The sequence below is a fragment of the Hoplias malabaricus genome, chromosome 9 (assembly GCF_029633855.1).
Source record: "Hoplias malabaricus isolate fHopMal1 chromosome 9, fHopMal1.hap1, whole genome shotgun sequence".
Lineage (NCBI taxonomy): Eukaryota > Metazoa > Chordata > Actinopteri > Characiformes > Erythrinidae > Hoplias > Hoplias malabaricus.
This window is the reverse complement of record NC_089808.1, coordinates 42,127,279-42,197,261: the sequence shown is the minus strand read 5'-3', so window position 1 is coordinate 42,197,261 and position 69,983 is coordinate 42,127,279. Positions and strand designations below refer to the sequence as shown.

The window sequence follows — 69,983 nt, the reverse complement described above, 5'->3', positions numbered from 1 at the left end:
CCTGCTGGATGATCTACTTCTGCGGGATACTGATGCTCTCGGGCGTTACCGTGGCGATGATGCTGAGGTCAGGTGGTCCTCTGTGGCTGATTAGTGTCCGGCTCTGACGGCAGAGACAGTCCATTATCCAACTGTGGCCTGATTGTGGACGTCCTACATTCTCTCTCTCTCTCTCTGTTCTTTCTCTCTCTCTCTCTCTGAACTCTGGAGCAGCTGCCCATGAGCCTAACGTCTCCGTGTTCAAAGCCAGCTGTGCACTAGAGGAGTCGAAACCCCCCTGGGACTGGGCTGTGGACTGTTTATATTTTTATGTGTGGCACTGTTTGTCTCACTGTGCTCTCACTATGTAGATGCCATCAGTTCCTCACAGCAATGCTCCTAGGCATGATATAACACCATCACAGGAGAGAAGTCCTCTGTGTTAGGCCATAGGTGTGTGTCTGTGTGTGTGTGTCTGTGTGTGTGTGAGTGTGTGTGTGTGTGAGTGTGTGTGTGTGTGTCTGTGTGTGTTTGTGTGAGTGTGTGTGTGTTTGTGTGTGAGTGTTTGTGTGTGTGTGTGTTTGTGTGAGAGTGTGTGTCTGTGTGTGTGTGAGTGTGTGTGTTTTTGTGTGTCTGTTTGTGTGAGTGTGTGTCTGTGTGAGTGTGTGTGTTTGTGTGAGTGTATGTGTGTTTGTGTTTGTGTGTGTCTGTGTTTTTGTGTGTGTGTCTGTGTGTGAGTGTGAATCTTTGTGTGTGTGTGTCTGTGTGTGTGTGAGTGTGTTTGTGTGTGTGTGTGAGTGTATGTGTGTTTGTGTGTGTCTGTGTGTTTTTGTGTGTGTGTTTGTGTGTCTGTCTGTGTGTGTGTGAGTGTGTGTCTGTGTGTGAGTGTGAATCTTTGTGTGTGTGTGTGTCTGTGTGTGTGAGTGTCTGTGTGTGTGAGTGTGTTTGTGTGTGTGTGTGTGTGTCTGTGTGTGTGTTTGTGTGTCTGTGTGTGCATGTGTGTGAGTGTGTGTGTGTGTGTGTGAGTGTTGGTGTGTGTGTGTGTGTATGTGTATGTGTGTGTGAGTGTGTGTCTGTGTGTTTTTGTGTGTGTGTGTGTGTGTGTGTGTGTGTGTGTGTGGATGGTCTCAGGGGTCTCGTGCTCTTCTCCAGGCCCTGAACTGCAGTGCTGTTGTTGTTGTTGTTGTTGTTGGATGAATTCGTTAGAAAAACCTAAAAGTTCAGAGGAGCGAGTTTGTTTTGATAACACCTCAGGGGTGTGACGCACATCTGGACGGGACTCAGGTCTGTCGCTGGGCCTCGTGTTTGTTTCTGTCACGGCTGACCGCAGGACGCTGACTGGTGGCAGGAGAGAGCAGCGATGCTGTGTGGTCAGTGGTTTCTGAAGCAGGAAACAAGAACTCGTTAACATCTCTGTAAAGGTTACATGTGGACGCTGTGCTTTCACTATCACTCACACACACACACACACACTCAGACCCGTGGGTCTTCACATTTTAAGTCACCTTTGACCCCGTTCTTCTGAGGAGGTGTAATTTGTGTATTGCCGAACGGATCAGACACAGCAGTGCTGCTGGAGTTTTTAACCCCTGTGTCCACTCTCTGTCCACTCTGTGAGACACTCCTCCCTCGTTGGTCCACCTTGTAGATGTAGAGTCAGAGACAGTAGCTCATCTGTGGGGGTCCTGAGCGATGAAGAGCAGGGGGAAAGTGGGCTAATAAAGTATGCAGAGCAACAGCTTGACTACACTGTGTATCTGTAGAACAACAAAGTGCTCCTGTGTGGAACTGAGACAGTGGAGAAACAAGGAGCTGTCTTTAATGTTATGGCTGGTGGTGTGTTTGAACCGCTGTTGACTGTAATCAGTGATAATTCATTTCATAGATGATGAGTGAATAAAGAAGGAGTATCATCTGAATGTGTCACTGCTTTTAAACACACTGACGCAGCCTGAGCTTCAGGTGTTTTCCCTTGTTTGGTGCATATTTGCATTTAATGTGTGTCTCTGGAGTCCACCAACCCACACACTGTGAAACAAGACCCCAGTCAGTTCTTTGTGCGCTGCCTGAGCCTGAAACACGGGATATAACGAGTCTGAGTCTGATTCTGCTCCGCTTCTGACGTCAAGTACAGAGATTTTAGAATGGCCCCGCCCCCTCGTCTGAGTCTGTCCAATCACAGCGCTGGACCCGTGTTTATGTGAGAGCGCAAAGACGAGGTTAAACTTAGCGAAACAGACACAACGAGCGCGGAGAAATAAGAGCACTGAGTAAAAACGGAGAAGAAAGAGAACAGAGTGAAAACGGCTAAAAACCAGAGCTTCTGCTCCTCGCTCCTCACTGCTGTGCGCTCGGGGTCGGGGTGAACAGCGAGCGGCTCATTATCATTTAAAGGAACAGGTGCTGAAAGCGGGCGTTCTGAACAGGGGCTGTTTAAACAGGGGGAGAACACTGCTGTGGGGCTCGTGGGGTTTGATTAAGAAACAGAAGTGTGTTCCTCTGTGGAGGAGAGGGGGATGTGTCCAGATGAAATCAGTGGTGTTCTCAGACAGAGACGTGTTAGGGATGTTAGAGTGGACTGAAGGATATTGTGCAGTGTGTAACAGTGTTGATGTTATTCCACCGCAGGAAGAGTCCTGATCCTCTGAGAGAAAATGGAAGGATGTTGAAGAAGCAGCTTTAAAAGCACAGTTATAAAAACCTCATTATTAATGGAAGAGGAATTCAGAGGCACGCCTCACGTCCTGCTACAGGACGCATTACTCAGAGACTGTAATGACCCCGCGCTGAACCTGCCGTGCCACACGAGTCTGGACGTGTTTTACTTTCACTAAAGCCTTGAAGTAAAGGCAGGCGTTAAAGCGGTGGACTCCTACCCTCCTTCAGAAGCTACATAGTGCTGTTTCTGCAGTGCTGTGTCAAAGGCTCTGTTCTCCCTCCGCTCAGTGGAACATCGAAATGATTTAAAAACTGGCGTTTCTACCTAGCGTTGCTTTAAACAGGTTAAACCTCAGTGTAATGTTAATAACAGCCATTATATCGACGCCTAGTGGCCTGGGGCTGTCAGAGATTCGACATTAACCTGTTAAACCATGGCCTGCCCCGTCTGGGAGACCCGCTCTCTGGAGCATATGCTGCCTCCCTCAGGGACGGTGAAGACCTGAAGGTAATCACTTTTCATGACTTTGTGCCCAACGAAGCAGACACACCCCTCAGAGAGGAAGGAGTGTGCCAGATACTGTGTGCCAGATACTGTGTGTGTGTGTGTGTGTGTTACAGGAAGCATGTGGCACTGTATCCCTCTTGGTCTCCAGGGTAACGCAGAGCCACCCACGCTAAACTCTTTTTTGCATGAGCGGGATTTCCTCTCAGAGTCTGTGCGTCACTCCTGCAACTCTCCTGGCATTTCACAACCTCCCATCCACACACACACACACACACACAATCCGTGGCATGGTTTCAGGGAAAGTTACGCAGTCTTCTATTCATTTTGTGAAGACTTACACTAATATTAAACCTGTGAACTGAGAGATTAAACATAATCCCAACCCTACGACTGTCACTGATCCTAATCTAACGCTTAACCCTTAACACTACGACCCTAACCTTCACCTTAACCCTAACCCTCAGCCTCAGCCTAAAACTTCAACGTGTCTTCACCTGAAAATGTAATGAGTTTCATTGTAGGGAGCAGCCTAAAGAATGTTTGGTTTCCAAAAGTGTTATAACAATTTGGCGCACACACACACACACACACACGCACACACACACACAGGATTGAACATGTCAGACCCTCAGGACATTTAAAGAGCCAGTATCATTCCTGTTTTATATTATTTCCATGAAGTCTGTTTATTCTATTCAAGGTCTCGTTTGTGGTTAAAGGGACAGTATGTAATATTTCTTCCTTAAAATTACAGCTTCAAAAACATTGTGATTTTCCACTGAGGTTTATCTTTGGAGGAGGGTGGGACACCATCTCTTTTCTCACTAACTTCAGTACAGTGCTGTATTCATTAATATAAAAGCAAAAAAAATGACAAAGTAATAAACCTTACCTGGGGTGGCGCGGTGGAGCAGCAGGTAGTGACTCTGTCACAGCTCCAGGGACCTGGGGGTTTGTGGGTTCGAGTTCCGATCCAGGTGACTGTCTGTGAGGAGTGTGGTGTGTTCTCCCTGTGTCTGCGTGGGTTTCCTCTGGGTGTCTGTCTGTGAGGAGGAGTGTGGTGTGTTCTCTCTGTGTCTGCGTGGGTTTCCTCCGGGTGACTGTCTGTGAGGAGTGTGGTGTGTTCTCTCGGTGTCTGTGTGGGTTTCCTCCAGGTGACTGTCTGTGAGGAGTGTGGTGTGTTCTCTCTGTGTCTGTGTGGGTTTCCTCTGGGTGACTGTCTGTGAGGAGTGTGGTGTGTTCTCTCTGTGTCTGTGTGGGTTTCCTCCGGGTGACTGTCTGTGAGGAGTGTGGTGTGTTCTCTCTGTGTCTGTGTGGGTTTCCTCCGGGTGACTGTCTGTGAGGAGTGTGGTGTGTTCTCCCTGTGTCTGTGTGGGTTTCCTCCGGGTGACTGTCTGTGAGGAGTGTGGTGTGTTCTCTCTGTGTCTGTGTGGGTTTCCTCCGGGTGACTGTCTGTGAGGAGTGTGGTGTGTTCTCTCTGTGTCTGCGTGGGTTTCCTCCGGGTGATTGTCTGTGAGGAGTGTGGTGTGTTCTCCCTGTGTCTGCGTGGGTTTCCTCCGGGTGACTGTCTGTGAGGAGTGTGGTGTGTTCTCTCTGTGTCTGTGTGGGTTTCCTCTGGGTGACTGTCTGTGAGGAGTGTGGTGTGTTCTCCCTGTGTCTGCGTGGGTTTCCTCCGGGTGACTGTCTGTGAGGAGTGTGGTGTGTTCTCTCTGTGTCTGTGTGGGTTTCCTCCGGGTGACTGTCTGTGAGGAGTGTGGTGTGTTCTCTCTGTGTCTGTGTGGGTTTCCTCCGGGTGACTGTCTGTGAGGAGTGTGGTGTGTTCTCTCTGTGTCTGTGTGGGTTTCCTCTGGGTGACTGTCTGTGAGGAGTGTGGTGTGTTCTCTCTGTGTCTGTGTGGGTTTCCTCCGGGTGACTGTCTGTGAGGAGTGTGGTGTGTTCTCTCTGTGTCTGTGTGGGTTTCCTCCGGGTGACTGTCTGTGAGGAGTGTGGTGTGTTCTCTCTGTGTCTGTGTGGGTTTCCTCCGGGTGACTGTCTGTGAGGAGTGTGGTGTGTTCTCTCTGTGTCTGTGTGGGTTTCCTCCGGGTGACTGTCTGTGAGGAGTGTGGTGTGTTCTCTCTGTGTCTGTGTGGGTTTCCTCCGGGTGACTGTCTGTGAGGAGTGTGGTGTGTTCTCTCTGTGTCTGTGTGGGTTTCCTCCGGGTGACTGTCTGTGAGGAGTGTGGTGTGTTCTCTCGGTGTCTGTGTGGGTTTCCTCCAGGTGACTGTCTGTGAGGAGTGTGGTGTGTTCTCTCTGTGTCTGTGTGGGTTTCCTCCGGGTGACTGTCTGTGAGGAGTGTGGTGTGTTCTCTCTGTGTCTGCGTGGGTTTCCTCCGGGTGATTGTCTGTGAGGAGTGTGGTGTGTTCTCCCTGTGTCTGCGTGGGTTTCCTCCGGGTGACTGTCTGTGAGGAGTGTGGTGTGTTCTCTCTGTGTCTGTGTGGGTTTCCTCTGGGTGACTGTCTGTGAGGAGTGTGGTGTGTTCTCCCTGTGTCTGCGTGGGTTTCCTCCGGGTGACTGTCTGTGAGGAGTGTGGTGTGTTCTCTCTGTGTCTGTGTGGGTTTCCTCCGGGTGACTGTGAGGAGTGTGGTGTGTTCTCTCTGTGTCTGTGTGGGTTTCCTCCGGGTGACTGTCTGTGAGGAGTGTGGTGTGTTCTCTCTGTGTCTGTGTGGGTTTCCTCTGGGTGACTGTCTGTGAGGAGTGTGGTGTGTTCTCTCTGTGTCTGTGTGGGTTTCCTCCGGGTGACTGTCTGTGAGGAGTGTGGTGTGTTCTCTCTGTGTCTGTGTGGGTTTCCTCCGGGTGACTGTCTGTGAGGAGTGTGGTGTGTTCTCCCTGTGTCTGTGTGGGTTTCCTCCGGGTGACTGTCTGTGAGGAGTGTGGTGTGTTCTCTCTGTGTCTGTGTGGGTTTCCTCCGGGTGACTGTCTGTGAGGAGTGTGGTGTGTTCTCTCTGTGTCTGTGTGGGTTTCCTCCGGGTGACTGTCTGTGAGGAGTGTGGTGTGTTCTCTCTGTGTCTGTGTGGGTTTCCTCCGGGTGACTGTCTGTGAGGAGTGTGGTGTGTTCTCTCTGTGTCTGCGTGGGTTTCCTCCGGGTGATTGTCTGTGAGGAGTGTGGTGTGTTCTCCCTGTGTCTGCGTGGGTTTCCTCCGGGTGATTGTCTGTGAGGAGTGTGGTGTGTTCTCCCTGTTTCTGCGTGGGTTTCCTCCGGGTGACTGTTTGTGAGGAGTGTGTTGTGTTCTCCCTGTGTCTGCGTTGGTTTCCTCCGGGTAACTGTCTGTGAGGAGTGTGGTGTGTTCTCTCTGTGTCTGCGTGGGTTTCCTCCGGGTGACTGTCTGTGAGGAGTGTGGTGTGTTCTCCCTGTGTCTGCGTGGGTTTCCTCCGGGTCACTGTCTGTGAGGAGTGTGGTGTGTTCTCCCTGTGTCTGCGTGGGTTTCCTCCGGGTGACTGTCTGTGAGGAGTGTGGTGTGTTCTCTCTGTGTCTGTGTGGGTTTCCTCCGGGTGACTGTCTGTGAGGAGTGTGGTGTGTTCTCTCTGTGTCTGTGTGGGTTTCCTCCGGGTGACTGTCTGTGAGGAGTGTGGTGTGTTCTCCCTGTGTCTGTGTGGGTTTCCTCCGGGTGACTGTCTGTGAGGAGTGTGGTGTGTTCTCTCTGTGTCTGTGTGGGTTTCCTCCGGGTGACTGTCTGTGAGGAGTGTGGTGTGTTCTCTCTGTGTCTGTGTGGGTTTCCTCCGGGTGACTGTCTGTGAGGAGTGTGGTGTGTTCTCTCTGTGTCTGTGTGGGTTTCCTCCGGGTGACTGTCTGTGAGGAGTGTGGTGTGTTCTCTCTGTGTCTGCGTGGGTTTCCTCCGGGTGATTGTCTGTGAGGAGTGTGGTGTGTTCTCCCTGTGTCTGCGTGGGTTTCCTCCGGGTGACTGTCTGTGAGGAGTGTGGTGTGTTCTCTCTGTGTCTGTGTGGGTTTCCTCCGGGTGACTGTCTGTGAGGAGTGTGGTGTGTTCTCTCTGTGTCTGCGTGGGTTTTCTCCGGGTGATTGTCTGTGAGGAGTGTGGTGTGTTCTCCCTGTGTCTGCGTGGGTTTTCTCCGGGTGATTGTCTGTGAGGAGTGTGGTGTGTTCTCCCTGTGTCTGCGTGGGTTTCCTCCGGGTGACTGTCTGTGAGGAGTGTGGTGTGTTCTCCCTGTGTCTGCGTGGGTTTCCTCCGGGTGATTGTCTGTGAGGAGTGTGGTGTGTTCTCCCTGTTTCTGCGTGGGTTTCCTCCGGGTGACTGTTTGTGAGGAGTGTGTTGTGTTCTCCCTGTGTCTGCGTTGGTTTCCTCCGGGTAACTGTCTGTGAGGAGTGTGGTGTGTTCTCTCTGTGTCTGCGTGGGTTTCCTCCGGGTGACTGTCTGTGAGGAGTGTGGTGTGTTCTCCCTGTGTCTGCGTGGGTTTCCTCCGGGTGACTGTCTGTGAGGAGTGTGGTGTGTTATCCCTGTGTCTGCGTGTGTTTCCTCCGGGTGCTCCGGTTTCCTCCCATGCTCCAAAAACCCCCGTTGGTAGGTTGATTGGCGACTCAAAAGTGTCCGTAGGTGTGAGTGTGTGAGTGAATGTGTGAGTGTGTGTCACCCTGTGAAGGACTGGCACCCCTCCAGGGTGTCTTCCTACCTTGCACCCAGTGATTCCGTGTGGGCTCCGGACCCACCGCGACTGAACTGGATAAGGGTTACAGACAATGAATGAATGAATAAACCTTAGCTAGTGTTCCTTTAAGGCCTGAGTGTGTTCTGATTGGCTGTCCTGTGTTCAAACAGCAGTCCTCAGCTGCTACAGAATTAGAATCAGAATCACTTTATTGGCCACTGTGCCACACACAGAGGAATATGTTCTTCACATTTTCAGTGAAACACACGTTTACACACTAGTGACCACTAGGGGGCAGTGAGCAGTGGGCAGCCCTAGTCACGGCGCCTGGGGAGCAGTTGGGGGTTAGGTGCCTTGCTCAAGGGCAGTTCAGTCATGACCTGCCGGCTCTGGGGATCGAACCAGCAACCCTCCACTCAAAGGCAAGAAGGAGGGAGCTGCAGCCTGCTGTACACAAACTGGGAGCTGTACCCCTCTGGGGGGCTGTTAGACATGGTATTGTGCCCTTGGGATCAAGTGCAGTTGCTCAAATGTTGTTTCTTGGTTTTCTCTTAGTGGTTGCTCTAAGTCTTGACTCTCTCTCTGAAGTTTCTCTGAGTCTTGGTTCTCTCTTGGAGGTTCCTGTGAGTCTTGGTTCTCTCTCGGTAGTTTCTCTGGGTCTTGGTTCTCTCTCTGTGGTTCCTCTGGGTCTTGGTTCTCTCTCTGTGGCTATGCTGGGCCTGGACTGTGTTCCTCATATCATCTCAGATCGCTGGTTCGGCCGTTGCCGTGGAGACAGACGGTTAAAGCTGCAGTGCACAGAGACTGTTTGTTTATTTAAGCCCAGTGAATTTTAAGCCCCTCCCTCTTCCTGAGGTCAGAGACAGATGGAGCAGCTGCCGGGGGCCAGGGAAGGGCTGAGGTCAAAGGTCAGGTCTTTAAAAGGGATAGGACGCGCGCGCACACACACACACACACAGTATGAGACAGAGTGTGCACTGGTCTCTTTCTTCTGCTGCTGTCGCCATTAATCATTATCAGACACTATGTGTGTGTGTGTGTGTGTGTGTGTGTATATGTGTAATGATCTGATAAGGTAAATCAGCTCCTTATCACCAACAAATCAGATATATATTTTCTTCTCTTGTTCTTTCTTTTTTTCTTTCTTTCTTTAATGATTTTTGTATATTTTTTCTTCTCTTTCTCTCTATCTTTTCTTTCTTTCCTTTTAGTAGTGAACAGAGAGTGGACACAGGGTTTAAAAACTCCAGCAGCACTGCTGTGTCTGATCCACTCTACACCAGCACAACACACACTAACACACCACCACCACGTCAGCACGGTGTGTGTTCGTTGCTGCAGTGTGGAGTGGTTGTGTTCATTCTTTACTCATGTGTGATGTTGTTTTTCAGGCTCCACCCTCCGTTTGATGATAAAACTGATACCACACACACACACACACACCCTGAGACTCAGAGGTCATACTTTCTCATGGCAAATTGCTTACATTCCTCAGGGGCTTGTGCTGTGGCACTGACGCTGGATCACAGTAAAAATAACCATATTGATACACACACACACACACACACACACACACACAACCCAGAAAAGACAGAACCTACACCTCTACACACAATCGGGCCAAACTCAAAGAGAGAGACAGACACAGACAAAGAGAGAAAGTGTGTGTGTGTGTGTGTGTGAGAGAGAGAGAGAGAAAGAGAGAGAGATCCATCCACATGGCCCACTTGCCCAGAGCAGCTCAGAGCAGGTCGTTATCCAGTAACCAATGACCACCTCCAATACACACTCACAACCCAGGCTCTAGACACCAGAGTATGAAGATGTTAAGGTGGAACTGTAGAGACGTATTAAGGGAAGAGAATAAGGATGTTAAGGTGGATCTGTAGAGATGTATTAAGGGGACAGTATAAAGATGTTAAGGTGGATCTGTAGAGATGTATTAAGGTGGATCTGTAGAGATGTATTAAGGGAAGAGAATAAGGATGTTAAGGTGGATCTGTAGAGATGTATTAAGGTGGATCTGTAGAGATGTATTAAGGGGACAGTATAAAGATGTTAAGGTGGATCTGTAGAGATGTATTAAGGTGGATCTGTAGAGATGTATTAAGGGGAGAGTATAAAGATGTTAAGGTGGATCTGTAGAGATGTATTAAGGGGGAACTGTAGAGATGTATTAAGGGGAGAGTATAAGGATGTTAAGGTGGATCTGTAGAGATGTATTAAGGGGAACTGTAGAGATGTATTAAGGGGAGAGTATAAAGATGTTAAGGTGGAACTGTAGAGATGTATTAAGGGGAGAGTATAAAGATGTTAATGTGGATCTGTAGAGATGTATTAAGGGGAGAGTATAAGGATGTTAAGGTGGATCTGTAGAGATGTATTAAGGGGAGAGTATAAAGATGTTAAGGTGGAACTGTAGAGATGTATTAAGGGGAGAGTATAAAGATGTTAATGTGGATCTGTAGAGATGTATTAAGGGGAGAGTATAAAGATGTTAAGGTGGATCTGTAGAGATGTATTAAGGGGAGAGTATAAGGATGTTAAGGTGGATCTGTAGAGATGTATTAAGGGGAGAGTATAAAGATGTTAAGGTGGAACTGTAGAGATGTATTAAGGGGAGAGTATAAAGATGTTAAGGTGGAACTGTAAAGATGTTAAGGTGGAACTGTAGAGATGTATTAAGGGGAGAGTATAAAGATGTTAAGGTGGAACTGTAGAGATGTATTAAGGGAAGAGAATAAGGATGTTAAGGTGGATCTGTAGAGATGTATTAAGGGGAGAGTATAAAGATGTTAAGGTGGAACTGTAAAGATGTTAAGGTGGAACTGTAGAGATGTATTAAGGGGAGAGTATAAAGATGTTAAGGTGGAACTGTAGAGATGTATTAAGGGAAGAGAATAAGGATGTTAAGGTGGATCTGTAGAGATGTATTAAGGGGAGAGTATAAAGATGTTAAGGTGGAACTGTAAAGATGTAATAAGGGGCAACTGTAGAGATGTATTAAGGGGAGAGTATAAAGATGTTAACGGGTAGCTCTAGAGATGTGTAATATTTACGCTGTGAGTCCAGCTGTAGGTTCAGGATGTGAAACCCTCCGGTTTGAGATCAGGTTTTAAGGAATGCTAGCGATGCTGTCCTGTCATCACTCTTGAGAAATGTGAGAGGAGGAAAGAGAAAGAGAATTCAGGTCATTCTTCTTGTGTCAGGCTTTTTCATGTTCTGTCATCATTGAATTCCTCAGTTTCCAGATAGAGCCACATTTTCAAAAGGCCCAAGGCTACACATAACACAACGTCCTGAAAGAAATGGTGTAACAAAGTATGCAGAGTAACAGACCAGTGTCTGTAAGTGCAGCGTGTCTCGGCTGATGGAGTACGTCGGTGTTAATCTGATTTTCCGCCTCACTTGGCCCCTGAGGGTCGTCCGGGGGGTCACCGAGGCAGGTGTGTGTCCACACGCGTCCGGGAGATCTGAATAAGTGTGTGTGGAGCTGAGCGGATGGGTGTGAGGGGGTGGTCCGGGGGTCTCTGGCTCTTTATTGTCTGGAGCTCCTTCTTCTCCAGGGGTCGTGTGGCCCTCGGCAGATGGGGGTTAGAACCCGAGACATGGGGCCAGAACTGCAGCTGTCACACGCTCACACGCACACACGCACACACACACACATACACACATACACACACACACACACACACACACACAGAGCACAGTATGCTACAAAAGATCTCTCAGCAAGTGAAAATCTCTTACTCCCTCTCACACACACCCAGTCACTCACACACTCGCCCAATTACTCACACACTCACCCAATCACTCACACACTCACCCAATCACCCAATCACTCACACACTCACCCAATCACTCACACACTCACCCAATCACTCACACACTCACTCAGTCACTCACCCAGTCACTCACACACTCACTCAGTCACTCACACACTCACCCAATCACTCACACACACACCCAGTCACTCACACACTCACCCAGTCACTCACACACTCACCCAATCACTCACACACACACCCAGTCACTCACACACTCACCCAGTCACTCACACACTCACCCAGTCACTCACACACTTACCCAGTCACTCACTCAGTCACTCACACACTCACTCAGTCACACACACCCACCCAGTCACTCACACACTCACCCAGTCACTCACACACTCACCCAGTCACTCACACACACACCCAGTCACTCACTCAGTCACTCACACACTCACCCAGTCACTCACACACACACTCACTCAGTCACTCACACACTCACTCAGTCACTCACACACTCACACCGTCACTCACACACTCACCCAGTCACTCACACACTCACCCAGTCACTCACACACACACACAGTCACTCACACACACACACAGTCACTCACACACACACACAGTCACTCACACACACTCACACCTGTGGACAACTTTAACACATTCACCCAGTCACATAAACTTACAGGTACATATCAGTCCTCAGTCTCTGATACAACAGAGGGAATAAATCAGAGAGAGAGAGAGAGAGAGATTATGTAAAAGCACTCAGTCTGATGTGATTGTGTATGGCACACACGTCTGGTGGAGATGACATCACTGTGCTGTGTCACGTCTGTGTGTGTGTGTGTGTGTGTGTGTGTGTGATATTACACAACATGTCCAGAAGTCTGTGGACACCTCTGTTACAGCGACTGACCTCAATGTGTTCAGTCAGCACAGAGGAGCAGTGACCTATGAGACTTAACCAGCAGACCCAATGCCAAGAGTCTGCTAACCGCCCCAAACACACACACACCCACAACCACACACACACACACACCCTGGTGGTCTCTGTGTTTCTCCTCCCTGTAGCAGCCACTGTTTGTCCCTATCACTCTGACGGATTACATCAGCTCAACTCATATTCTCTCTTAACTCAATCTATATTACACACGGCTGCGCAGTTCACAGTCTGTATCCTCTCCGTACAAAAACACGGACAGTAGAGTGGATGGGACCCTCACTCTGGAGCAGCTGCACATGAGCCTCAGGTCACTGTGCCCAATGCCAAGTGTCAGCCTGAGGGGTGTAGACTCTCTACTGAAACCCACGCAGACACAGAGAGAACACACCACACTCCTCACAGACAGTCACCCAGAGGAAACCCACGCAGACACAGCAGTTCACAGTAGTTCTGTGTGCGGGATTTTAAACATTATTAAACATCATTATTAACAGGCACCTGTTGAACTTGTGCTCTGTCTGGATGTAGTACCTGTGAAGTGCACTACGTAGAGAGTATGGCAGTATTTGGGACGCAGCCCTCCTCCATGAAACACAGATGATGAGGTGGAGGGTGTGGTCTCCAGTCTGTAATCTGTAACATCTGTACGGTTCTTGGTGGCACACTCCGGCTCTTCCTCCCCGGCCTGGGTGCCCTTACATTCGGAGGAATGCTCCACATTTGTGCTTGGAGATGAGCTGGTTGCCATGGTGACAGACGCTTCTTTGCATTCCGGCCGCTGCAGGCTTAAGGGTGGAGCCTGGGGCAGCTCATGCTGCCGGACACACCTTGGTTCACAGAATGACTCTACGCTCGGCTTGGTGCCATCCTCTTCTTACGTTCTGAGGTCTCCTTTTTAAAAATAATCCTCAGAGAGGAATGTTGTTGGTCTTAAATGTGTTTTTAGTTTAGTTCCTGTGTTTCTCTCACTTCAGGAAATATATTTTCATATTTCCTGAGCTCAGCTTCACCGTGACTTCCTCTCTCTCTCTCTTCTTCTGATGGGCAATCTCTCTCTCTCTCTCTGTCTCTCTCTCTCCTCTCTCTCTCTCTTCTTCTGATGGGCAATCTCTCTCTCTCTCTTTCTCCCTCTCTCTCTCTCTCTCTCTCTCTCTCTCTCTCTCTTTCTCTCTCACCCCTCTCTCTCCTCTCTCTCTCCCCTCTCTCTTTCTCCCTCTCTCTTTCTCCCTCCCTCTCTCTCTCTCTCTCACACACACCCCTCACTCTCTCTCCCCTCTCTCTCTGTCTCCTCTCTCTCTCTCTCTCTCTCTCTCTCTCTGAGGAATGTTCTGAGCAGGAGATAAACATTTCCAATTACGCAGACCCTTATTTAAGGACAAACAGCGTGGACAGGTGGAGTGATGTCCTTTAATCAGAGTGTGTAGACAGGTGTGTGTTATCTCACACACTCAGACAGAATAGACACACGTACGACAGCAGAGTCCAGAGATTTCTGTGACTAAAAAAAGCCAGAATTCCTGGCATTCCTCAGTTCAGAAGAACATTCCTGACCCTGTCACACCCTGAAGAAGCTCTTTGGATCATTCTCAGCGCTGCAGTGACACTGACGTGGTGGTGGTGTGTTAGTGTGTGTTGTGCTGGTGTAGAGTGGATCAGACACAGCAGTGCTGCTGGAGTTTTTAAACCCCTCAGTGTCTGGACCGAGAACAGTCCACCGACCAAAAACATCCAGCCGACAGCGTCCTGTGTCACTGATGAAGGACTAGAGGACGAGCGACACACACTGTGCAGCGACAGATGAGCTACTGTCTCTGACTCTACATCTACAAGGTGGACCAACGAGGGAGGAGTGTCTCACAGAGTGGACAGAGAGTGGACACAGGGTTTAAAAACTCCAGCAGCACTGCTGTGTCTGATCCACTCTACACCAGCACAACACACTCTCACTCAGTCACTCGCCCAGTCACTCATACACTCACAGCTGTGGACAGTTACACACACTCACACCTGTGGACAGTTACACACACTCACCCAGTCACTCACACACTCACCCAGTCACTCACACAGTCACACAGTCACTCACACAGTCACACAGTCACTCACACACTCACATTTGTGGACAGTGTTACACACTCACCCAGTCACTCACACACTCACTCCTGTGGACAGTTTCACACACTCACCCAGTCACTCACACACTCACCCAGTCACCCACACACTCACATTTGTGGACAGTGTTACACACTCACCCAGTCACTCACACACTCACCCAGTCACTCACACACTCACTCCTGTGGACAGTTTCACACACTCACCCAGTCACTCACACACTCACCCAGTCACCCACACACTCACATTTGTGGACAGTGTTACACACTCACCCAGTCACTCACACACTCACCCAGTCACTCACACACTCACACAGTCACTCACACACTCACACAGTCACTCACACCTGAGTGTTTGGACAGTGGGAGGAACCTGGAGAACCCGGAGGAAACCCACACAGATCTGAGATGTGTATTGAGTGCACTTGGAGCTGTCCTACAGAGCTCTGAATTCATGTGTTCATTCTGTGGTGGACTCACTCCAGTATTAGCAAAGATCCCATTGATTTCTGTCATAGAGAAATCCAGCTCAGAGCAGGAACTCCTTATATGGGAATGATGCTCCTCTTCAGTGGCTGACGCAGACAGGAACCCGGCCTTATATGGGCTGGGGGCGGGGCTAAGACAGGGTCCTATAAGGACTGTAAGGGCTTTAATTTCCGGTTCTCACAGTGGACTGAGATCAGTGGAAGAAGTGTGACACGCAGCCGAGGACATGGCAACCTCGCCTCTGCTGTTGTCACGGCAACCAGGTCCTCGCTGTCACAGTGGAGTCAGAGTTAAAGGCGAGGGACAGAACGGAGGAGGGACATGCTGTCCCTTCACGTTCTGCAAGGGTTCAACTTTGGGTTCAGTATTTGACGAGGGTGTGTGTGTGTGTGTGTGTGGGATATCATTATCCAGCATTTAACCAATCAACTAATCAATCCAGCACTTCCTCAGCTACTGCTCCTCGTGTGTTGTTTTATCTGATGTTCTAGATCAATAAGCCCTGAGAACCCACACTGTTCTCTAATAGCTCACTGAGCTATTGGGTTCTCTCTCTCTCTCTCTCTCTCTCTCTCTCTCTCTCTCTGTGTGTGTGTGTGTGTGTGTTCCATCATTACTGAGAGCACAGTTCTGCTCCAGCGCTGGGGGATTTACACCCCTCTGACTCACTCATGGCACTGGGCCTGAAAGACTGAGCTCTCAGCGAGACGCGTCTGAGCAATGAGACTTTTCTCAGTCAGACGGATGTTGTGGAGAGTGTGTGTTGTGTGGGGATGAGAGGATCAGCGTCTGTATACCCCCCATCTTTCCTGTGTAAACACACACACAGCTCTTTTATGAGAGGAGAGGTGTCAGCTGGCCGTGTGAGCCGTGTGGAGTCTCGCACCTCGGGGCTGTAAACCCCCGGAGGAATAACACCCTGCGTTTCCCACAGTGACGGCCTTCTCAGCTCAGTGTTTACGCTGACCCCCACCCTCCCACCTGCACAGCAGGGGGCACTACTCCATCCTCAGCATGAGTCTGCTCCCAAAACAACTCCTTTCATTCCATCAGCTCCGGGAGGGCACCAAGAAACTGCCCCTGGGACAGAACTCCATCAGGCTCCAGGCAACACTTTCACTCCTTTACCACCTCAAGTGGGGGATTTACACCCCTCTGACCGACACTTAGCCTTGAGCATGGGGACGGTCTGCGTCCACAGTGTGTGTCACTTAAAGTAGCTTAAAGAGTGCTCTTACTGTGTCCACAAACATTTGGACAGGTGGACGGTCTGGGTCCGAGGGACACTTCATAGTCGCATGGCAGGGTATAACCCCCAACATACACACACTCTTACCACTCCACTCCACTCCCCACTCACCCAGCAGGGGTTTCCCCCCCACCGTTCCACCCCAGCAGGGGTTATTTACCCCACCCCCTCCACCTCCACCTTACCACCCCAGCAGGGGTTATTACCCCTCATTCAGCATGTCCTTGATGTCCATAAACACCAGGCTCAGAGGCAGCGATAAGGAACGCAGTTCTTCTGTAAAATAAGCTCACACCATAGCAACCACCTGAAATACCAGAGCAAACACCATAGCAACCACCTGAAATACCACAGCAAATGCCATAGCAACCACCTATATACCAGAGCAAATGCCATAGCAACTACCTGAAATACCAGAACAAACACCATAGTGACCACCTGAAATACCACAGCAAATGACATAACAACCACCTGAAACACCACAGCAAACGCCATAGCAACCACCTATATACCAGCGCAAATGACATAGCAACTACCTGAAATACCACAGCAAATGACATAGCAACCACCTGAAACACCAGAGCAAATGCCATATCAACCACCTATATACCAGCGCAAATGACATAGCAACTATCTGAAATACCACAGCAAATGACATAGCAATCACCTGAAACATCAGAGCAAACGCCATAGCAACCACCTATATACCAGCGCAAATGACATAGCAACTATCTGAAATACCACAGCAAATGACATAGCAATCACCTGAAACATCAGAGCAAACGCCATAGCAACCACCTGAAATACTACTGCAAACGCCATAGCAACCACCTATATACCAGTGCAAATGCCATAGTAACTACCTGAAATACCAGAGCAAACACCATAGTAACCACCTGAAATACCACAGCAAATGACATAGCAACCACCTGAAACACCACAGCAAATGACATAGCAACCACCTGAAACACCACAGCAAATACCAGAGCAAACGCCATAGCAACCACCTGTAATACCACAGCAAATACCATAGCAACCACCACAGACACCAGTTAAATTAAAATAGAAAACCATTTAGCAACTATTTGAACTACCATAGCAACCCCCATAGTAAAAACTTTAAAAAGCAGAGCAATGTCATAGCAAACACCCACGATATCTTAATCAACCAAAACCACCTGAGCAACACATTAGCAGCCACTTAGCAACACTATTAGTGCCACCAAGGATACCATAGCAACCACCTATTATTAACTCATCAACACCATAACACTTTTGGCAACACATGAGCACCCACCTGTGACACATTAACAACCACCTGAAATACTGTGGGAAACACAAGGAGACCAGAGCGGACCACCAGCAAATCCAGCTTTAATTTGTCTGAACACGTGCAGTCTCCTTAGAAAGGAGTGGAGCAGCTGCACATGAGCCTTCTTCACGGTGCTCAGTGCCAAATGAGGGCTACAAGGGTCTTCAAGCCCCCAGCAGTGGGATGTAGAACAGAGGAACTGAATTCTCTAAAGAGAAACAGCTCCATACAATGACCTTGGGATGAGCTGGGAGTGGCAGACCCAGTCATCAACATCTCACAGCTGAATGCCATCAGATTCTCACAGTAATGTTCCAGCATCTCCTCCAAAAAATGTTCAGGGGAGTGAGTGTGTGTGTGTGTTTTCACACCCACAGATTGGTTAAATGCAGAGATTCAGTTTTTCCAAGAGGGTAATACTGTATCACTTCTTCTTCTTCTTTTTTTTACTTTTTCTTCTATTAATACCATAAATTTCAGAAGAGCTGAAAGCAGAAGCATCCGGGGGATTTTCGTATCTAGAGAGTCCAAAGATCAGACTCGAGCAACTGCTAGAGAACTCTGATAATAATTTATGGCCAGCAGCGTGATCTCAGTTGTATCAGTCAAAACACGTTGGAGTGATAGAACACAAGTGGAGAGATAAAGCATGGAATTCCTGTCCTATCTCCCCTCCGTACATTTTTCTCAGATAGTTACAGCTATCTCTGTCTCTGACATGGGAATGTCGACAGACGCCTCAGTAACAGAGCATTTAGTTACACTCTGGTGCACACAGTCCACCTTAAATGAAACACTAGTTACATTCTGGTCCTGCCAGTCCATCTTAAATATAGTTGCAGTATTTTTCCTACATTTTTTAGGAAATGGTTTTACTCAACTGTCAGTGGACACAGGCACTGGACACAGGCAGTGGACACAGTCATTGGACACAATCACTGGACACAGGCAGTAAACACAGGCAGTGGACACAATCACTGGACACAGACACTGGACACAGACACTGGACACAGACACTGGACACAGACACTGGACACAGGCAGTGGACACAGGCAGTGGACACAATCACTGGACACAATCACTGGACACAGGCAGTAAACACAGGCACTGGAGACAGGCACTGGAGACAGGCAGTAAACACAGGCACTGGAGACAGGCACTGGAGACAGGCAGTGAACATAGGCACTGGAGACAGGCAGTGGACACAGGCACTGGTACTTTCTGCTGCCAAGAGTCCACCTTAAATGTAGTAGCAGGTACTTTCTGCTGCCAGGAGTCCACCTTAAATGTAGTAGCAGGTACTTTCTGCTGCCAGGAGTCCACCTTAAATGTAGTAGCAGGTACTTTCTACTGCCAAGAGTCCACCTTAAATGTAGTAGCAGGTACTTTCTGCTGCCACCAGTCTACCTTAAATGTCACAGCCTTGAGGTTAGAGAAGCAAGCTTGAGGCGGAGGGTCGCCAGTTCAATTAAATAGAGCAGCAGTTACATTCTGCTGCTGTCACTGAACCTTAAACAAAGTGAAAGTGATATTAGAGTGTTGTTCCAGTTTAAATGGAGTTGCTGTCCCCCACCCCCCACTCTCTCTCTCTCTCTTTCCCTCTTTTCTCTCTCTCTCTCTCTCTCTCTCTCTCTCTCTCTAGGGAGAAACTTGTGTCTGAAAGTTTGTGGAGGGAGGCTCTGATGGAAACTCTTCTTTTTAGAACCAGGTCATCGTTCTCCACTCATCACCCACTTCCTCCCTTTCACTCCTTCACCTCTGTCTTTCTTTCATTTTCCTTTTGTTCCAGTTGCTTTATTTTATTCTTTTATTCTTTCTTTTTTCAGTCACTGTAAAGTATAGTATACATTAATATATACATACAGTGATAGAGCAGTAATACTACACTAACAGAGCAGTAATAGAGCAGTAATACTACACTAACAGAGCAGTAATAAATCCCCAGCGCTGTAATGTGAGAACCTGAAAGTCTCTGTTTAGACCTCCAGGCTGTACATCTGGCTCTGAGATCTGCACATCTGGATTCCAGAGCAGAGAGAGAGCAGGGACCTTCCCTTACCACAGCCTCCGGGGTTCCTCCCACACTCTGATCACTCCTGCCCTCCTGCTGCCTTCGGGGTTCCTCCCAAACTAGGATCACTCCTGCCCTCCTGCTGCCCCCTCGGATCACTCCTGCTGCCCCTGGGGTTTCTTTCACACTCAGATCACTCCTGCCTTCCTGCTGCCCCTGGGGTTTCTCCCACACTTGGATCACTCCTGCCCTCCTTCTGTCCCCTCGGATCACTCCTGCCCTCCTGCTGCCCTCTCGGATCACTCCTGCCCTCCTGCTGCCCCCTCGGATCACTCCTGCTGCCCCTGGGGTTTCTTTCACACTCAGATCACTCCTGCCTTCCTGCTGCCCCTGGGGTTTCTCCCACACTTGGATCACTCCTGCCCTCCTTCTGTCCCCTCGGATCACTCCTGCCCTCCTGCTGCCCTCTCGGATCACTCCTGCCCTCCTGCTGCCCCTGGCATTCCTCCCACTCTTGGATCACTCCTGCCCTCCTGCTGCCCCCAGGGTTCCTCCCACACTTGGATCACTCCTGCTGCCCCCGTCCACGCAGTGTGTCCTGAGTTCCCCGTCGTGAACAGAGACGTCCAGCTGGACACACACCACGTGCGTCATCGCCATAGTAACGTCAGAGCAGCTGCACATGAGCTCGAGGTCACTGCGCACAGTTCTCAAGGCCAAGTGTGGGCTGGAGGGGTATAAAGACCCCAGAACTGTCTCTCTCTCGCTCTCTCTCATTTTCAGCCAATTTATTTTTGTCTAACTCTCTGTCTGTCTGTCTCTGTCCCTGTCTGTCTATCTCTCTGTCTGTCTCTCCCCACATATAAATCTGCATATATTAACTCCCTCCTGCAGCAGGTTCTCCTCTGTGCGTGTGTGTGTTGAGAGTAAGACCAGTGTCCGGTGTCTAGCCCCGTTCCTGCCTGCGTCATGGCGACAGGTTCCTCTCCAGATGGTGAACAGGGCGACAGATAGAGTCTGATTAATAATGCACTGCTTCAGAAAATATCTGCTGCCTAATCATTTCTGACCTCCACTCACTGACATCCAGCACGGCCTCTGTGTCCCCTGTCTCTGTCTCTGTGTCCCCTGTCTCTATGTCCTCTGTTTCTGTGTCCGCTGTCTCTGTTTCTCCTCTCCCTGTGTCCCCTGTCTCGGTCTCTCTGTCATCTGTCTCTGGTCCCCTGTCTCTGTGTCCCCTGTCTCTCTGTCATCTGTGTCCCCTGTCTCTGTCTCCCCTCTCTCTGTGTCATCTGTCTCTGGTCCCCTGTCTCTGTGTCCCCTGTCTCTGTGTCATCTGTCTCTGTGTCCCCTGTCTCTGTGTCCCCTGTCTCTGTCTCTGTGTCCCCTGTCTCTGGTCCCCTGTCTCTGTGTCCCCTGTCTCTCTGTCATCTGTGTCCCCTGTCTCTGTGTCCCCTGTCTCTGTCTCCCCTGTCTCTGTGTCCCCTGTCTCTGTCTCCCCTCTCTCTGTGTCATCTGTCTCTGTGTCCCCTGTCTCTGTGTCCCCTGTCTCTGTGTCCCCTGTCTCTGTCTCTGTGTCCCCTGTCTCTGTGTCATCTGTCTCTGTGTCCCCTGTCTCTGTGTCCCCTGTCTCTCTGTCATCTGTGTCCCCTGTCTCTGTCTCCCCTCTCTCTGTGTCATCTGTCTCTGGTCCCCTGTCTCTGTGTCATCTGTCTCTGTGTCCCCTGTCTCTGTGTCCCCTGTCTCTGTCTGCAGTGGAGTTATTCCTGAGTTAGGCCTGTGGTATGAATTACTGTGGACCTACTGACCCTATGCCTTGGCTCTATGGAGGATGAAGGCTGACAGACGTGAGATAGACTCAGCTCCGGACGTGAGGCAGAGGAACCAAGACATGAGTCGCCTCGAAAAATATGTTTCATACTCTGTGACTGATCTGAATCTGATCTGTGACTGATTTAGAGGCAATAAAATCACAGTCTGAGCCCCTCACACTCGACACGACATTCCCCCGACTGACAACCAGCACAAACTCGGCCCGACTGGAACGCAGGGTTAAGATCAGACTAAACGTTGGGTTGTGTACCCCGCTAAAGTGTGCACACTTGTATCTACACTACACACTCAAACACGAGTTAGAAACAGTGCTGAACAATGGGGACGCAGCCTGACTGAGTGAGGAGTGTGTTCAGCTTTCTCTAACCTCAGACTCCAACAGCTCAGACGACCTGAATTAGAGTTACTGTAACCACTGACTCTCTCTCACTCTGTGTGTGTGTGTGTCCCAGTTTGTTGTTTGCAGACAGAGGTCTGGAAGAGAAGCTGTGAATCAGCCCCTACGGGGAAAGACGTCACAAATGAAAGTGTGTGTGTGTGTCAGCGAGTGTGTGCATGTGTATGTGTGTGTGTGTGTGTTGGGGAGGGGGGTTCATCGTCATGACTGGGCCCTCCCCCTCCCCCACTCCCTGAGAGAGAGTCAGCGCTGAGTCAAAACATCTGGCACTGTCCTATTCACCAGCGGTTATCATCTGCGTCGGCTGCCTTTCTACTTTCTCTACTGTTCTCAGTCTAATTATAGCTCCTCCTACACACCACCAGCCGCATCATTACAACCACCGCCTCATCTCTACACTCGGCTCCACTGATCTCACAGGAGCACTGCGTAGCTCGGAGGGAGACGGAGAGCTTAGAGTGGGACGAAGACTCGGGGGGGAGTCCATTAAAGAGAAAAGAACACTACACTGAGCCCATGGTTGTGGTGGTGGTGTGTTAGTGTATCAGACACAGGGTTTAAAAACTCCAGTAAACACTGCTGTGTCTGATCCACACACTAACACACCACCACCACGAGTGTCACTGCTTTGAATGCCATCAGATCCTCACAGCTATGTTCAGAGACCCAGAGTGAGTTCTTTCCTGCCCTCCTCCTCCAGCAGGATGTGAGGAGATGCCGGAGAAGTGAGTGCAGACTGATGTAAGAGCTCTGCTTTAAATTACCCAGCGCTCTGCTGATTTGGGGGGTGGGGTTTCTAATAACAGCAGGGATTGTGTGGGTGGAGGGTGATGGGGTGTGATGCTGGTTTCCTCTGGACAGAGGCCTGGGGGAGGGCCAGATAAACAGAGCTTTGTGTGGCCGGCCGGAGTGGACCATAGGAAACGTTCTGGAGACAGACTTCAGGTCCAGATAATGAGGACTGTGCTTGTTTATGAAAGGCTTTTGTTCAGAGGCCAAACGGGCGTTTATAACACGTTCTAAATAGACACAGGTTCAGTTATACTCACACTCACACACACTTCGCTGCAGTTCCACCTTAAAAACATTGCAGCGTCACATTAACATTGCAGTATTTCCTCCATAACCTGTCAGTATGTCCTCCTTAATTACTATTTAGATCCTCCTTAATATCTCTGTAGTTCCACCTTAACATCTCTGTAGTGTCTCCTTAATCTCTTTGTAGTTCCACCTTAACATCTCTGTGGTGTCTCCTTAATCTCTTTGTAGTTCCACCTTAATATCTCTGTAGTTCCACCTTAACATATCTGTAGTGTCTCCTTAATCTCTTTGTAGTTCCACCTTAACATTTCTGTAGTGTCTCCTTAATATTTCTGTGGTTCCTCCTTAACATCTCTGTAGTGTCTCCTTAATCTCTTTGTAGTTCCACCTTAACATTTCTGTAGTGTCTCCTTAATATTTCTGTAGTTCCTCCTTAACATTTCTGTAGTGTCTCCTTATTCTCTTTGTAGTTCCACCTTAATATTTCTGTGGTTCCACCTTAACATCTCTGTAGTGTCTCCTTAATCTCTTTGTAGTTCCACCTTAATATTTCTGTGGTTCCTCCTTAACATCTCTGTAGTGTCTCCTTAACATCTCTGTAGTTCCACCTTTACGTCTCTGTAATGTCTCCCTAACATCTCTGTAGTTCCACCTTTACGTCCCTGTAATGTCTCCTTAACCTCTCTGTAGTTCCACCTTTACGTCTCTGTAAGGTCTCCTTAACCTCTCTGTAGAGAGATGGTGGAGACTATCCTGTGTTTATCTGCAGCTAAACTAAAGGCAGAGCTCCACAGTTTCTCACTTGTGCTCTCAGCGGGCTCAGGGTTAATGCTGGACATGAGTTTCTCGTCTCGTTTGTGTCTCATGCTGTTTCTCCTGCGGGGCCTGAGGAGGAAGAGCACTGAGTCTCCTGGGCCATAAAGGCCCTCAGAGGCAGTCAAGACTGATGGGATCGATAGTTATTGATCCTTTGATTCCATCCAAGAGCACCGTCCTCCTCTTCCCGTCCATCCTCAGCGTTCCATCAGAACGTTCCCGACAGGAAGCTCGGATCACCTCGGATTATCCTGCCTTTAATCTCATTAACACTCATCTATTATCTACAGCTCTCAGCATCCAATACCAAGAGTGGACCAGAAGGTGAATGTATGAGTGACTGAATGTGTAAGTGACTGGTTGAGTGTGTAAACTGTCCACAGGTGTGAGTGTGTGAGTGACTGGGTGAGTGTGTAAACTGTCCACAGGTGTGAGTGTGTGAGTGACTGGGTGAGTGTGTAAACTGTCCACAGGTGTGAGTGTGTGAGTGACTGGGTGAGTGTGTAAACTGTCCACAGGAGTGAGTGTGTGAGTGACTGGGTGAGTGTGTGAAACTGTCCACAGGAGTGAGTGTGTGAGTGACTGGGTGAGTGTGTGAAACTGTCCACAGGAGTGAGTGTGTGAGTGACTGGGTGAGTGTGTGAAACTGTCCACAGGTGTGAGTGTGTGAGTGACTGGGTGAGTGTGTGAAACTGTCCACAGGTGTGAGTGTGTGAGTGACTGGGTGAGTGTGTGAAACTGTCCACAGGTGTGAGTGTGTGAGTGACTGGGTGAGTGTGTGAAACTGTCCACAGGTGTGAGTGTGTGAGTGACTGGGTGAGTGTGTAAACTGTCCACAGGTGTGAGTGTGTGAGTGACTGGGTGAGTGTGTAAACTGTCCACAGGTGTGAGTGTGTGAGTGACTGGATGAGTGTGTAAACTGTCCACAGGTGTGAGTGACTGGGTGAGTGTGTGAAACTGTCCACAGGTGTGAGTGTGTGAGTGACTGGGTGAGTGTGTGACACTGTCCACAGGTATGAGTGTGTGAGTGACTGGGTGAGTGTGTGACACTGTCCACAGGTGTGAGTGTGTGAGTGACTGGGTGAGTGTGTAAACTGTCCACAGGTGTGAGTGACTGGGTGAGTGTGTAAACTGTCCACAGGTGTGAGTGACTGGGTGAGTGTGTGAAACTGTCCACAGGTGTGAGTGTGTGAGTGACTGGGTGAGTGTGTAAACTGTCCACAGGTGTGAGTGTGTGAGTGACTGGGTGAGTGTGTAAACTGTCCACAGGTGTGAGTGACTGGGTGAGTGTGTGAAACTGTCCACAGGTGTGAGTGTGTGAGTGACTGGGTGAGTGTGTGAAACTGTCCACAGGTGTGAGTGTGTGAGTGACTGGGTGAGTGTGTGAAACTGTCCACAGGTGTGAGTGTGTGAGTGTCTGGGTGAGTGTGTGAAACAGTCCACAGGTGTGAGTGACTGGGTGAGTGTGTATAACTGTCCACAGCTGAGAGTGTGTGAGTGACTGGGTGAGTGTGTGAGTGATTGGATGAATGTGTGACACTGTCCACGGGTGTAAGTGCGAGTGACTGGGTGAGTGTGGGAATCTGTCCACCAGTGTATGTTTGTGTGTGTGTGTGTGTCTGGATGAATGTCTCTCTCCCTCTCCTGTGTGCATTTGTGTGTGTGTGTGTCCGTGTGCGTGTGTGTGTGTGTGTTTGTAAACCCCCCCCCCCCCCCCACACACACACTTCCTCTGGGCAGCAGTGGGACAAGTCTGGACTTGTTAGTGAAGTTGTGATGTCATCATCCTGCTGCTGTTGCTCAGCTCTGTGGGCTCATGGAGAACGTCTTTCATCAGGAACATGTGGGCAGCATGACAAAGGCGAGTGTGTGTGTGTGTGTGTGTGTGTGTGTGTGTGTGTGTGTGTGTGTGGTAAAACCACGAGTGAAGACCCTATCATCAGCAGATCACAAGGTCAGTGATGGATAGCTCTATAAACAGCAGCAGGGCTACAGTAACTGACCAGGACCAAGCAGTTACAGGAGATCAATGGAGTCTCTCTCAAACTCTCACATCTCTCTAATATTTCCCTCCACCTGCAGCCTCTCCTCCTCTCCTCTCCCCCTTCCTCCACCTCCCCCAGCCTTTCGGAGCAGGTCCAGTCTGTGGTGTCCTGTTTCAGGTCTCATTCCCATGAGCCTCTGGGACTGGAACGTGACTTCACTTCTCCCTTTACTTTTGATTACAGTGGAAACAGATGTCCCGGTCTGATAGCGCTCACAGACAGATCACCGCTGTCCCCCTGAGCGAGGACAGAGAGAGACGCCCTGCTGTGGACAGACTGTACCACAGGTCAGGAAAAGGACACACAGTGCAGAACGCCAGGACAATTGTGCTACATATATGTTTCATCACTGCTCAGTGAATATTTACATTAATGTGGGGATCTGGAGTCCACCAACTCACACACTGTGAAACAAGACACACCCAGTCAGTTTTCTGTGCTCAAAGTCCGAAAACCTCAGGACAAAACGAGACGTTCTGATACTGCTCCAGTTCTGACGTCAAGTGCAGAGACTTTAGAATGGCCCCGCCCCCTCATCTGAGTCTGTCCAATCACAGCGCTGGACCCGTGTTTACGTGAGAGTGCAAAGACGAGGTTAAACTCAGCAAAACAGACACAACGAGCGCGGAGAAATAAGAGCACTGAGTAAAAACGGAGAAGAAAGAGAACAGAGTGAAAACGGCTAAAAACCAGAGCTTCTGCTCCTCGCTCCTCACTGCTGTGCGCTCGGGGTCGGGGTGAACAGCGAGCGGCTCATTATCATTTAAAGGAACAGGTGCTGAAAGCGGGCGTTCATAAAACATTGACATCTTTAATGTCCCACACCCTGTAAACACACCTCTCTCTCCCTTCAGCTTCCGGTAAAACCCTGCCTCCCCACGTCACCTCGCTCTCCCCCAGGTCTTTGAGCAATGCCACAGAAGAACCACTATTGGTTCCTTAAAAGAACCGTGTGTGTTTAAGAGATGTGTGAGTGAGAGGAACCTTTTAAAGATTTAAAAACCCATCTGTTGATCTTAAGGTCCTCTACACGTTTAAACGTATCAGTAAACATGGTTCTTCATGGAACCAGCTGTGGTTCTTCTGCACATGTAAAAATGATGGTTCTACAGGTGTTCTTTTAAGGACGTGGTTCTTTATAGAACCCTAAACACGTGAAGTAACTTTTCCATGATTAAAGGGTTCTCTGCATCATGACGGTGTTCTTCAGACTGATGGAGAATGTGCTGTAGATGGTTACAGCATCTTTTAGAGAAGGGTTCTATACAGAACCAAAGCCAAAGTGTAACAGTAGAGGAACCCTTTACGGTGTCGTTTAGAACCATTTTCTAAAAAGTTCTGTATAAAACCAACCATCAATCTGATGCAAAGAACGTTTAGTTCTTCACGTGTTCAGGGTTCTATACAGAACCATTTCCTTTACTTAAGAACTTGTAGAACCATCCTTTCTAAGTGTGTAGAAGAACCGTGTTTGCTGATACTAAGATTGAGAGATGGATTTGTTTTAAAAGGTTCTTCACACTCACGCGGTTCTTTAAGGAACGAAAAGTGGTTCTTCTGTGGCATCGCTCAAAGAACCCTTTGGAGTGTGATTAGAGCCAGCGAAGACTCATGGAGGTATCTACAGTCTGAAAAAGAACGCTGTGTGTTTATAGTCTCTCTCTCTTACACACACACACAAGTCTGAGCTATGACTCAGCGAATCTGCCCTGCTTTAATACGCCGTGGCACTGGCCGTTACTCTCCCGGACATTTGTTGATCCAAGGGCCTGGATTTACGAGGAACCGCGGAGAGTCGAGGTAAAGAAGGACCCTCCCTGACGACGAGCAAACACATGGCAGTGGTCCAGACCTCCCTCTGGCCGTTGTGAGCGATGGCCTGGCTCTCGGTGTGTGTTGTTAAGACCGCTGACCTGTACAGACCTTTAGCCAATGATTTACCCCAGCTCCGGGGGGCAGCGACGACTGGAAGACAGCCCTGAGTTGGGCTCCTCTGCGGACGGGAAGAGCGGAGCTTTCGGCGCAACGGGCTTCGCCGACACATCCTCCCTGACCTCGCCACGGCACTGGAGTTCTCTTAGGGACTTTCAGAGGTAAGGTCACGCTCTGGTCAGTGCTGTAAACACTGGAGTGTAGGGACTTTTCAGGCCTCGTTCAGGACTTCCTCTGAAAGGAAGAGTAATACTCGGGAGTTTGTTTCCTCTTTGCTGCGGTTATTGCTTCTGCTCGTAGAGGAAGGCTTTTCAGCAGACGTTAGAACATTGCTGTGAGGATTTGATGACTTGACCATGCGTGAGGGCTGGGATGAGTGTTGGATGATGAGTTCTAGCTCTCAAACTCACGACTAAGGCTATTGGATAGAGATCAAACACTCCAGAGAGCATTCGGTTCAGTTCAGCAGGGCTTTGTTCTACTCTGGTGGACACTTGTCATTGAGTTAAAATAGAGCTCTTCAGAGTGCCTCATATTATTTGAGTGCTTTTCCACCACATGGTCCCAACTCTACTCGACTCTTCCACTCCTCCACCAGGTGAATCAGGTCCTGGTTCTGGAAGCGGGTTCTTGTTTAGTGGCTGTTCTCTCGTGGTTCAGAGCGAGTCGAGTAGGGACTAAACCGTGGCGTGTAAACCTTGCAGAGCGCTGATCGTCCAGAGAGAGTCGTCACTCTACGCCACGCAACGCAGACGACCAGCACCAACTCTCCATCTGTAAAATCTCCAGCTGCAGCAGAGATCACGTTTGTTTTTATCCGACTCACGACGGCAGCTCATAAAATGACGCCGTGGTCTTTTGAAGAGGTTCAAACGCTCCTCGGATCGGTGGCCGACGAAAGAATCCAGCGAGTTCTGGACGCTGCAACAAGGAAGGAACAAACTCTACTGATCTGTCTGAACTGATGACGGAGCTGTGTTCAGTCCCAAACAACAACAACACGCCAATACACCATGAGTAAACACCGCTTAACGTTACCGCCGCCGTTGTTGTGGTTTCCAAAGCCCACTGTTCCCCTTAGAGACGGGGTTAGAGACGACACCAGATACATTTCAGGGGGGAGCTGTGGGAGTGGGAAACAAAGCAGGGACCAGACCAGTAGAGCCGAGTACAGCTGAGTAAAGTAGGTACCGTGCAGTGGAAAAGCACTATTTGTAGATTATTCAAGCTGTGTTAGCCCAGAGTGCATCAGTAGAAGATGTGTCCTTTGTACCCTACCATAGGTAGTCTCAGTGTGATCTTATCTGACCACTGGGCATTCCCGTCAGCAGTGTGATGTATCTGGTTTCTGAAAGTGAAGTCATGAAGGAATGTACACACTCTCCTTCACTGTTCTGGTTCTTGCTCAGGGCCCTCAGTCGAATGGCTCCTGGTAAAGGTGACTAGCTGCTGGTAAACACACACAGTGTGTGTATTCTTGTCTGGCGTGTGGGTGCGAGGGGAGGAGAGGGGAGTGTTTGGTGAACAGGGACTTCCCCCATCAAAAGGACAGGCTATAAACTGCTGCGATTACTAAGCACTCGCTGTAGAGAAGAGAGCTGTTCTCTAAAAGGTACTGGTTCATACAGGTTTCAATGGATCAGTTCTACAGAGAAAAACCACACACAACTCGCACAGTCACTTACACACTCACCCAGTCACTCGCCAAGTCACTCATACACTCACCCAGTCACTCGCCAAGTCATTCACACACTCACTCAGTCAGTCACACACTCACACACTCATGCAGTCACTCACCAAGTCATTCATACACTCACTCACACACTCAGCCAGTCACTCACACTCTCACCCAGTCACTCACACACTCACTCTCACCCAGTCACTCACACACTCACTCACTCTCACCCAGTCACTCGCACACTCACCCAGTCACTCGGACACTCACTCGCACAGTCACTCACCCAGTCACTCACCCAGTCACTCACTCGCACAGTTAATTACACATTCACTCAGTCATTCACCCAGTCACTCACACACTCACTCAGTCACTCGCCAAGTCAGTCACACACTCACGCAGTCACTCACCAAGTCAGTCACACACTCACGCAGTCACTCACCAAGTCATTCATACACTCACTCACACACTCAGCCAGTCACTCACACTCTCACCCAGTCACTCACACACTCACTTTCACCCAGTCACTCACACTCACACTCAGCCAGTCACTCACACACTCACACACTCAGCCAGTCACTCACACACTCAGCCAGTGTTTATAATCCCTATAGAAAGTGTGAAAGGAGTGTAAGGCTCACTCCCTCATGCCCAGTGTCTGTCGTGTAGTGGAGGGGTCTGGAGCCCCAGCAGAATCTCAGTTCAACACCTCAGGGGTGAGTTTGAGTGGCGTTTATGATCCAGAACTAACATCCAACATCCGCAACAGACCTCACTAAAGTTTATGTGGTAGAATGCCATCAAATCCTCACCGCAATGTTCCAACCTCTACTCTAAAGCCTCCAGGCCTTTCCAGAAGAGCAGAGCCGCCCATTGCAGCATTGGTCTGTTCCGCACAGTCATCAAACTCAGATGGAATCTCCTGGTGACTAGTGCAGCTCTCGCACCAATGGCAGGCGTGCAGCTGTGCTCCAGGGGAACGTTAGCACAATCTGGTGCAGCTCAGAGGAAACTGGCTTGAAGTTTCAGTTCCTCCGCGTGTTTTTCTCTTGCTCTCAGGCACTGCTCCACTGCCCACGGGAGCGCTGTGTGGTTCCACAGTTACAGACTGTACTCTGTCTATGACTGTGCATTCTTTCTTCGCCCACCTTTTATGCTCAGGACCCTCTCAGGACCCCCACAGAGCAGGTGTGATGTGGTGGTGGATCATTCTCAGCGCTGCAGTGACACTGACGTGGTGGTGGTGTGTTAGTGTGTGTTGTGCTGGTGTAGAGTGGATCAGACACAGCAGTGCTGCTGGAGTTTTTAAACCTCTCAGTGTCTGGACTGAGAACGGTCCACCGACCAAAAACATCCAGCCGACAGCGTCCTGCGTCACTGATGAAGGACTAGAGGACGGCCGACACACACTGTGCAGCGACAGATGAGCTACTGTCTCTGACTCTACATCTACAAGGTGGACCAACGAGGGAGGAGTGTCTCACAGAGTGGACAGAGAGTGGACACAGGGTTTAAAAGCTCCAGCAGCACTGCTGTGTCTGATCCACTCTACACCAGCACAACACACACTAACACACCACCACCACGTCAGTGTCACTGCAGCGCTGAGAATGATCCACCACCACATCACACCTGCTCTGTGGGGGTCCTGAGCGCTGAGGAACAGGGGGAAAGAGAGCTTATAAAGTATGCAGAGCAACAGGTTATAGTACACAGACTAGTGTAGAACTACAGAGTGCTCCCGTGTGGTCAGTGGAGCCGAGAGAGCGGACAGTGAGTGGAGAGCCGGCCTTTATGATTTGGCTGATCGGGGTATAGTTCTATAGTATAGTTTCCATTAATAAACGGTGGTCTTTCCTCCACCAGGCAGCGTCAGGAATGACGACCCGACCCCTTCGTCTCTCCCAGGAGGCGCTAACACAGTTCCAACATTCCCTGGACACGGAGAACGAAGGCAGTGTTCCTCCAAGGCGGCGCCTGGGCTCTGTATCTACTCGCCGCAGCTCCAGAGACCAGACGCAAGAACATCTGCACTCCAGAGGTTCGTACAGCTGGATTTACCTCAGATGCTGTAACATTGCTGTGAAGATTTCATGGGCTGTGTCCCAATCCCATAAGTCCATCTAGTGTTTGAGGGTGCAGTGTAGTTACAAGTGTGAACGTTAAATAAATGAAGAAATCCAGTGCACATTTAGTGTCTATGTTAGAGCAAGGGTTAGAGCAGGTGACGATGTCCCAGAATCCAACGGGAAACTGAAAGGGAGGAGCTTCAAACACCTTGAAATTTCCATTCCAAAATGTTGCCTAACTCTCCACAGAGTGCCCTTCACAGATTATACACTCAGTGCACTTTTCCAACTTACAACACTCTGTTTTAGAGCAGAGAACACTATGTCCTGAGACACACTGTGCACTAAACAGTGTGGAGGGAGGCATCCGAGTTTCAGCCTTGACAATAATAGCTAACAGCGCTAACTGCAGGTTGGTATGACATGAATTGTCATAGCAACAGTTCATCCCGTCCTGGAAGTACGAAACAGTGTAGCATGTTAGTATTTGTGCCCTAGCCTATAGAAACTATAGTATTAAGATTAGTACAAAGTGTATACAGTGTATTATTAGTGTGAAGGACACAGCCATTGTTTCTTAGTCATAGCACTTTTCCACCAAAAGAACTCTGGTTCTTGAACTGGTTCTGTTCCTGATTCTTGGAACCTTGGTACTTTCCAGTGAAACAGCTGTGTTTCTCCATGTTTAAAGGGGAACCGAGGATGCGTCACCAGTGGGGGGCCCTGTTGTGTATGAATACAGCATCAGAGCCACAGATAAAGAGTCATGACAGAGTCATTGTTTATTCTGAGTCAGATCAGAGTGAGATATAACACTGTGTAAATGTTGCTGATTTCAGAGGCGTCCTGCTGAGGTCGTGAACAGCGGAGAAACGTAACTAACACAGAGTCACAGCTCTGACCAACGCTCACGGTGTCGCTCCAAACACAGCCCCAGAAACACACACAAACGGAGCGAGTTCCTGTTTTATATCCTATTATTGATTTATATGAAACGGTGTAAATGACCTTGTCCGGCTCCTCTGGGGGATAACACTGTGTGAGGCTCTGAGCTCTGTCCTGAACTGACCCTCCACACGTCACGGTTCGCCCTGAAAAAACAACAACTCTACTTTGGTTTCTGTTAGGAACTAACTTTTCCGGTTCTGGTTCCTCATTGGTAGAAAAGCGAACGTGAAGTAGAAAGAGGACGTGAACTGTTGCTAAGACAATGCCTGCCATACCAAGCTGCAATTAGCGCTTTCCAAAATCTTAAACTAAAATATCTCCCTCCACACTTCATATGCACTGGTATGGCAGGCGTTGTCTTAGCAACAGTTCACGTCCTCTTTCTACTAGGTCAGAAAAGTATCTGAACTCAATAAAACCATTTATTTTCGATGTAAGCTTCACATCCCTCAGTCTAACATTTAGCGCACTGAGGGTAGTGTTAGTTTAATAATTTGTGAAGTGCATGACGTGGGGGCAAGGCCATATTTAGGATTTTTCAGAATGAGATCCTCCTCCCTGTCTGTTTCCTGTTGGTTTGTGGAAATAGTGTCCGTCACCTATTTTAGAGCAGAAACCTATTTGTGCACTACGCAGTGTGGAGGGAGACATTTGAGTTTCAGCCTTTGGCTGAAAGTGTTAACTGCAGTTTGGAATGACGTGCGTTGTCGTAGCAATTGTTCATCACATCCTATTAGTTAGAAGGAGTGTGGTATGTTCATATTTTGTTTACTAGCCACAAAATTAGTACACACTCTATGCTCTATAGTACTAGTGTGTAGTGCACAATTGGGACACAGCCACAGACCTTCTGTGATGTCTTGTGTTCTGTAGCTCTGGTCCGGAGGGGAAGCGTAGTGGAACACCGTTCCTCCACAGTGCAGCGTCTCTGGCGGCAGGGAAGCAGGATCAGTTTCTCCGGGCTCCAGCTCCAGCAGCCGGTCCGGGAGGAGGAGCTCCGGCTGGAGAACACGTACAGAACCGGGCCGGAGCCGGGCGAACGTTTCAGCTCTGTGAAAACTCAGCAGGTCCTGCAGAGCGTCCTGGACGGGTTCCTGAGCGGAGTGTCCTACAGCCCAGAGAACGCTGGGGCGATGAGCCGGACCCTGGCCGAGCTGCTCCGGGCCAGGCTGAAGACCGTCAGCCCAGCCAGGTACAAACTGGTCTGCCTGGCGCTGGTGGGTCAGCCGGGGCAGGGGCAGAGTCTGAGGGTGACCAGTCGAGCACTGATCTGCCCACACACAGACGACCACGCCACAGCCGTCTTCCAGAACCAGTCGCTCTTCGCCGTGGCCGTGGCGTACGGGGTCTACTGGGAGTAACACTCGAGGCGGTCTCCCTGAAGTCATCGAGGCAGGGACAGTGGACACGTCCTCTTGGTGTCCTCCAGAACCAGTCAATGTTGATGGTTGTTTATAATGCAACTGAATAAAGGCATTTTCACATAGAATATGACTTTTGGGGAACAAAAGATCCACATCATTCATTCACGAACACACACTATCAGCTGAGGACAGTCACTCATAGCTGTGGACAGTCTCACACACACAAATGTGGACAGTCTCTCTCACACACACCCCAGTCACTCTCAGCTGTAGGCAGACCGTCAGACACACACACACACTCGGCTGTAGACAGTCAGACACACACACACACACACTCGGCTGTGGACAGTCAGACACACACACACACACTCGGCTGTGGACAGTCAGACACACACACACACACACTCGGCTGTGGACAGTCAGACACACACACACACACACACTCGGCTGTGGACAGTCAGACACACACACACACACACTCGGCTGTGGACAGTCAGACACACACACACACACACTCGGCTGTGGACAGTCAGACACACACACACACACTCGGCTGTGGACAGTCAGACACACACACACACACTCGGCTGTGGACAGTCAGACACACACACACACACACCCCAGTCACACTCAGCTGTAGGCAGACAGACACACACACACTCAGCTGTAGACAGAGAGACAGTCAGACACACACACACCTGTAGACAGAGTCTGACACACACAATTTCATTGTTTCACCCTCAGTCACTCACTCCTGTGTGGTTCCATCAAGAGACAAACTTCAGAGGTGCATTTGAATAAAGGTTTATTCCCCCCAGTTCAAACCCCCGATACATAAAAATAGATCAGACTGAACATCACCCCGTGTTCACACCATTCTCGCTTTAATAAATAAAAATAAACATAAATAAACAAATAAATAGAGGAACATGTGCTGCACGCACAAAAAAAAAGAGTCTGGAAAAGACTGGCTTTTTCACAATGGGATGAGAACAAGACTCAATTATAACAATAATATAATAAAAATAATAATTATTATTGGAACACTTTTACAGTCACAGTTTTAAGGACAACATCGTACAGCGGAGGTCGACAGAGAAACGAGAGGCGGAGTCACAGACGGGACGCTCCTCCTCGTCTCGGACGGAGACATTACAGAGCTCTGCTCATCAAAAGCTTATACCATGTGTGCGTTTCGTAGTAGTGTCCCACCCTGTGGCCCCCCGTGACCTCCCCCCTGCCAGATAAACACTCGCAGAAGTCCAACAGAAAACAGGAAAAGAACAGGGTTCCTCTGTTCCAGCCCTTCCCGAAGACTCCCTATGAGCCGAGAGCTTCAGAAGGGCCTTTATTGCACGACCCCGACGCCCCTCGGAAAGGCACTTTACTGTCCTCCTCCCCAACCCTCGCCCCCACCCAGGGTCCCTCACGCGGTCAGGAGTCTACGGCTCGTCTTCTCCGGCGTGGAACGGTCGGTGAGAAAATAAAACGGTGGAGATCTGATGTGGGAACATCACCAGGAGGTTTAGACACGGAGACGTCGCCTGCCGGTCATAAGCACCGGCCTCGCTGTGTCTCCAGAGTTCTGACTGTAAACGACCCGCTGAGACACAGTGAGTGGCTCGGTAAAGAACCGACGTATGCGGGGCGCACTTAAAGAGGCCAGTGACCCGGGCCTGAAAACGCCGAGCTCGTCCACACAGCTTTGGGATGGTTTTCATTTCACTGGGTTACGGTTGAGCGGGGGGTCTCCTAGCACCCTAGTGAAGACCCCCCGCTGTCTCTCAGTCTGTTTTCACTACAAAGGCTCAGCTCGGAGGTGCGCGTCGGTGCGGAGTGAGAGGTTACGCTGGTAGTGTGCAGGTGAAGAGAAGATCCAAATAAGAACAGCACTAATTACCCAGAAACCAGTGCAGCGGAGGGTCCGGGGCTGGACGGAGGGGACAATGTGGAAGCTTCCCCTGACCTGGAGTCAGTCCTTTGTCTTAGTTTGAGTCCTTTTTTATATACTTTTTTTTTTTTATTACACTGCGGATCACGGGGTCTTGGCGCGTGAAGTGGCCTCAGAGCGCTGTGGTCATTATCTGACTGACCCCTGTGAAAGTGGCTTGTTTTTTTTTTGGCTGATTGGTATTTAAAGCAACACTAGGTAAGATTTGGTATTTCCTACCCTCCTCCAAAAATTACATAGTGCAGTTTCTGCAGTGCTGAGCCCAGAGTAGCGACGACAGAGGGTGTAGTCTTCTCATTTCAGCTCGGTGCAGCATCACAATGACTTTGAAGGTGTAATCTTATGGTAACAATTCTACCTAGTGTTCCTTTAAGAGCTTTCTAGACATTGTTGCCTCATTTTAGGTCAAATTCACCCTAAAGATAAATTTAAAACACACAGGCTCTGAAAACAGTGAGAATCTCACATAAAACGAGTAAAACACCTGGAAACAGGCGCTACTTTAATGGTGCCGTCCTTCACAACAGCCATAACCACCGTCACTCGCCAAGACCCCAGTCCCCGCCGTGCGGTCGTAGCAGCAGTGTGTGAGCGGCGCGAGGCCGAGCTCAGTTCATGAAGATGGTGAGGTGCTGCAGTAGTGCTGCAGCAGCTGGGCCACGTACTGGAGACGGTGCCTCAGCTCCGAGGAGCAGCCTCGTTCGGCCAGGACGCTCAGAGGGAAGGACTGGGACACGCGCTCCCGGCTGATGTACGTCAGCAGGTAGGAGTCCGAGCATCTGGACAGGATCACCTTGGTGTGGTCAGTGTAGAAGTTGACCTGAGAGAGAGGTGGAGGAAAAAGGTGGTTAGATTGAGACGGAGCTCTGATTCTGTTCTCTTAGTGTTCTCCAGATACATTTCAAACAGAACCCCCACTGTCCTCTGACTCATGTTCAAGAGGAAGGCCAGCATTAGGAGTCTTGCCCAAGGCCCGGAGTAACCTTCTGACGAGGACTCACCTGCAGAGAACCGTTGTTGAAAAGCATGACTAAAGCGTGATCCGTTTTCATCCACTGCAGCAGGAGAGGACAAGACGAGGGAGGGGGCTGTTCCTCAGACCCCAGATCTCCACCCTGAGAGAGAGAGAAAATATATAAGACTTTGGCCATATAGCTTAAGTCCAACATGTGAGTTGTCCAATAGGAACATCATCCACTGCCTCCCCCCTCTGATTAGTTGGGCTTAAGTATCGAGCTAAAGAGAACAATCCATAATTATGGATCATTTGAGCTCTGTATGAACTGGACGCTGGCCACTGGGAGACCTAGTTTCATATAATCACTGTTTGGATCACTATTTGGCAACTACGCTGTTTGCTTGGTGTGCAGACTGTTTATTTCCCCTCACCACAGTGGTGTACTTTGGTGCTGTGTTTTCTTTGTGCCTGTATTCACTTGTACATTAAGCTCCAGCCCTTTGATCGAGACCACCAGCACGTCCAGATCACTCAGGCTCAAGACCCCCCCCAAACAAAGCTCTGGGTCATACCTCCATCAGGTTCTGCTCCATGTAGTTGGCCATGAGCTCCACGATGTGCTTTTGGCTCTGGAGCTGCTCCGGGAGAGAGTCCGCCTGGAAGGTGAAATGTTTGTTGTTGGTCAGACAGTAGTGGACGGTCCTGTGGAAGAAAAACAAGAGGAGGAAAACGTTAAAGCTCAGACAATCAGGTCAGGTCCGAGTCTGATCTGTCCGACCTTAATCAACATTAAAGCCTAATCAGATCAGAATCCCCCCTTTCACCACCCTCAGCTCTCTGTGCTACATAGACCACCCCACACATGACTGACCTCTCCTTTAAGACCAGAGTCTCTTACCTGCGCTGGTCACACAGGCTCAGGTGAGTGCCTTCGTTGAACAGGACCCCCACGTTCTGATTGGACAGCTGGTAGCCGAAGCCGTATTTGTTGGAGTAGTCGACCCACTTCGTGACCCACACGAAAGGCTTGGGTTTTGTGAGACACGGAGGGTTCCTCGATGCTAAAAAACAAACAAACAAGTCAAAAAATAAGCTTTATTTTCCACCAAACATACGGTAATCATTTACACAGCTCCCACAGACACTAGTGAGACTTCCCAGGGAGAGCCAGATAGTATCTGGTGGGCACCAGATACCATCAAGTGACAAACACATGCTTCAGGGCGAGTAGAAGAGCACAAGATATTATGAAGTGAGCACTGAATAGTATCAGAATGAGCCACAGATACAAGCAAGGACCAGATACTATTTGGTGGGCACAAGATATTATAGGGTGAGATCCAGATAAATAACTGAGTCATAGAAGGAGAGGCAGTGTTGGGTCCAGATGAAGTGGAAGCACCTATTCTCCATGTCATTAAACCCTCTGGTAGATAAAAGGGGTCTTGTTACACTGTTACACAGTGTGCTCTTCTAAAGGCATCTCCCTGGATAATCGGGGTCAAGAATAGCAAAGTAAAACCGCACCTGTTGGCATGCCGGACATGCAGCTGTTCAGGACCTTCAAGGCGGCCTCGGCCACAGCTGCAGGGGTCAGGACGTCTTCGCAAGCTGTGGGGAGGGGGGGGGGGGGGGTAATCAATCATTAATCAATAATTACCGGCAGCAGAAAGAAACACAAGGATAACTGTCCTCACACACACACCCCAAAAACATCTCCAGACCAAGTAAAAGACTCCCCCCCTTACCGTCAGTGCTGCTGGCCACTGTGCCTTTAAAGGAGCGCGACGCAGATTTCCGAGATTCCTCCTCGGCCGGAGTGTCCAGAGGTACTGAGCCGGCCTGCTGAACCGCGGGGGATGCCACCTGCACCAGAGGACAAAGACATTGTAAAGACGTCTCTCTATATGGAGAGAAGATTATACTCGAGTCAGAGCCAGATACTACCTACTGAGCATCAGGTATTATTTCATGAGCCCTTTAATCACACATACATTATCTTGTGAGCACCACATAATATTAAAAGATCTCTAGATGTTATTGGTTGCTTTGACAGTACTGTGCTTAGCCTCGTGTCTACTTCTCGTTTAAAAATAATATTCTGCTGATTAATATCATAAACAACATCTGGTCCTCACCAAATTAACTGATATAGCTAGAACCGGTTCCACGTCTTGAATCTGGCTGTCTTCTGGTCTGTTCTGAGCTATGACATCACAAATCCCACCCTTTAGCACTGTTCTTCCTCTACCACTGCCCTCTCTTAGGCCTGGCTCCTCCTCCCTCAACTCCCCCCAGTCCCAGCGCATCGTTCCAGAGTCCTGACGGGAAAGCCCGTCCATCCTGGCTGTGCCTGGGGCCAGTTATTTCCATTGAGACAAGACCAGGCTCGCACCGCTCAGAACAGAGCTAGAGACAGAGACCCAAAACTATCACGTCTATGTTTCAAAGCCAGATGTGAAAACACCACGAGGTCGGGCCTTTCCCAGTAAACAGACACCAGGGGTTTTCCCGACTCGTCTTTAACTGGCTGACCTCCTCTTTCATCGAGCGCTCTCCAATCACTCAAACCTCTCAACAAGGAGAAAGGCTAGTCTTGTGCGGTAAACGCCGTACCTCGTTCACCCCCGCGGCCTTGTAGCTGATCTGTCGGCTGATGGACTGCTTGACCATCCCTGACACCAGCTTGGAGATGTCGTCCTTCTCTTCGCTGGGGATCTTCTCCACTGTAAAGAGCAGCGCAGGGTTAGAATCACATCACAACTCTCCGTCAGACTGAGAGCCGAGCGGAGGATCCAAAGAGAAAACATGGCTTGCCTTTTGATTTCTTTTTGCCGAAGAGGCTCTTGGCCATCTTGGTGAAGAACTTCTTGGCGGGGCTGGGCGGGTTGAGCTCGGGGACCATCACGCAGGAGCAGGGCGGGAGCTTGTCTGGAGTGAAGCCCTGGAGAGGAAGAGGATTGGAGGGAGAACAGATGAAGGTGGTGTATAGGTCTCAAACAGAGCGGCCAACAAATTACAAACCCCGGTTTCCAGAAAGGAGGGAGAGTGTGTGCTGCTTAAGAGAATTCTGGAGAATTTCAGTGGCTCTGGCGCAACTCTGACCCGACGTGTTCTGAACATGTCCATGTGTTTCTAAAGAACTCTGAAGTTCAGGAGGTTGAGTATTAAAAAGGACCTCTTGTCTGGACTCTATTAGGTTTAAAAACAGGCCAAAGCTCATTTTCAAATCCCTGCTTTCTGCATTAATTCTCTCCACACACACACACTCCCCCAACCTTTCTGGAGGTAGGCTGGTCCTGCAGTAAGCTCTGCGACAGTCCACTGACCTTGCTGAAGTACTCGTGAGCCAGGATCTGGTCCAGAGTGAGGCGGTCACTGGGGTTTTTCTGCAGGATTGCGGAGATTAGCTTCTGCGCCGCCGGCGTGAGCGAAGGCGGGAGGCTGTAGCGAACCTCCTTTATACATTTGTATGTCTCTTTCAAGTCTAAGGTTTCAAATGGTGGGTTTCCACAGAGGAGCGTGTACCTGCACAAACCAGAAAAACAGGCAGAGGTCAGGACACAGCAGAAATGGCCCAGCTTTCAAAAGGCTTCTGCATTTTTGCTCAACAAAGCCGCACTGTGTGTCACAGAAGAATCTCCACGAGTCAGATTTCATTTTTTATCCTCAACAAAGGTATGACGACAGCAGCAGAAGATTCACTTCCTTCTCCAGGTTTGGATCGAGATCTCTTTAGAAAACTGCTTGTTACAACGATCTTCCGCATGTGGCATGTCATTACACATTTCCACCACAGAGGTCTCCAAATCCCCCAAAACATAGGCAGGAAAAACTTACATCACGCAGCCCAGAGACCAAACGTCCGACTCGGTCCCATGGCCCTGGCGGTTCAACACTTCTGGGGCCAGGTAGTTTGGAGTTCCACAGATAGTCCTGTTCAGAAAAGACAACACTGCTTTTAGCACACAGAGAGAAACAGAGAGAGAGAACACAACAGAGAGGGAGAAAGAGCATGTGTGAGAGAGAAAGAGTGAGAGATACCACAAAAGAAAAAAACAGAGGGAAAATAGAGATAAAGAAAGAGTAAAAACCAAAATCTAGGGCAGAGAAAGTGAAAGATGGAGCATGAGAGAAACAGAGAAAGTGAAAGGCAGAGGGACAGAAAAATAGATGCAGAAAAAAAGTGGCATGCAGAGAGAGAGAGAGAGAGAGAGAGAGAGAGAGAGAGAACTAAAACAATAAATAAAAATACAAAGGACAGAGAGAAACCAACACTTACTTCTTTCTCTTCTCGACAGACTCCAGCTTCGCCGCCAGCCCGAAGTCTCCCAATCTCAGCTCCATGTTCTCATTTATAAAGAAATTCCCTGTCAAAATAAAAGTCCAAGTTGAGTTTAACCGTCAAAACTGCAAGCTACGTCCAAAGGCCTGTAGACACCTCTTATAGCGACCCAGCTCCTGAATTAATCAACCAGCACTTGGCTAGCACCATCAAACTGTCACAGCAATGTTCCTACATGAATTCTAAAGCCTTCCTGGAAGATTAGAGGCTGCTACTGAGGTCTGAGGTCTCTAGACCACGCAGTGTGTGCAGTAACTCGAAGACAAAGGCTGTACCTAGCTTGAGGTCTCTGTGAAGGATGCCTTTGTTGTGGAGGTATTTGAGGCCGGAGATGATCTGCTTGAGGTAGTACCGAACTTCAGGGTCCGTGAGGGTGTGCCGTGCCTTCCAGATGTGAGCCAAGGACTGAGGAAATAAAAAAAAAAAAACCACACATAGCTCAAAGTCTAGCTCTTCACCTGTGAGGGAACAGGGCACTGAAGTCAGGGCGGAGAGGGAGGCCTCACCTTTCTGCTGCAGAGCTCCAGGAAAATGTAGATGTTCTCCTGGTCCTCGAAGTGATGGGAGAACTTCACCACGTGCTTGTGCTGCAGGGTCCGGTGGAGCTCGATCTCGTTGGTGATCTGCGGGGGGGAGCAGGAGGAGAGAGTGAGCGAGGGGGAGACGAGAGGAGGAAAGAGAGAGAGGAGGATCTGAGGTTCTTCTCGTCTTACCTTGTCTCTCTGGTGGGGTTTGGACACTCTGCTCTGGGGGATCACCTTCACTGCGTACATCTTGTTGGTGGTGAGGTCCGTCATCTCGTAGCAGCGAGCGAAGCCCCCCTGGAAGCAAAGAGGATTGTGAACACCATTCATTCATTCATTATCGAGGGCAGAACTATGAGGGAAAGCTTCAACCACTTTTAAAAAGACTTTCTTTCTTTCAAATTCGCTTTCTTTTAACACAGCAATGCATCTACATTTGTGCGTTTTTCTCTGTGTGTGTGTGTGTCCATTCTCCAGCTCCACTGACCACACAAAACACTTTGCAGTCCTCCCATCACTCTGCATACTTCATTAGCCCCTTTTAACCCCATTCTTAAATGTCCAGGAACATCAGAAGACCCCCTCACCTCTAAAACTCCAGCAGCACTGCTTTGTCTGATCCACCCACAGTGGAGAAAATGGTCATAATGTTATGGCTGCCCGTTGTATGTGTCTGTGTGTGTCTTGCGTGCCTCACACCCCCAACATCAAAGTCTCCCAGCACTGCCGTAGTGTCTCACACCCCCAACAGCCCTGGCTCTGAGAACATGTCGTTGTTAGGGGTTTTGTGTTTCCGGCAGCACCCTCCCACACTAAATCAGAGGCGCACTTTACACTTCAAGAGCATTACGTCCTCTCTACGGGCTGCTGGGGGTTTTGTGTTAACATATTTCTAGCATTTTTATAAACCTTGTGAATCGCATACAACACAAATCCAGAGAGACGTGGGCTTCAAAAACCCAGACTCCAAACGGCGAGATCCCTCCGTCTGAACCTGCCCCAGGCACTGTCCCAAAGAGAGCGGAGCACTGCGCCAGCCACAGACCGCAGGGTTACATTATAAACAGAGCTGTACGAACGTGTGCATCACGCTCCAACACATGGTGGAGGCAATGACGTCTTCGCTTTACCCTCCCTCCTCCTCCTTCTCCTCCTGAAGAGCTGTGATCATGACGCTGCACTTTACCAACGCACTCCAACACCAGCCCAAAGATCTGGGGATGAATGAGAGATGTTGTGACAGGAGAATAATGGGAGGATGCTGTGAGGAAGCTGCTGAGGAGGAGGAGGAGGAGGAAGAGGGGGGGATGCAGCGGCAAATCCTGCTGCGGACTGGCATCGGACACGCGTTGGGAGCAGAGAGAGACGGATATAACATGAGTTGCTCGAGCGGAACACAAGGCCAAGGACCCACACCACAGCTGGACCAATCAAAATAACATCTATAATAACACTGACATAAATAACCACGCTATATTCCTCAATGGGGTCCTCTCAGCCAATGAGGATTCAGTCTATGATTTTTCCAGTGACGGATTCAGCCTTCACCGCTCAGACGCTATAGTCTGGGAAAGCCAGGTCCAGGGGGGGCACAAATCCGGACGAGGTTTTCGCTCCAGCTCTCTGGACAGAGTCCTGCAGCTGGCTCCAGCTTTACCAGGGAAGACAGGAAGCTGGAACAAAGACCCGGGGAGGTTTTTCAATCCTGGACCTGAACTAGAAAGACTGTAATCGAAGATTCAGGAACGAATGACCTGAAAACGCACAGCGCACCACTGACCGCTGGGGTTTACTGATAAAAAGAGAATGAGGTGAACAACTGCTGGAGAAAAGACCAATAGAAAACAATGCTGTTGTTATTATTATTATTATTAATGGTATTAATTATATCATCATCATCATCCACCATCTCCCTGCAGGGAGAACCAGTCTAGACCAGCTACCAGCAAAACCACTAAGAACATAGAGGATATTAATCAGTTTGGCTCTTAGAGACCTCCAAGCTGCCGCAGGACATTTTTAAACCCACTGAAACGTGTCTAGAACCAGGCTCAGAGCACCTGTTAATGCAGTAGGAGCCTTTACACCGTCAGGAGAACATCACATACCACCACAGGCCACTGCAGACCCTCAGGGGGCTACAGAAACCAGTCACGGCGCCTGTGGTGTGTTTTTTTTTTTTACACACTGCTGTATGAGACACACAGGTGACTGCAGAGGGGTGAGATAATGATTCTGTTTCTGTAATTCTGATTAAATTTAAAGCCAGGGAAACGTCACACGATAATGACATTTTAAAGCAATATAAAGAAAAGGAATTTTTTAAAATATCTCTCAAAAAGTGACTTAAGATTTTGCTCCAAAATCAAACCTATGCTGTGTTTTGGTGCTGGTGCCCAGTCAATTAAATTAAATTAATTAAATAAGTAAATAAACAGTATAATAACTACATTATCAGTCACTGATAACCTGTTAAATTTATCCTTTCCACAAAAAATACAAACTAACACCGTCCCCGACTCCTGGAAACCCTCAGGGACCAGCACCAACCGACCGTTAAAATTCTAATTAGCGATTTGCCGCTGGTTTAAAAATAAACAACGCGTTTCTGAAGCGAATATAACGGCCGCTCGGCACCAAACCTCGTTATTAACAACTAAACCAGTTTAAATAAAGTCACCCAGTCCCCTTCAGTCACGTTGAAGGAAAGGCAAAGAGTAATCCTCACCTTCCCCAAAAGCTTTCCTTTAGAATAAGACCTGCCCGTTTTGGAGTCCATCACCACCGGCGCAGGCTCGGCGGGTTTCGCCTCGCTCTTGGCCGCAGCTCGATGCGCCTTGGGCGGCTGCGTTGCCTGGGAGCGGTCGGGGGTCTGTTTCGGCAGATCCGCGTTTATCATCATCATCATTATTTGACACGAACGGCGCTGCGCGGAGTCGAAACGGGTACAGTCCATTCATTAAGAGAGAATTTAAATCCCGTCCTTGGTCGCTTTATCCGTTTTTCGAGCAAAAATCCGTAAACGCAGACACTTCTGCCCGCACTGTCGGCGGGAACGACTGAAACCTGCCCGCACTGCAAATGCCTCCAGTATTTAACTGGCCTGTGACGTGCAGAAGGTAGGCGGGGCCATAGGAGGGGACGAGCTGCTAAGAAAGACTGTGATTGGTTTACCGAACGTCACTCAAGCGAGAGGCGGGAAAAGAGCGGGGGAGGGGGGGAATGCGGCTGAATTCCTGAATGAAACTCCGCACTGATCCAATCACAGCGCGGCCATTAAACTCAATGGAACGCCATTGAGGGACAACAGGCGCTCTCTAGCTGTCCTTTGTGTTTCGGGATCTTTAATCAAAGTAGGCCTTAATGTTTTCTTATATTCCTTCACAGACAAGCCATAAACTCCCGCACCGCCACAGAAACACAAAGACAAACACACGCATGAACACGTTTATATCCCCAAACTGACCTGATCACTTCAGAGACTTCAGGTTTGGTCACAGAGAAATACATGAAAAAAATAGATCTCAACATTTCCCAACACTGACCAGGAGTACAACGCAGAGTCTACATGAGTCACCCAGTGTACATACTTGTGTCTTTACAGTTGGCTTCCACTTGGTCTGGTCACACAATGGGTTGCCACAGCAGTTATCCACACACACACACACACACACAATCCGGACCCCTATTTATTATAAAAATAAATAATACATTAATTATAAATAATTACTTTTAAGTATAATTAGTTATAAAATATATTAATAATGAATAGGGAAATTATGTAATAAATAATTTTAATTATTAATGTTTTTATGTTTTCTATGTGATAAATCTTTTCTTTTCCTCTGGTGAATTACACAATGTTTGCTGTTATTTTTCTTGAGTGTTCCTAAACTGTACACTGTGGCAGCACATTTCGACACGGTCGCTCAGCTCAGAGCAGCATGGGCACAGCAGCAGAGCGCTCCAAGGACCCCATGTCCCTGGAGCTGTTCATCAGTGACCTAACCACTCGTCACACCACAGATACACACTTCTTTATGAGAGAAATACAACAAGACACAAGGCCCACGATTTCAAGAAAACGAGACAGCATCTTGTAAATGAGTCCAGAATGGGAATGAGTGATTCTGGCCAGAGATAAAGCAAAAGGCTGTAAGTTCATTGTGTGGAAATTGTAGGAATTAATAAAATAATTGTGCCCACAAATTAATCATCAAAACGTGTATAAATAGTACTCACATCCAATATGTGTTGGTTCCATGACGGTAAACTGAGCCAAGACTGCCCCCTAGAGGTTGAACTCGACGCAGCCTCGGCGCAGGCAGTCACACACACCAGCAATAACAGTAACACAGAGACTAATTTAATTAAACCCAGAGGGAAATACACAGAGGACAAACTTGTAACTGAACACACACACACAACTGAAACTGGAGCACCAGGAGGAAACCCACGCAGACACAGGGAGAACACACCACACTCCTCACAGACAGTCACCCGGAGGAAACCCACGCAGACACAGGGAGAACACACCACACTCCTCACAGACAGTCACCCGGAGGAAACCCACGCAGACACAGAGAGAACACACCACACTCCTCACTGACAGTCACCCGGAGGAAACCCACGCAGACACAGGGAGAACACACCACACTCCTCACAGACAGTCACCCGGAGGAAACCCACGCAGACACAGGGAGAACACACCACACTCCTCACAGACAGTCACCCGGAGGAAACCCACGCAGACACAGAGAGAACACACCACACTCCTCACAGACAGTCACCCGGAGGAAACCCACGCAGACACAGGGAGAACACACCACACTCCTCACAGACAGTCACCCGGAGGAAACCCACGCAGACACAGGGAGAACACACCACACTCCTCACAGACAGTCACCCGGAGGAAACCCACGCAGACACATGGAGAACACACCACACTCCTCACAGACAGTCACCCGGAGGAAACCCACGCAGACACAGAGAGAACACACCACACTCCTCACAGACAGTCACCCGGAGGAAACCCACGCAGACACAGAGAGAACACACCACACTCCTCACAGACAGTCACCTGGAGGAAACCCACGCAGACACATGGAGAACACACCACACTCCTCACTGACAGTCACCCGGAGGAAACCGACGCAGACACAGGGAGAACACACCACACTCCTCACAGACTGTCACCCGGAGGAAACCCACGCAGACACATGGAGAACACACCACACTCCTCACTGACAGTCACCCGGAGGAAACCCACGCAGACACAGGGAGAACACACCACACTCCTCACAGACAGTCACCCGGAGGAAACCCACGCAGACACAGAGAGAACACACCACACTCCTCACAGACAGTCACCCGGAGGAAACCCACGCAGACACAGGGAGAACACACCACACTCCTCACAGACAGTCACCCGGAGGAAACCCACGCAGACACAGAGAGAACACACCACACTCCTCACAGACAGTCACCCGGAGGAAACCCACGCAGACACAGGGAGAACACACCACACTCCTCACAGACAGTCACCCGGAGGAAACCCACGCAGACACAGGGAGAACACACCACACTCCTCACAGACTGTCACCCGGAGGAAACCCACGTAGACACAGGGAGAACACACCACACTCCTCACAGACAGTCACCCGGAGTGGGAATCAAACCCACAACCTCCAGAAACCTGGAGCTGTGACAGAGACACTACCTACTGCTCCACCATTCCACCTAATTTTATTTATATATATATTTATACACTCCAAAACACACGTTGGTAAGTGGTTTGGCGACTCAAAAGTGTCTGTAGGTGTGTGTGAGTGAATGTGTGAGTGTGTGTCGCCCTGTGAAGGACTGGTGCCCCCTCCAGGGTGTGTTCCCACCTTGCGCCCAGGCCCCGGACCCACCGCCGCCCTGAACTGGATAAGTGTTTAGAGACAATGAATGAATGAATATAAATCAGCCATGTGAACTACACACACTTGAACTGAGAAAAGACGTGAGTGAGTCTTGGCCCTAATCAGATGTGGCAGTGACAGCTCTAATAAACACAGTGCAATTATTAAATCCACAAACCTGTTCATTCAGCCCACCCTTTGGTGTCTCTGCAGTGCACTAGGCAGGCCCTATATGCTTAATGGAAATTAATCTACAGTCTGCATGACTCCATATCTAACCTATCTATGTGTAAACGCCCTAGTTTGTGCACTCTGTAGGGAGTAGGCAGAGATATGAGATACAGCCCAAACACAGCATCCAAAAAGCACACTCTCTACTGGTGAATGGACTTCTAACTTCAAAGGTACACTACTCGTAAAGCGACTGTGGTTTGAGACACAGCCCAGTTGTGGAGAAATAGAGAAGGCTTTGGCGCCCCCTGGTGGACTCAGACTGCAAGCAATAAAATAATTGTCAGTCTATTCTGCGTTGTTTGCGGCCTGTGGACCACACGTTTCTTCTGAAATGAAGGGGATGAACCAGGAGTTTGTTCTTCATTTGGCAGCAGATTGCACTAGATGTTTGAAAATTGCTGTGAAGATTTGATAGCAGCCATGTGAACATTACTGAAGTGCTGAGGTCTGACGATTAGTTCTGGACCACCACCTCATCCTAAAGCCACAGGCTGGAGCTCCACCACTCCACCGCCCTGTGCTGGTGGACGTTACACCCCCGTCGAGTGGTGACTACAGCTCATGTGCAGCTGCTCCAGGACGTCGCATTTCACTGTATGTTTTTCTGTGGAGGTTATACACACCGTATCTACACTTTAATGTAGCTGAAGGCTCAGATTACATTGTCTCCGAACCTTTGGACACTGTGTGGTTGAACACACTGAAACGAGAGTTTTTTTAAGATTGTGTTTTTATTTGTTTTTCTCCCAACAACGACGTTCCTCCAACAGACGTCAGCGCGAGGAGAAACCACAGCAGAACACATTCAAACACAGTTAAAGGCGTACGTCAGTGATCAAAGACGGACAGAATATACAACAGCATCGAATAAAAGTGGAAGATAACAAAATAAAGACACGGACACGGCCGGGAACGTCCGAACATCTCCGCTCAGAAGGTCCCCGGCGTGGGACACTACGTCCAATGGAAATAAGAGCACGAAGCACGGATGATTTGCATTTACACAAAAGAAAACACAAGATAAATGTTGAACATTACAGATTTCATCTCCTCAAATCCAGCTCCTATAGGAACACACACAGATCACACCGCAGACCTGCTCACGTGGGAAGTCTCTCATTCAGAGCTGGTGGAACACAGTGGGAAATGTGGTCCAGGTCCAATGCTTTCACCACACTTCGTAAAGCAGCCATCGCATGCTGTGTAAGGACTGCAGGAGAGGAACGTTGTTGTGTGTTGCTTTGGTAGACGAGGTCATGGGTGCAGCGTGTGTAGGAGAGGATGTGTGTGTGTGTGTGTGTGTGGGGCGTGTGGGGGTCTCAGACGCCGAAGTCTAAGTCGTCTCCCCGGTTCTTCTTCTCCTGAGACTCGCTCCAGGCTTTGTTGATGGTCCTCTTCATCTCGTCGTCTCCCTCAGAGTAGATCTTCTTCAACATGTTCATGAGCCCCTCTCCAGGGTCTGCGTTCTCGTCGTAGCTGGCTTTACTGAGGACAACAGGAAACACAACCAGGTCATGAGCTGCTTACCTAGAAGCCTTGTTTCCCACCTTACCACTGGATCAACATCAAATAACAATGAATGAATGAATGAATGACTGTTCCTCGTTTACAGCACTTCTCTAGACCCCCATGCCGTTTATTTAAGACTTTTAGGACACTGAGAACCTCCACTAATGTGCAGTTTCCACCTGGACGATGCTCCAGCAGCCGATCCCCACCAGCTGTTGGGTAGAGGGAGGGACCCAGCCGGTTTATTGAGGAAGGGGATGGTCAGGAGGACAGTGAGAGTGACCACAGGGGTAGATTTAGCCCGAAAGGAGTCTTTACTGACCTCAGAAGGTCAGGACCAGCTCATCTGAAGGACAGGACTGTTTGTTCAGTACAGTGTCCCTGTCACTGCATAAAACAAGGCAGCGATAGCTTCTTTTAAAGCGCCAAATAATAATCAGCGTGTGTTTTCACGTCGTCGACCCTTGCCACGTTGTCTCTTTTTTTAAATGATTGGTTCCTGTTACAAAGTTTGATTTTGTTCCAATAATATCTTTGCTTGCTTTTGAACAGAATTCCCAGTACAGTCTGCTTTTACGTAATCGTACCTGAGCCACGCAAACTCCTGAAGCCAAGAGGTTTTGAACTGTCTTCACGAACTAAATTTAGAAACATTCAGCGTGTTTCTGCCGACATAAACCGGTTTACAAACCAGGAAAGTCAGTTATCAACTGCAACCAAAGTAGAGTTGTTTTTTCAGGGCGAACCGTGACGTGGTCCGTGGGCGTGCGGAGGGTCAGTTCAGGACAGAGCTCAGAGCCTCACACACAGCGTTATCCCCCAGAGGAGCCGAACACGGTCATTTACAACGTTCGTATAAATAAATAATAGAAATTAAACAAGAACTCGCTCCGTTTGTGTGTGTTTCTGGGGCTGTGTTTGGGGCGACACCGTGAGCGTTGGTCAGAGCCGTGACTCTGTGTTAGTTACGTTTCTGCGCTGTGTGGACTGAATGTTGAGCATCATTAATAAATAAATAAATAAATAAATAAATTAAAATAAAGACAAATGTGGACTGTGTGAAAAAAATCTGATATTTTTCTAACTGCTTCGGTTGCCATGTTTAAGTCAACATCCCACAACTATGCAGGCATTGTCCATATGTTTGGACGCTTCACGTTATATCATTTACCTTCCAAAGTAAAAAAAAAATGTAAAAATATTAATAATCAAAAAGTCCACCTATCGCCACTGGCGAATTAATTAATTATTTCATTAACAAATTAACATCGCAGTCTAAAGCCATGTAAATGTCTCCTCAACCCCTGATTGGTCCTGTGGCACACCTGACATCTTAGCCCCACTCACAAAAAATCCAATAGAAGAAAACTGTGGGGAGAATAATTTTAAAATGGGCTCTGTTCACTGTGACACAAACCCAAAATTTCTCTCTCAGTTTGTTCTTCTCAACTTACCCCAGCCCTTTACACCCACTGCGTGCCCTAGGTCTTTCTCTTTGAGCTAGCGTCAGTAGGTACCCAGAATCGAGTGAGGGGAGCTAAGAGCCACAGCCTCAGTGTAAACTGTGGATAAACCATGATCCTCTCAGTTTATCTCTGGCTCTTGTGCTGTCCTCGTTAAAGCAGACAGCTGCTCTGTGAAGGAGCGTATGCGGGGATGTGGTTCTCCGGGTCTCCGGGGAACACCCGGTTTCTAATTAAGGGTGAGACTGAGAAGGCTGAGGACATTCATGGACTGTAAACTGAGATAAGAAACACTTATAAACGAGTGTAACTCACTCTTTCTCTTTGCTCTTTTTCTCCACCTGTGTTAAACACTCCCACTTCTTTGTCGTCTTCTTTTTGCACAGGACCAGCACCATGTCTGTTTTCACCTGTTAAAAATAAACAGAGCAGCGTAAGGAATCCTGCGTCAGAGCTCACGTTCCCCAAATCCCTCAGCACACACCAGCAGGGGCTGGACCAACCTTCCTGCTGCTCTCCTCCGCTACGATGGGGCACAGCAGGTTATTGATGATCATCTGGTGGTTCTTTCCGTCCAGGTCTTTAACCAGAATGCTGAAGGACCTGAAAGAAAACACCCACAGAGTTTGCTCTGTTAGTTCACCACGGCAGACTCCACACAGAGAGAGAACACAACAGATTCAGACTCGCTGATCATAACTACACTGATTAAGGAGATGTTGAGGTGTGGTTGAGGAGACGTTGTTGAGGGGGTGTAATTAAGGACGTTGTTAAGTATGTGTTGTCAAGGAGACGTTGTTGAGGAGGTGTAATTAAGGACGTTGTTAAGTATGTGTTGTCAAGGAGACGTTGTTAAGGAGACGTTGTTGAGGAGGTGTAATTAAGGACGTTGTTAAGTATGTGTTGTCAAGGAGACGTTGTTAAGGAGACGTTGTTGAGGAGGTGTAATTAAGGACGTTGTTAAGTATGTGTTGTCAAGGAGACGTTGTTGAGGACGTTTAATTAAGGACGTTGTTAAAGATGTGTTGTCAAGGAGACGATGTTGAGGAGGTGTAATTAAGGACGTTGTTAAGTATGTGTTGTCAAGGAGACGTTGTTAAGGAGACATTGTTGAGGACGTGTAATTAAGGATGTTGTTAAAGATGTGTTGTCAAGGAGACGTTATTAAGGAGACGTTGTTGAGGAGGTGTAATTAAGGACGTTGTTAAGTATGTGTTTACAAGGAGACGTTGTTAAGGAGACGTTGTTGAGGAGGTGTAATTAAGGACGTTGTTAAGTATGTGTTGTCAAGGAGCTGTTGTTAAGGAGACGTTGTTGAGGAGGTGTAATTAAGGACGTTGTTAAGTATGTGTTGTCAAGGAGACGTTGTTAAGGAGACGTTGTTGAGGAGGTGTAATTAAGGACGTTGTTAAGTATGTGTTGTCAAGGAGACGTTGTTAAGGAGACGTTGTTGAGGAGGTGTAATTAAGGACGTTGTTAAGTATGTGTTGTCAAGGAGACGTTAAGGAGACGTTGTTGAGGAGGTGTAATTAAGGACGTTGTTAAGTATGTGTTGTCAAGGAGACGTTAAGGAGACGTTGTTGAGGAGGTGTAATTAAGGACGTTGTTAAGTATGTGTTGTCAAGGAGACGTTAAGGAGACGTTGTTGAGGAGGTGTAATTAAGGACGTTGTTAAGTATGTGTTGTCAAGGAGACGTTGTTAAGGAGACGTTGTTGAGGAGGTGTAATTAAGGACGTTGTTAAGTATGTGTTGTCAAGGAGACGTTAAGGAGACGTTGTTGAGGAGGTGTAATTAAGGACGTTGTTAAGTATGTGTTGTCAAGGAGACGTTAAGGAGACGTTGTTGAGGAGGTGTAATTAAGGACGTTGTTAAGTATGTGTTGTCAAGGAGACGTTGTTGAGGACGTGTAATTAAGGACGTGTAATTAAGGACGTTGTTAAAGATGTGTTGTCAAGGAGACGATGTTGAGGAGGTGTAATTAAGGACGTTGTTAAGTATGTGTTGTCAAGGAGACGTTGTTAAGGAGACATTGTTGAGGACGTGTAATTAAGGATGTTGTTAAAGATGTGTTGTCAAGGAGACGTTATTAAGGAGACGTTGTTGAGGAGGTGTAATTAAGGACGTTGTTAAGTATGTGTTGTCAAGGAGACGTTGTTGAGGAGGTGTAATTAAGGACGTTGTTAAAGATGTGTTGTTGAGGGGGAGTTATTGAGGACATGTTGTTAAGTAGACATTGAAAAGTATGATATTTTAAGAAAGTGTGTGTGTTATTTGAAGTTACCTCTCTGAAAAGCTGGCCTCCACGTTGTCAGCAGAGATTCTGTGCACATCTTTTAGTGTGATGTAGATCTTCACAAATTTGTCTGACTGGTCCCAACCTAAACCAGAGCGAAGAGCAAGAAGGAAAAAGGGTTAAATTTGAGATGCTGCAGGCAGCTCGAGGCCTCGGTTTATCACACAGGTCTGCTCTCTGGACATGATGCTGTGGGCCACTAATCAGATGATGATCACTAAAACACACCAGTTACAGAAAGCTCTTACACATGAACAACGTTCTTCAGCGTTCAGGACCCCCACAGAGCAGGTGTGATGTGGTGGTGGATCATTCTCAGCGCTGCAGTGACACTGACGTGGTGGTGGTGTGTTAGTGTGTGTTGTGCTGGTGTAGAGTGGATCAGACACAGCAGTGCTGCTGGAGTTTTTAAACCCCTCAGTGTCTGGACCGAGAACAGTCCACCGACCAAAAACATCCAGCCGACAGCGTCCTGTGTCACTGATGAAGGACTAGAGGACGAGCGACACACACTGTGCAGCGACAGATGAGCTACTGTCTCTGACTCTACATCTACAAGGTGGACCAACGAGGGAGGAGTGTCTCACAGAGTGGACAGAGAGTGGACACAGGGTTTAAAAACTCCAGCAGCACTGCTGTGAGAAAGGGAGCTAATAAAGTATGCAGAACCACAGCGTGCTCCTGTGTGATCAGTGGGGCGTGAGTGTAGAACAATGAGGTGGTTTTAATGTTCTGGCTGATGGTGGCAGTACCGTAATTGTTTATTTTGACAGTGTATCCCTTCACCGCTGCGTCCCCCGAGTCTCTCTTCATCTGCTGCTCCTTCTGCAGCCGCTTCTGCCCCAGCTCCTTCTCCATCTTCTTCTGCTCCTGAGAGAGGACGGTCCGCACTCGCTCGCGCTCACACAGCTCCAGGAGACGAGACACCTCCTGCAGATCCTTCTCCAGGCTCGAAATCTGGACACACACACACACACAACACGGTTAACCTCCAGAAACATACAACATCCACACTGACAGCATCAGGCCCTGGAGCAGCTGCACATGAGCCCAAAGTCATGGGCCAGAGAGGTACTGAGCCCCCAGCACTGGGCTGTGGAACAGTGGAACAGCGTTCTCTGGAGTGATGGGGACGAGCTGGGATCCAGAATTCTTTAATGCTCTAATGCTCTGTCCTCACAGAAATGTTCCAGGATCCTAGTGAAAACCCTCCCACAAATACAACATAACTGCTTTACACCACACACACACACACACACACACACACACACAGACAGACAGAGAATGGGAGGTAAAGTAATTAAAGGAATAGGAAAGGAAATAAAAGGAGTTTCTCTCTGGGCAGAGAGAAAGAGAAATAATGAGAGACAGATAAAGAGTGTATAGAGAGAGAGAGAGAGAGAGAGAGAGAGAGAGAGAGATACACACACAGAGAGAGAGAGAGAAAGAAATACACAGAGAGAGAGAGAGAGATACAGAGAGAGAGAGAGAGAGAGAGAGAGAGAGAGATACACACACACAGAGAGAGAGAGAAAGAAATACACAGAGAGAGAGAGAGAGATACAGAGAGAGAGAGAGAGAGAGAGATACACACACACAGAGAGAGAGAGAAAGAAATACACAGAGAGAGAGAGAGATACACACACAGAGAGAGAAAGAAATACACAGAGAGAGAGAGAGAGAGAGAAATACACAGAGAGAGAGAGAGAGAAATACACAGAGAGAGAGAGAGAGATACAGAGAGAGAGAGAGAGAGAGAGAGAGATACACACACAGAGAGAGAAAGAAATACACAGAGAGAGAGAGAGAGAGAGAAATACACAGAGAGAGAGAGAAATACACAGAGAGAGAGAGAGAGATACACAGAGAGAGAGAGAGAGAGAAATACACAGAGAGAGAGAGAGAGATACACAGAGAGAGAGAGAGAGAGAGATACACAGAGAGAGAGAGAGAGATAGAGAGAAATACACAGAGAGAGAGAGAGAGAGAGATACAGAGAGAGAGAGAGAGAGATACACAGAGAGAGAGAGAGATACACACAGAGAGAGAGAGAGAGAGAGAGAGAGTGGTACCGAAACGAAAAGACCTGTACAGAGAGAACAGTTCCGTGTCGGAGCGGTTATCTGAATAATATCTAAATGTAAGTCTCACCTGTTCACCGAGCTCCATCTCTCCCTCTGTCTCTGTGTTTCTCAGAGGTTTCTAAAGTGTTTCTAAGGTTTCTAAGGTGTCTCAGTCAGTACTGAACTGAACGGAGCTGAGCCACACAGTAGAATCACATGCGCATGCGCAGAAACATTCTAGAAAGATTTCGGTTTACAACTCGCCACACTACAAGTTAAAAGTTTCCTCTGCGCTCTGTTCCATGACGAGAAATGCAATGAATTAACAAACGAATGAATGAAAAACAAATTTAAAAATATATATATATTTATTATTTTTTTGTTTTACAAACTTTTTGTGTTTTCTACCATTTATTTCATATATATTAGTCTATAGATAGGCTGGTGTGACCTTAGACACTAGGGTCTAATTTGTTTTGCCAGGTGGTTGCTAAGATATTTCAGGTGGTTGCTAAGATATTTCAGGTGGTTGCTAAGATATTTCAGAACATTTGCATCCCATTGCTTTCTTCGGAGGAAAAATCTATGAACTGTGAATAGCAGCTACGCAGAAATTTTACAACCAATCACAGAGCTGTTTACCAGCTCACATCAAGAAATCAGTCCCAACAACGTGGAGCTGGAACACAGTCCACATCAGAAACAAACGGCTGAACCACAGACAAAAATATAATGGATAATAATACAGCTGCTTTGTATTGTTCACTAAAACAAATAACTGCTTCACTGTATACAGCTATGAACCCTTCAAAATATAGCAACTATTTATTTAATCACAAAATTCTTCTTTAGTTTTATAACACATTTAATCAAAAATAAAAACAAAATCATGTGCTCACTACAATCTTCTCTCTACACTACAAACTTCAAAATTAAAAAAAATAAAATAAAATAAAAATCCCAGTGTTATTTAAATGATTATATTCCACATCAGGTTTTATGCTAAAATAGAATTTTGTTCAATGGGAACAATTAAAAATGTTATTAAATCAACATGCCATAATTAAGACAGCAATTAAAGATTAAGTTATATTTATTTATTTATATTTATCTGAACAAGTGCAAAATACATAGCTTTTTAGGGCATAACATTTATTACAAAAACAACACGACCTTCTCCACATTCACTTTCAGTGAGATCCACAGTCAATGATCAACCAAAAGATCAAACAGCAGCTCATTTACATAAATATGGGAACCAAGAAAAACTGGGGGTGACTGGAAAATATATTTGGGGAGAACAATGTGCACACACAAGTTTGTGCACATATATATTTAAATTTTTTTTTTTTTTTGTGGCTCATGTCTTCCTTTGTTTCCATGATTCACTGGTGGTTAGTTTTTTTTTTAATCGATTTGTTTTTTCTAAATATTCTCCTACAATAATCGGTTTATCTCCAGTTTTATTTTAAGGTTTATTTGTAAGTTTGCAGTGTGGGTGTCCTGTTTGGTGGAAACATGAATCTGCATGAAACACGTGGAACGAGAAGACTAAGAGAACTGTGAATGGCTCCATATTCAGTGAATCCTCTCTCCTCCCATTAGGTCAGTTTCAGCACTTTGGGCTACGCCCTCTTCTAACATTACACAGGCGCCCAGCCCATCCAGGGCTTCTTTTTGAGCCTGAACATGCGACATTTAAGAGTTCAAGTCCAAACAGCTCTGAATGAATGACTACGTCTCAGCAGCAACAGGACACTATTTTCAGTTTTTTTTTAATAATTCAAAACATAAAAATGTAAATTAAAGGATTTAAAAACATGGGAACGGATTTAGAAATTGTTTTTACATTTTTTATTTATTTTCAAAAGAATTCGATGAAACACAAAAATCAAAACAAAACAAAAAATTGGCAAACTCTCCTCTCAAAGTGTTGGGGTTTCCTCAGCCCCGGGTCCCTCTCATGTTAAGTAAATAAGAATCTGATACAGGTCACATTTACAGTGCTGTGATCTTCATTGTGACTGAAAACACTCTCTGGAGTCCACTCTGTAACACACTGCATTAATTCCACTCTCCACAGGGTGAGGGGGTCACCACATGGCCCTCTGGATGCCGGACATCTGGCCGTGGTCAGTCAAGTGTCTGAAGACGATGCGGCTCAGGCGCCACCTGTGTTTCACCCCACGCGGTCGCGACGTCAACACGCAGCGGTTGCGGATCCGCACGGGGCAGCTGTCCCTCGGCAGAGCGGCAATTTCCTTATCGGCCACTTCCTGCACAAACACAAAGAGGAGTATCAGTGACCATTAGCGCTATCCTGTTAGAGACCATTACAGCCCTGTGTCCCCAGAATGTCCATTTATAATCAGAGCAGTGCTAGTTCTTTTATTCTTTATACATCAGTGGAGGAGAAGGCCCCCGGGGCCACCATGGTTTAGAGGACGTTTGTTTATATGAAGGATTAGTCTGATCGCAGTGATTTTCTTGCTTTACACTGCACTACAACAAAACTGTGCCTCTGTCTTTAATGTCATAATTTGGGCAGTGGTGGCCTTAAAAGGGAACGTCTACGATTGCAGGGAAACATATATTTTAAGGCGGAGCGGTGCGTGCGAGTAAGAAGCGCCTGTATCTTTTAAGGCGGAGCGGTGCGTGTGAGTAAGAAGCGACTGTATCTTTTAAGGCGGAGCGGTGCGTGTGAGTAAGAAGCGACTATCTTTTAAGGCGGAGCGGTGCGTGTGAGTAAGAAGCGACTGTATCTTTTAAGGCGGAGCGGTGCGTGTGAGTAAGAAGCGACTATCTCTTTTAAGGCGGAGCGGTGCGTGTGAGTAAGAAGCGACTATCTCTTTTAAGGCGGAGCGGTGCGTGTGAGTAAGAAGCGACTATCTCTTTTAAGGCGGAGCGGTGCGTGTGAGTAAGAAGCGACTATCTCTTTTAAGGCGGAGCGGTGCGTGTGAGTAAGAAGCGACTATCTCTTTTAAGGCGGAGCGGTGCGTGTGAGTAAGAAGCGACTATCTTTTAAGGCGGAGCGGTGCGTGTGAGTAAGAAGCGACTATCTTTTAAGGCGGAGCGGTGCGTGTGAGTCAGAAGCGACTGTATCTTTTAAGGCGGAGCGGTGCGTGTGAGTCAGAAGCGACTGTATCTTTTAAGGCAGAGCGGTGCGTGTGAGTCAGAAGCGACTGTATCTTTTAAGGCGGAGCGGTGCGTGTGAGTAAGAAGCGACTATCTTTTAAGGCGGAGCGGTGCGTGTGAGTAAGAAGCGACTGTATCTTTTAAGGCGGAGCGGTGCGTGTGAGTAAGAAGCGACTGTATCTTTTAAGGCGGAGCGGTGCGTGTGAGTAAGAAGCGACTATCTCTTTTAAGGCGGAGCGGTGCGTGTGAGTAAGAAGCGACTATCTCTTTTAAGGCGGAGCGGTGCGTGTGAGTAAGAAGCGACTATCTCTTTTAAGGCGGAGCGGTGCGTGTGAGTAAGAAGCGACTATCTTTTAAGGCGGAGCGGTGCGTGTGAGTAAGAAGCGACTGTATCTTTTAAGGTGGAGCGGTGCGTGTGAGTCAGAAGCGACTGTATCTTTTAAGGCGGAGCGGTGCGTGTGAGTCAGAAGCGACTGTATCTTTTAAGGCGGAGCGGTGCGTGTGAGTCAGAAGCGACTGTATCTTTTAATGCGGAGCGGTGTAGAAGTGTATCGGTGTGTGTGTGTATATAAAATCACCTGTAACTCCTTGGGTAGCAGCGTGTTCTTCCTGAGGGCGTTGATGCGGAGTCTGGTGTCTGCGAACTCCAAGGCCATCTGTCTTCTCTTCACATCTCTGAGCATCCTCCAGTCGACATAATACCCTCGGACCTGCTCCACTGCCCCCAGAGGACCTGCACAGGCCTGAGACACACAGGGGGACACCAGGTGAGCTTTAAGGACATGTAGTTTAGAGACAAACTAGGTGTGACCAGGTGACCACTATAAAACACGTAAAACATTAATTTAACTGTAAATTCATGACCAGAACGACGGAGGCTCTCTTCTCCCTGTTACAGCTCAGTGGAGCATCACAGGAGCTGATTTTGAAGGTAAAAATATCTCAGCCCTGAGTCCCCTTCTCTAAGATTTAGGCTGTTGGAACACTGCTGTGAGAATCTGATGGCAGACACATGTGCATTAGTGAGGACAGGTGTTGGAGGATTACTTCTGGGTCAGAAACACCACTCCCACACCTCGCTAAGACACTGTGTGGAGCTCCACCACTCCTGAGAACACAGTTCCACTGTTCCACGGGGTCCAACATTAAAGGAGAAGGACAGAATCGAGCTGATGACTCGGAAGTATGACAGAAATGTTTAAAATACCCTTATTTTAGCAGAGTAATCAAAAAGAGAATTTTATTGCTGTTATTCTTCGGTGTACCGGACTCTTATTTTGTCGGGTTGTCATGAAGCTATCGCAGGTTAGCGGTGAAGCTGTAGGTCACACCGTAAATAAAGCCTCGTTTTAATGTGGTTCGGTGATAAATGACCGCAGCCCCGCGGTGTCGGGGGTAGCTCTGGGTCTTTAAAACTCTCGGAGTGTGGTGGTGTGTAGAGTTTACCTTTCTCCCGAGCTGCAGCGCGGATTGAATCAGCCCCAACCCGGACCTCAGCACCCCAAAGGCGGCCATTTCAGCACACACACACCGCAGAACTGCGCCGCTCGGCGGCCAGGAGAGGAACACATCTGTAGCTCTGTATACTTTATTTTTATATTTTGGTGGATCATTCTCACACTTACATAGTGGTGGTGGTGTGCTAGTTCAGGGGTGCCCAACTCCAGTCCTGGAGGGCCGGTATCCAGCAAAGTTTGGTGATTGCTCTGCTAAAACACACCCCTTAAACCTGGCAATTAACAGATGAGTTGACTCTGTGTGTGAGCAGAGGTATAACCAAAATTTGCTCGATGCCGGCCCTCCAGGAGTTGGGCACCCATGTACTAGTTAATGTGTTGTGCTGGTACGAGCAATGTTAGTAAATGAGTGAGTGAGTGAGGGAGTATGTATGTGAGTGAATGAATGAATGAGGGAGAGAGTATGTGAGTGAGTGAGTGAATAAATAACTAAATTTCGGTCAGAGGCAGTTTATTTATTTTTTGGATGAAGTAGTGCACATTGGTAAACATTTAGAATAAAGTCAGCAACGCAGCAGACGGGTAATGACAGCTCATAGTGATATGTTTTGGTCATAGCCGCTTATAACACACACTCATTCATACACTCAGTCACTCCCTCATATGGGGGGGTGTAGACTGTTGTACCCCTCACCAGCCAGTCGTAGGAGCCCAAATGGACCTCTACTAAAATGCCTGGTAAACACCAAAGATCTGCAGCGATGTAACAGTAACGTGTGGGTCACTCTGTCATGGACGAGACATTAGGAACAAATTAACACTAATTACATTTTTAATAATTGCATTCATTCTGTTTCTGGGCATTTCTTGAAACAAATGGAAACAGAAACACCTCAGTTTTCCAACATTTGCCAAAAACTGCTCCATGTTTCCTCTGCCACACACCTGGGGTTTACAGGAAACCTTCTACTGTCCCTAATTTAATGACCTCGTCAGGAACTGAGCGATTCATAAGCGAGTTTTTAATAGCCACATGCTCCCGAGGAGTTCTGTGAGGTGTAACCTGCTCTTACATTTATTTCCTGAGGGCAGGGGGATTCTTAATGACCTGCTGGGTTTAGTTACATAAAAGTGAGTGGGTGAATGAGAGTAGGAGTGAGCAAGTGCATGAGTACATTTATGTGAATGAGTGTGTATGTGTGAATTAGTGTGTGAATGAGTGAGTATGTAAATTAATGTGTGTTTGTATATTATGAATGAGTTTGTATGTGAATGAGTGAATATGTAAATGAATGTATGTATATGAATGAGTGAGTGTGAATGAATGTGTGTGTGTGTGTTATGCATGAGTGTGTATGTGTGAGTATATAAATGAGTATGTGAATGAATGTGTGTATGTCTGTTATGAATGTGTGTAAATGAGTGAATATGTTATGAATGTGTGAGTATGTATGTGAATATTTATGTGAGTGATTAATGTGTGTGAGTGAATGTACAGGAGAGTATGAGGCTATGTATAGGACTGTGTATGTAAGCAGTTTGTGAACGAGTGAGCGAGTCTATATATGAGTGACTGAGTGAGTGTTAAGCAGGACTGGTGCATTTTATTAAACAGAAACACAGCCGTTTAAAAAGAGCGAGCTGAGGGTGCAGCCCCCGCCCCCCTCCGCACGGCTGTGTGTAGTACCCGTGTGACCAGAAGGGGGCGGTGTAAAGCAGCGAAAGCACTTTAGGACCAGCGTTTCTCCCAGAGCTCTCTTCAGTCTCTATTTCTCACTACTTTCTCTGTTAAAACCTTTTTATCGATACTTCCAGTAAAATCAACACACACCACTCTCTTCACTCACCCTTTCACTCACTGTTAACCCTTTCAGGAAACACACAGTGTCCAAAAACGTGTGGACAACCCCTTATAACACACAAACCCCTGGATTATCTCACACCACCGTCTTTTCTGAAGAGCACTGAGCAATAATGGGCTGCTCTGGAGCAGCTGCACATGAGCCTGCGCTGTTGAGAGTGGAGGTGAAAGTGTGAGAGTCGCCACATGAGTTACAGCAGGTGAGAAGGAGAGAACGAGTGGTAAACAAAGGGAATGGGTTATGAAAGGGCGGCATGGTGGCGCAGCAGGTAGTGTCACAGTCACACAGCTCCAGGGACCTGGAGGTTGTGGGTTCGATTCCTGCTTCGGGTGACTGTCTGTGAGGAGTTGGTGTGTCCCCGTGTCTGCATGGGTTTCCTCCGGGTGCTCCGGTTTCCTCACACAGTCCAAAAACACACGTTGGCGACTCAAAAGTGTCCATAGGTGTGAATGTGTGTGTGTGTTGCCCTGTGAAGGACTGGCGCCTCCTCCAGGTGTATTCCTGCCTGGACCCACCACGACCAGGTTACAGATAATGAATGAATGAATGAATGGGTTATGAATATCTGGGCGTGTATTAAGACGTGTCTGTATGCTAGTTCCACACGTTCAGCAGATGTTTACCTCTGTGGGTTTGAGAGAGAAGGAATCCCTCTTAGGTTTGAGCAGTGTACGCAGTGTAACCCGTGGTCAGGAGATCTCTGGGTGGGCTGGAAGGCCTTCCCATCAATCAGTGACAAGCTTGACAATGAGATAGTGTTCTCCTCCAAGCGTGCTGAGCTCCGGGGGTGTTGTGTTAACAGTAGAGCAAAAAGCGGTGGCTTCCCACGTTTCAGAGGAAGCCTGTGCTGCAGCGTGGTGTGGAGGGGGGGGTGTATATCTTGAACCCTGTCACAGGATGATTTGTAAAATCCCAAGGCCCTGAGAGGAAGGGCGCTGAAGGGGAGTTTGTTCAGATTTGCTCTCGTGATCGATTCATAAAAGGCTTTAGATGCTGGAACACTGCTGTGAGGATTTGATGTCATGCAGCCACACAGTCTTCAGTGAGGTCTTGGGCTGCTGGTGTTGGATGATTGGTTTTGGAGCTCCAACTCATCCCATAGGTTTAAGATGGAGCTCCATCTCTCCAACCGCCCAGTGCTGTGGGGGGGTTTACACTCCTCTCGCCCACCCTTGGCATTGGGCATGGGCAGTACAGAGATTATACACACTGTGGGGGGTCAGTCACTGTGGGCTGGTGGGGGTCTGACTCTGTGGGGCAGTGATATTTGTTCTGGCCTCGTAATAAATCACAGAGCAACATCCTGCTGCTTATTCACCCAGTCAGCTTCTTCCTGGCTTTCAATACATCTCTGTGTGTGTGTGTGTGTGTGTGTGTGTGTGCATTAGACACTGTATATAATAATGCCACATAAAGTGCAGGAAATTATGTTTTAAACTGTGAAATTCAGACAAGGAGCACTCTGTTATAGAGGAGAGGAGGGGGGGGGGGAGGAGAGGGGGGGTACAAAATGAAAGAAATAAAAAATGGAGAGAGGAAGAGAGAGTGGGAACAAGAGGCAGACGTGTAGAAAGAGTGTGTGAGACAGAAGAGAGAGAGGAAGAGAAGAGAAGTAATATGAACTTTATAAAAGCAATGGAACTGAACTGAAACACACAGGACACAGGCGCAGTGTGAAGAGTCCCCACACGCAGCAGCGTCCCGTGACCGGAGTGACCCTCACGACTCGGACTACTCCAGCCCTGACATGTCTCGGACCTGGTCTCTGGACCCCTGACGCCCCGGGTCTGTGTGGGGAAGCCCCGCCTCTCTCTGGACCCCTGCATGTGTTTGTGTTCATCTAAGACCACGTCTTCCTGTGGAATTCAACAACGAGGCACTTCTGGAGCTCTAGGAATTCTCTCGACTTGTGTTTGAAAGACAATGCAATTCAGAGGACACACACACACACACACACACACGTTCACAAAAATGCTTGCGGTTCAGAACAACTCCAATACAAGCTCAAATATAACATTAAACAAGGGTCTTTTGTCTTTGAAGACCCCCAACTAGATACACTGGTGTTCACAGGGGCGTACATCACTGTAGAGACAAGAAAACCATTTAAAACATTCTACTGAACTCTACTCTCTGTTTGGTCCCTGCTTTGTTTCCCACTCCCACAGCTTCCCACTGAAATGTATCTGGTGTCGTCTCTAACCCCGTCTCTAAGGGGAACAGTGGGCTTTGGAAACCACAACAACGGCGGCGGTAATGTTAAGCGGTGTGTACTCATGGTGTATCGGCGTGTTGTTGTTGTTTGGGACTGAACACAGCTCCGTCATCTGTTCAGACAGATCAGTAGAGTTTGTTCCTTCCTTGTTGCAGCGTCCAGCTCTCGCTGGATTCTTTCGTCGGCCACCGATCCGAGGAGCGTTTGAACCTCTTCAAAAGACCACGGCGTCATTTTACGAGCTGCCGTCGTGAGTCGGATAAAAACAAACGTGATCTCTGCTGCAGCTGGAGATTTTACAGATGGAGAGTTGGTGCTGGTCGTCTGCGTTGCGTGGCGTAGAGTGACGACTCTCTCTGGACGATCAGCGCTCTGCAAGGTTTACACGCCACGGTTTAGTCCCTACTCGACTCGCTCTGAACCACGAGAGAACAGCCACTAAACAAGAACCCGCTTCCAGAACCAGGACCTGATTCACCTGGTGGAGGAGTGGAAGAGTCAAGTAGGGACCATGTGGTGGAAAAGCACCAAACCAATAACAAATAAACAAGTGTAAACTCATCAGCGTAAACAGTACAAAACAGAGCAGAACACACCTGTGCATCATGGGAGACGGAAACTCACTTTCCTTGGTGTGCGCACACACACACACACACACACACACACAGAGGCATACACCTTGATACCCAGGGAGCAGTTGGGGGTTAGGTGTCTTGCTCAAGGGCTCTTCAGCCATGGTTATTGAGTGAGGAGAAAGCACATTTCCATCACTCCCACTGTCCCCATTTTTCCTGCAGGTCCAGGGTCTCAAACCCTCAACCATCAGGCCCCAATCCTCCTTTTCTGCCCCTGTTGTTGCCCTTTGTGCACTGCACATAGCGGGAGTTCACAATCACGAGTGACCTCCCACTATGGAAACACAGCGAGGTTATTCCCCGTGGAGGGAATGCCGGAGATGAGGGAGATAAAAGCTGGAAAATGCTGCAACTCTCCTTTAATTTTCCACTTGGATGCAGTGGGCTCTGAAGTGTTCGGGTCGGCTGGGAATGTGCTCCGTGTTTCTGTAAACAGGTCACGCTAACGGAGACTAATCCCCGCCGCTGTGGACGCGGAGCTGCCTCTGCACAAAGGGCTTTTTGTGCTTTAACCCTTTACGGCCCAAACGCATTCTTAGCATGTGATTGTTCGCATGTGTGTCTGTAAACAAAGCTACGCTCCCTGCACCTTTTCTCCATTAGAGCAGAAGTCTGCGCAGCTCTCAGGCGTCTGCGCAGTGGTGGGAAATGTTTTTCATTAGAGAAACATCAACGCGGCCCTGAAGTCTCTCTTTTAAATCAAACTCAGCTTCACTCAGCTTCACTCTCACTCTGGTGTGTTAGTGTGTGTTGTGCTGGTGTAGAGTGGATCAGACACAGCGGTGCTGCTGGAGTTTTTAAACCCCTCAGTGTCTGGACTAAGAATAGGGTGACTGAGTGAGTGTGTGAAACTGTCCACAGGTGTGAGTGCGTGAGTGACTGAGTGAGTGTGTGAAACTGTCCACAGGTGTGAGTGTGTGTGAGACTGAGTGAGTGTGTGATACTGTCCACAGGTGTGAGTGTGTGAGTGACTGGGTGAGTGTGTGAAACTGTCCACAGGTGTGAGTGTGTGTGAGACTGGGTGAGTGTGTGTGAGACTGGGTGAGTGTGTGAGTGACTGGGTGAGTGTGAAACTGTTCACAGGTGTAAGTGACTGGGTGAGTGTGTGATACTGTCCACAGGTGTGAGTGCGTGAGTGACTGGGTGAGTGTGTGAAACTGTCCACAGGTGTGAGTGTGTGAGTGACTGAGTGAGTGTGTGAAACTGTCCACAGGTGTGAGTGTGTGTGAGACTGGGTGAGTGTGTGAGTGACTGGGTGAGTGTGTGAGTGACTGGGTGAGTGTGAAACTGTTCACAGGTGTAAGTGACTGGGTGAGTGTGTGAAACTGTCCACAGGTGTGTGTGTGTGAGTGACTGGGTGAGTGTGTGAAATTGTTCACAGGTGTGAGTGTGTGAGTGACTGGGTGAGTGTGAAACTGTTCACAGGTGTAAGTGACTGGGTGAGTGTGTGAAACTGTCCACAGGTGTGAGTGTGTGTGAGACTGGGTGAGTGTGTGAGTGACTGGGTGAGTGTGTGTGAGACTGGGTGAGTGTGTGAGTGAATGGGTGAGTGTGTGAAACTGTTCACAGGTGTGAGTGTGTGAGTGACTGGGTGAGTGTGTGAAACTGTCCACAGGTGTGAGTGTGTGAGTGACTGGGTGAGTGTGTGAAATTGTTCACAGGTGTGAGTGTGTGAGTGACTGGGTGAGTGTGAAACTGTTCACAGGTGTAAGTGACTGGGTGAGTGTGTGAAACTTCACAGGTGTGAGTGTGTGAGTGACTGGGTGAGTGTGAAACTGTTCACAGGTGTAAGTGACTGGGTGAGTGTGTGAAACTGTTCACAGGTGTGAGTGTGTGAGTGACTGGGTGAGTGTGTGAAACTGTCCACAGGTGTGAGTGTGTGAGTGACTGGGTGAGTGTGTGAAATTGTTCACAGGTGTGAGTGTGTGAGTGACTGGGTGAGTGTGAAACTGTTCACAGGTGTAAGTGACTGGGTGAGTGTGTGAAACTGTTCACAGGTGTGAGTGTGTGAGTGACTGGGTGAGTGTGTGAAACTGTCCACAGGTGTGAGTGACTGGGTGAGTGTGTGAAATTGTTCACAGGTGTGAGTGTGTGAGTGACTGGATGAGTGTGTGATACTGTCCACAGGTGTGAGTGCGTGAGTGACTGGGTGAGTGTGTGAAACTGTCCACAGGTGTGAGTGCGTGAGTGACTGAGTGAGTGTGTGATACTGTCCACAGGTGTGAGTGTGTGAGTGACTGGGTGAGTGTGTGAAACTGTCCACAGGTGTGAGTGTGTGTGAGACTGGGTGAGTGTGTGTGAGACTGGGTGAGTGTGTGAGTGACTGGGTGAGTGTGAAACTGTTCACAGGTGTAAGTGACTGGGTGAGTGTGTGATACTGTCCACAGGTGTGAGTGCGTGAGTGACTGGGTGAGTGTGTGAAACTGTCCACAGGTGTGAGTGTGTGAGTGACTGAGTGAGTGTGTGAAACTGTCCACAGGTGTGAGTGTGTGTGAGACTGGGTGAGTGTGTGAGTGACTGGGTGAGTGTGTGAGTGACTGGGTGAGTGTGAATCTGTTCACAGGTGTAAGTGACTGGGTGAGTGTGTGAAACTGTTCACAGGTGTGAGTGTGTGAGTGACTGGGTGAGTGTGTGAAACTGTCCACAGGTGTGAGTGTGTGAGTGACTGGGTGAGTGTGTGAAATTGTTCACAGGTGTGAGTGTGTGAGTGACTGGGTGAGTGTGAAACTGTTCACAGGTGTAAGTGACTGGGTGAGTGTGTGAAACTTCACAGGTGTGAGTGTGTGAGTGACTGGGTGAGTGTGTGAAACTGTTCACAGGTGTGAGTGTGTGAGTGACTGGGTGAGTGTGTGAAATTGTTCACAGGTGTGAGTGTGTGAGTGACTGGGTGAGTGTGAAACTGTTCACAGGTGTAAGTGACTGGGTGAGTGTGTGAAACTGTTCACAGGTGTGTGTGTGTGAGTGACTGGATGAGTGTGTGATACTGTCCACAGGTGTGAGTGCGTGAGTGACTGGGTGAGTGTGTGAAACTGTCCACAGGTGTGAGTGTGTGAGTGACTGGGTGAGTGTGTGCCACTGTCCACAGGTGTGAGTGTGTGAGTGACTGGGTGAGTGTGTGATACTGTCCACAGGTGAGAGTGTGTGAGTGACTGAGTGTGTGAAACTGTCCACAGGTGTGAGTGGGTGAGTGAGTGAAACTGTCCACAGGTGTGAGTGTGTGTGACTGGGTGAGTGTGAGTGACTGGGTGAATGTGTGAAACTGTCCACAGGTGTGTGTATGTATGTGTGTGTTTGTGACTGAGTGAGTGGGTGATGACCCGTCCCTAGTGACCTGAACCCTGAACAGAGTGAAGTGCTTACAGAATATGAATGAATGAACGAATGAATGAATGAATGAATGAATGAGTGACTGTTTAATCAGTGTGAAGTGCTCTTACTGCAGTATGTAGAGGAGGCTGTAGAGACCCTCTGGACTGAAATGTGTGAGGGGAGTGTCAGGTTTCTCACTCGTCGTTAGTGTCGAACCCTGAGGGATCTTTAATATATTTCCTCTCCTCATTTGAATAAATTCCTGGTGAATATTTTCACGTCCTGAAGCTGAGCACTGAGTGTGAAAGCACTGTAAATTTCACAGACGTAAACGCCAGCCCCACGGAGCCGAGAGATCCCCCCGCGGTCTTCTCCTCACTGAGTCAATGTGACAGGTGAGAGATTAACACCGAAGAAGGAGGCGTTTAAGAACTCAACACTTACAAACAGCTGCCTGGCTCCAGATGTGCTAATTACAGACCTGCTAGTGCTCCAGCTGTGGGAGAGGGTCTCCAGCATGTTATTCTCTGCGTTTGGCAGGTGATTAATCATCCAGAAGAAAAGCTGCTAATGAAAATGTTCTCATTAACCGTAATAAAATAAAGGATATCAGTGATTCAGAACAGGAGCCGAGGGCTGATAGCGCCCCCTGTGGATTTAACAAGGTCTCCTCTTTCTCAGTGGTGTATTCTGATGGGGGGGGAGTGTGAGTGAAGGAACAGAGCAGTCTCCTTCCTCAACACCCACGGCTGAAGGAACCCAACCCTGGACTGTTCGAGAGGGCTGAGCTGGCTACCCACTCGTGTGTGTGTGTGTGTGTGTGTGTGAATGTTGTGAGTATGTACATTTATGTGAGTGAGTGAATGAGCGAATATGTATATATGTGAGGGAATGAGTGAGTGAGTATGTATACATCTGAGTGAATAAGTGATTATGTATATATATAAGTGAATGAGTGATTATGTATATATGTGAGTGAATGAGTGATTATGTATATATGTAAGTGAATGAGTGATTATGTATATATGTGAGTGAACGAGTGATTATGTATATATGTGAGTGAACAAGTGATTATGTATATATGTAAGTGAATGAGTGATTATGTATATATGAGTGAATGAGTGATTATGTATATATGCACATATGAGTGAATGAATGATTATGTATATATGTGAGTAAACGAGTGATTATGTATATATGTAAGTGAATGAGTGATTATGTATATATGAGTGAATGACTGATTATGTAAATATGTGAGTGAACGAGTGATTATGTATATATGTAAGTGAATGAGTGATTATGTATATATGTAGGTGAATGAGTGATTATGTATATATGCACATATGAGTGAATGAGTGATTATGTATATATGTAAGTGAATGAGTGATTATGTATATATGAGTGAATGAGTGATTATATATATGAGTGAACAAGTGATTATGCATATATGTAAGTGAATGATTGATTATGTATATATGAGTGAATGAGTGATTATGTATTCATGTGAGTGAATGAGTGATTATGTATATATGTAAGTGAATGAGAGATTATGTATATATGAGTGAATGAGTGATTAGGTATACATGTGAGTGAATGGGTGATTATGTATATATGTGAGTGAATGAGTGATTATGTATATATGTAAGTGAATGAGTGATTATGTATATATGGGTGAATGAGTGATTATGTATATATATATATATATATATATATATATATATATATATATATATGAGTGAACGAGTGATTATGTATATATGAGTGAACGAGTGATTATGCATATATGTAAGTGAATGAGTGATTATGTATATATGTGAGTGAATGAGTATGTTATTGAAAGTGAGTTTGTGTTTATGAGTATTAAAGTGAGCGTGTCAGTGAATTCTATGTGAATGAGTGAAGCCAGTGAATGAGTGAGTGAGCATGTATGAATGTGAGTGAGAGTATAATCCAGTCGGTGTCCTAAGTTGAGCATCTGTTCTGTATTTGAAGAACGTCAGGTTAAACACCACACAGTGATTCATTATAGATTTGGTGTGTTTTTCTTTCATCACACTCCCAGTGTTTATCTCGGACCAAACGTCTCCTTCCCATATTTCCCCCAGTCAGCTGCTGGAGCCGGAGGAGCTGGAGGAGCTGAGGCAGGTTTGTGGGCCTTCTTGCTTCTTCAGTTCTGCCCATAAATGTTCTATAGCACTGGGGTCGGGGCTTTGTGCTGGACGCTCCATTACCTTCACTTTGTTGTCTTAAAGCCTTTTGAAATAGGCTCAGGGTCATCGTCCTTTTGGAAAACACATCTGCGCCCAAGCTTTAACCCCCTCTCTGCTGTCTT

At 48.1% G+C, this 69,983-nt stretch overlaps 4 protein-coding genes across 5 annotated transcripts; 1 reads left to right on the top strand and 3 right to left on the bottom strand.

Moving 5' to 3' along the window:
- The first annotated feature begins 27,720 nt into the window (after positions 1-27,720).
- Positions 27,721-33,897, top strand: LOC136706604 (dynein light chain Tctex-type 5-A). Of its 2 annotated transcripts, none has more exons than XM_066680181.1 (3): positions 27,721-27,896; positions 31,281-31,451; positions 33,301-33,897. In XM_066680181.1, the coding sequence occupies exons 2-3, from the start codon at positions 31,289-31,291 to the stop codon at positions 33,786-33,788; spliced, it is 651 nt and encodes a 216-aa protein (XP_066536278.1). In that variant the 5' UTR covers positions 27,721-27,896; positions 31,281-31,288; the 3' UTR covers positions 33,789-33,897. The 2 variants fall into 2 exon arrangements, with proteins under 2 accessions (XP_066536278.1, XP_066536276.1); XM_066680179.1 differs by having other exon boundaries at positions 31,277-31,451.
- A 687-nt stretch (positions 33,898-34,584) lies between these two features.
- plk3 (polo-like kinase 3 (Drosophila)) lies at positions 34,585-44,633 on the bottom strand. Its single transcript, XM_066680831.1, has 15 exons — positions 44,298-44,633; positions 41,759-41,866; positions 41,552-41,668; positions 41,321-41,450; positions 40,983-41,070; positions 40,541-40,636; positions 40,030-40,228; positions 39,518-39,644; positions 39,317-39,426; positions 38,449-38,566; positions 38,228-38,311; positions 37,599-37,761; positions 37,273-37,402; positions 36,744-36,857; positions 34,585-36,562 (listed from the first exon to the last, which is right to left on the bottom strand). The coding sequence occupies exons 1-15, from the start codon at positions 44,523-44,525 to the stop codon at positions 36,356-36,358; spliced, it is 2,019 nt and encodes a 672-aa protein (XP_066536928.1). The 5' UTR covers positions 44,526-44,633; the 3' UTR covers positions 34,585-36,355.
- A 3,806-nt stretch (positions 44,634-48,439) lies between these two features.
- Positions 48,440-55,287, bottom strand: cacybp (calcyclin binding protein). The gene is made up of 6 exons (XM_066680832.1): positions 55,127-55,287; positions 53,728-53,932; positions 52,964-53,060; positions 51,185-51,284; positions 50,997-51,091; positions 48,440-49,194 (listed from the first exon to the last, which is right to left on the bottom strand). Exons 1-6 carry the CDS (start codon positions 55,142-55,144, stop codon positions 49,029-49,031), a joined length of 681 nt encoding a protein of 226 aa, XP_066536929.1. The 5' UTR covers positions 55,145-55,287; the 3' UTR covers positions 48,440-49,028.
- An 874-nt stretch (positions 55,288-56,161) lies between these two features.
- mrps14 (mitochondrial ribosomal protein S14) lies at positions 56,162-59,781 on the bottom strand. Its single transcript, XM_066681855.1, has 3 exons — positions 59,620-59,781; positions 58,752-58,916; positions 56,162-57,314 (listed from the first exon to the last, which is right to left on the bottom strand). Exons 1-3 carry the CDS (start codon positions 59,686-59,688, stop codon positions 57,132-57,134), a joined length of 417 nt encoding a protein of 138 aa, XP_066537952.1. The 5' UTR covers positions 59,689-59,781; the 3' UTR covers positions 56,162-57,131.
- Positions 59,782-69,983: the final 10,202 nt, after the last annotated feature.

What these genes read in the sequence shown, in the direction of transcription:
- LOC136706604 (XM_066680181.1), top strand. Translation starts at nt 31,289, where the DNA reads ATGACGACCCGACCCCTTCGTCTCTCCCAGGAGGCGCTAACACAGTTC. An exon ending in AGAACATCTGCACTCCAGAG is followed by an intron (nt 31,452 to 33,300) that starts GTTCGTACAGCT and finishes TGTGTTCTGTAG; the next exon opens with CTCTGGTCCGGAGGGGAAGC.
- plk3 (XM_066680831.1), bottom strand. Translation starts at nt 44,525, where the DNA reads ATGGACTGTACCCGTTTCGACTCCGCGCAGCGCCGTTCGTGTCAAATA. An exon ending in TCACAGAGACCTCAAGCTAG is followed by an intron (nt 41,071 to 41,320) that starts GTACAGCCTTTG and finishes TTATTTTGACAG; the next exon opens with GGAATTTCTTTATAAATGAG. An exon ending in TCAACAACGGTTCTCTGCAG is followed by an intron (nt 36,563 to 36,743) that starts GTGAGTCCTCGT and finishes CCTCTCTCTCAG; the next exon opens with GTCAACTTCTACACTGACCA.
- cacybp (XM_066680832.1), bottom strand. An exon ending in GAGGCCAGCTTTTCAGAGAG is followed by an intron (nt 51,285 to 52,963) that starts GTAACTTCAAAT and finishes GTTTTCTTTCAG; the next exon opens with GTCCTTCAGCATTCTGGTTA. An exon ending in CGGAGGAGAGCAGCAGGAAG is followed by an intron (nt 51,092 to 51,184) that starts GTTGGTCCAGCC and finishes TATTTTTAACAG; the next exon opens with GTGAAAACAGACATGGTGCT.
- mrps14 (XM_066681855.1), bottom strand. Translation starts at nt 59,688, where the DNA reads ATGGCCGCCTTTGGGGTGCTGAGGTCCGGGTTGGGGCTGATTCAATCC. An exon ending in CGCTGCAGCTCGGGAGAAAG is followed by an intron (nt 58,917 to 59,619) that starts GTAAACTCTACA and finishes TGTGTGTCTCAG; the next exon opens with GCCTGTGCAGGTCCTCTGGG. An exon ending in TGCTACCCAAGGAGTTACAG is followed by an intron (nt 57,315 to 58,751) that starts GTGATTTTATAT and finishes GTGTTTGTGCAG; the next exon opens with GAAGTGGCCGATAAGGAAAT.